The sequence below is a fragment of the Nicotiana tomentosiformis genome, chromosome 7, assembly GCF_000390325.3.
Source record: "Nicotiana tomentosiformis chromosome 7, ASM39032v3, whole genome shotgun sequence".
Taxonomy (NCBI): domain Eukaryota; kingdom Viridiplantae; phylum Streptophyta; class Magnoliopsida; order Solanales; family Solanaceae; genus Nicotiana; species Nicotiana tomentosiformis.
Window position 1 is genome coordinate 119,878,757 of NC_090818.1, and position 72,089 is coordinate 119,950,845.

The 72,089-nt window shown below is 39.1% G+C and overlaps 1 protein-coding gene across 5 annotated transcripts; it reads left to right on the plus strand.

The window, feature by feature from the left end:
• Nucleotides 1–8,211: 8,211 nt before the first annotated feature.
• Nucleotides 8,212–38,259, plus strand: LOC104106193 (protein PTST homolog 3, chloroplastic). 5 transcript variants are annotated; one of them, XM_009614682.4, is made up of 13 exons: nucleotides 8,214–8,494; nucleotides 9,996–10,157; nucleotides 31,472–31,608; nucleotides 31,698–31,907; nucleotides 32,656–32,869; nucleotides 33,501–33,564; nucleotides 33,655–33,705; nucleotides 33,844–33,897; nucleotides 34,352–34,471; nucleotides 34,802–34,968; nucleotides 35,780–35,831; nucleotides 36,948–37,081; nucleotides 37,843–38,259. In XM_009614682.4, the coding sequence occupies exons 1-12, from the start codon at nucleotides 8,364–8,366 to the stop codon at nucleotides 37,044–37,046; spliced, it is 1,461 nt and encodes a 486-aa protein (XP_009612977.1). In that variant the 5' UTR covers nucleotides 8,214–8,363; the 3' UTR covers nucleotides 37,047–37,081; nucleotides 37,843–38,259. The 5 variants fall into 5 exon arrangements, with proteins under 5 accessions (XP_009612979.1, XP_009612977.1, XP_009612978.1 ...); XM_009614683.4 differs by having other exon boundaries at nucleotides 8,216–8,494; nucleotides 10,038–10,157; XM_070179711.1 differs by lacking the exon at nucleotides 8,214–8,494 and adding an exon at nucleotides 31,178–31,261 and having other exon boundaries at nucleotides 10,038–10,157; nucleotides 31,472–31,603.
• Nucleotides 38,260–72,089: the final 33,830 nt, after the last annotated feature.

Below are 72,089 nucleotides of genomic sequence, written 5' to 3' on the forward strand. Positions count from 1 at the left end.
CCTCTTACTTGATATTTTGCACTTATATATTTTAGTTGAAGTTGTGGCCTTCCTTATTGTCTTGTGACCTCTTAATTGTTTGCATTCCTTCAATGACTTTGTGTTTTTCTGCTACTTATTTTAATTGTTGTAATTGCACGCCTTAGTTGTCTCGTGCTTCATTTGTCCTGTTACTTTTGTAATATTTATTGTGTTCCTTGATTTTTACGTGATTCCTTCATTGTCGTGTACTCATACCCGATGATTATAGAAATTCTTATAAATTGAGTATTGGATTATTGATGTTATTGATTTATTTATGGATCGGGTTGCACGTCGCAATAGGAGGAATAAGGGAGAATTTATATTGATACAGTGGGATCGGATTGCATGCCGCAACATGTGAAATTAGGGTGGATTGATGCGGTGAAATAAGGGAGGGTTATGACATTGACTCTGATTATATGGCAGGGTTGGATTGCGCGCTGTAATATATATTTAATTATTATTGATATTTACATGGTGGAATAAGAGAGGACAGTATTGTACGGTGGGATCGGGTGGCGCACCACAACATATATTTATTTATTGTTATTGATATTTCCATGTGGAATAAGGGAAGATAGTGTTGTACGGTGGGATCGGGTTGCACGCCGCAATAATTTATGTGTTTTGTATTCCTTGTTGTATTGTATTGGTTTCGGTTCTTTCGTACGAGACTTTGAGGATTAATATTTCTGGTTTTTATTGGTTTTTGAGGATTGAGTTGTTATTATTAGTTTACTGCTTTGCCGTTATTTCCTGCTTTCCTTCCTATTACTATTATTTTGGTGAATTAATTTTCAAGATGAATTTGCTACGCTGGGTTATTATCTCATACCCTGTTGAGTTGTTAGTAACACAACGATTTTAAATAAAATAATTAATAGCATGCTTACCTTATGTGACTCTTAAGTTAAAACTCGTTATTTCATTCGGTACCTTACTATTTTTAATAGTCGTCATATTTCACTTTAATCGATTTCTCAACTTAATCTTCTTACCTTATCTGATGTTTCTACTTTACTTAAAAAGAAAATGCTATTATGTTTTAATTTATCAAATTCAGTATTCAAATCAATAGCTTGTCCGATGCATTATTTTATTTGAAAATATTATTCTCTTCATCCAAATATTTTTCAAAATCAACTCATTTCTCATTGACTTCCTGTTTGGTTCAGAAACTGCAATTTTACTTTATTATATATGAATAGATCCCTTGAATATTATTTATAGCATTTGACATGGATATTATATACCTGGTAGCACGTGAATTTTACCGTGCGAAGTGATATGAAAAATGTGATCATAAGGTGCCATGTGTGTTAAAGGTTTGAAAGTTGTGATTTATGATCTGAGATTACGAGAAGTGGGGTTGTTGAAATTTGTGTATTAAGAATGATTTGATTGGTTGAGTTGTCATCGTTTTTCATACTTGAACACATTCATACTTCATCCATACCCCGACTATGTTGTTGCTTAATTACTTGGCTATTTCTCGTTGTCATTCGTGTTCTCCTTATCTTCACTGTTGATTGTAATTTAAATTCTTTCTGCTATTGGCCTTACATTGATGTTCCTTCCTTGTTAGCTTTTATGTCATATCCTGCACAGGTTTACATGTCTGGTAGGTGTTTTGACCTGGCCTCGTCGTTATTCTATTAAGGTTAGGCTTGATACTTACTAGGTACCACTATGGTGTACTCATGCTACGCTTCTACACATTTTTGTGCAGAACCGAGTACTTCGAATCGAGTTGGTTCCGAGACTTATGCATGTACGGCCATAGACTTCAAGGAACACCTGTTAAATGTTCGCATGCTCCGAAGTCACCTTTTGTTGTATTTTATTTCTAATATTTCGTATTATTTCGGAAAAGTGATGTATTGTTATTTCTAGCTACTCTTAGAAAAACTTATGACTTGTACTACCGTTTTTGGAGTACTATATCATGTTGTGATTATTGGCTTATATCGAAATTTTCAGTTCATGTTATATAGGTGTTTAGCAGAATCTGTTATCATTTCGGTAGGTGTTAGGCTTGCCTAATCTTATAAACTAGATGCCATCACGATATCCTACTGAGGAAAATTGGGATGGTGACAAATTAACACACCGAAAGTAAGCTAACAGAGTAAGAATTTCTTTAAATATAAGTTAAGACCTACAAATGTTATGGCTAATTTTTGTTGTATAGATAGTGATGTACAGAGATAGGTAGCCATGTGCTAATTGCTACTCCTATCTCAAAAGTCATTTACACACAATTAAAGAGGATGTTGAATTTATATTCAACAGTACCCAAACCCCCTCCCCCCAACCGCCCACTCCCCCCCCCTCCCCGGGCCCCACATTTACCTCCCCCCTTATCCTTCAAATTCCCACTTCATCACTTCCCAAAAAGGGGAAATTATTGGTGTACTTTTGTTAATTAGTGACTCAAGAATCAGTCAAATTGAACCAAGAAAAAGTCACAATGCTCCAAATTAGAAGTTTTATTGTGTATTTCAAATAATGTGAATTAGAGCAGCAGAGTGTATCTGTTCCCCCGAGGACAAAAACCTAGTCTCTCTTCTAATGTATGACTTTACAAATTAACAAGAGTACTTAAACTATCTTCTAATGGTCTCTTCTGTTTAGTAATAATCAACATACACTAGGAATCAAATTGATTAAATGTCAACACAATAACTATATACTAAGTATTTTGTGAAAAATTAAATTATACCACTATTATCACCAAGATAAAATTGAAGTTTCGTGAGCCTGAAAAGTTTATTATTTTTTTTATAATTGTGGTGTTCGGGACTTGTGTTCGTCTTGACTAATTTTACGGGATATCTGTCATCTCCCACCAACACATATATCGAGTAACTTTGTCCCCCAAATCCTGAACAGATAGAAAGAAATTACCTAATATTTCTTCCTTCTATGAAATTTTAACCCGAGACCTTACGGGTCTGAAATCTTGTCAATGACCAAGTCTTGTCGACAATAGATGGAACTATAGGGGATTTGAATGTCACATTTGCTACCGTAAGTGTAGAAACGTTGGCGACTTTGGCTCCTATAGTCAAAGAAATCACATAAAAGGGGAAAAGTAAAACAAATACAAGTGAAAGGGTTTAAATAGCCTTAAAGATTTAGAAAGAATCAAATTGTCCACATATAAATAATAATAATAATAATAATAATAATCTAATAAGCCTTATTTGAATATCTTTTCTTAAACATGTTAGCATGTAGCCATCAATCAATGTCTATGTGAAAATTATAAACCTCAAGCTCTGAACGTTCACTGTAGTATTACAAATTATGCTTTTTATTTAACTTCACATGAGCCATTAGAATAAGTTTAAAATGACATGCTCTATTGATGAAGAAAAGAAATATATAGGAAAAACGTTATATAACAAGGACATGAAATGTGTGTTTAGTGCCTAAGTTGTATCCCAAAAAGTCCAATACTCATGATTTAACCAAACAAACTTAATCAAAAATTCAAGACAAAAGCTAGGCGTGTACATTTAATTGGGCTATGCATGAGTTTAACTTCTATGGATTAATATTGTGAAACAAGTCAGCTTATAATAAGGTATTTATATGTAAAAAGTTTTTATAAGTATAATTAATAATTAATTTAATAAATAATAACTAACCTACTATTAGAGCTTAAAATTCACGAATATTGTAAAAATTTTGCTAGTCAATATATATATAACTTAAATCTTAGGCAAATAGTGAAATGAAGTGCCTCTTTAAAAATAGTTTCGTCCACCCCCATCCCCACCCCCAACAAGCAAAAAGAAAAACTTCACCTAATGCATACACCAAGAATAGTAATTTAAATTTAGGAGTCATATGTAAATAAATAAAAAGATTATATTAACTTGGTACCCTTTTTTTGTTAATTATAGAGTTGAATGTGCCAAAATTTTGATTGGACAAAAGATACTGCCAAGACTTGCATGGAAAAGAAAGAGCAGCGATTTGACTTAGAATAGACTATTTAGGAGATAATACTCTTTATGGGACCATTAGATTTGAATTAGACACCATTTAAGATTATATTAAGATAATGTCACTTATAAATTTATTTTTAAAAAAAATTGTTGCCAGCGCAATGACTTCTTCTAAATTATAGTGTGGTCCAACTATAATTTTGTAGATCACAAATTTAGAAAAGAGAAATCTCGAGGGAGGGGTCCCATCAATAAGTATATAATAAAAATATTGACATTTATTTGGATTGGAGCTTAATTCTGACCTCCTCCATTTTGTACTGCTAATAATTTTTCTTAGCAAATGTTGTTGCTACTTGCTACTATAGGACCATTTTGAAAAGCTTCAAACACTGTGTATGACTCTGATTTATGTATTTATTTATTTATAATTAATCAAACCTTTCGTGCGATAAAGATAGAGAAATATAAATTAGTCAACAAATTAATCGGTGGAGGTCAAAATATCATGATCTTTTTTGGGTTTTATTTTTCAAATTTATTTTTGAACATTTCGTGTAAAATTTGAATATTGGATTGAGAATGCTACGGTTGATCATCCAACTAGTACGGACTTTATCTACTATGATTAATTATTCATCTCATTACATTTATTTTCTTATTAATTTTGCATATGTATTGGACTTGAACAAGTTGGTTAGAGTTATTTTACCTAACAAAATATTAGTAATAAATGTACTCTTTTTAATCTTTTTTACATGTAATGATTGTTTTGTACTCATAAACCAACTTATACCAACTTTTAGTTTAAGTGTTTTTCTATTCATAACGGATCTTATCTTGTCACTTAATTTTTTTACTCTTTAGTAATATATATAATTATCACAAGTCAAACTTTTCTATCTTGTTTTAACCAACTCAAGATATAATGCTATGTTAGGATTTCATTCATGGAAAATTTTCCCCTCTTAGTTGACAAATTTTTGTTTCTTTTAAAATAAAATTTGAAGGATACACTCCTTTGGAAATTAAAGGTTAAAAAATTTTAAGTTGCAAAAAAAATTGGTCAAAAGATTCATAAACGATGAATCTTAATTAGGTCATTATAAAATCTTAGTGATGAATGCAAAATCATGCTATTATCACAATTCATGTGCACACATACGCAATATACACGTAAACTTAGGATATGCTATTTAATCATCTCGTAACGACCATTTTATTTAGTCATCTTTTAAGACGAAGTAATATACATGCATAATTACGTTTAGTAGCGGAACTACATTCAGTGAAGGATAGTTAATTTAACATCTTTCATCGAATAATTATATCGTGTGCATAAGCTAAATATTACTTTTTATTCATATATATATTAAAATTTTGAACATTTTTAACGAAGTTTCTTTATTTCACCGCTGATAACGTTGTATGCTTCCCATATTATAAGTATATGTACAACTAATTCGTTCCATGCAACGAATGTAAGTACAAATATCGTGTTTTGCAACCCAAGTTCAACCATAGGAATAATTAAAAACACGTCTACAACATTAATAATATGCATCACCATATATATTATGGTCATATTCGTATCATATTCAAACTGTACTGACTCTTTATCTTTTCTTACCTGGGGGGGGGGGGGGGGTATTGTCTTCTTCTTTGCTATGGAATCTTGAATTGAAAAATGAAATGATAAAAGAAACAAATGAAATATTAATAAGGAGCTGGAAGCTTCCCTACCAAAGAACAAACTACATGTTACGTGTGGAGTTACGTTAAGATTAACGTACGTAGTCAATCTATATTTACTAATTAATGTTTGAAGTATATCAAATTTGACTTTGGTTCTTTTTTACTTTATTCATTTCAATTTCTTTTTAATGCGTTTAAGAGGGGAGAAAAATCATAAATAGCCTGATTTACAACTGATAATTGAAAATTAGCCACAGTTTCAAAAGTAATCGAAATTTAGCCACTTTTTTCATATAAAAATAAAATCTGAACAAAAGCACTCTTAAAAATCCGAAAAAAATCCAGCATAATATATGCTAGAGTTCGAATTTTTTACATATGAGATTCCAACATAATATGCTGGAATTCTATAATGTGTTGGAGTTCCAACATAATATGCTAGAAGTTTATACTAAGGAGCTCCATAATCCAGCATATTATGTTGAAACTTTTCGTGTTTCACCTAGGGTATTTTTGTCCAGATTTTATCTGCGCATAAAATAGTAGCTATTTTTCAATGACTTTGCAAACGATAGCTAATTTTTCGATTATCAATCCAAAAACTGACTAGCTCATGCTATTTTCACTTTTGAGAGCCTATTTGTTTCTCTTTATAATATATGGACGCACTTAGCTTATATTATCATGGTTGTGTTCATAGGTATTATTAGGTCGTATTTTCAACCAGAAAGTGTAGGACAAATTTTGGTAGAAGGTAGTTGACATTTAGATGTAGGAGAAAGCCATATGTGAATTAAGAAGACATTTACCAAATTGAATAATGTGAAACCTAGCTACTTATGCTTGAAAATGGTGTTCCTTAAAGAAGAAAAAATACTTGCACAAACATACACATAGGAGAGAAGGATATGGGAAGCTAATCCTATAAAAAAATAATTTAGTAATTTTATATAAAGTAGTGGCAAATACACCTAAAGGTTATAACAAAGTCCTCTCTCGTGATAATAACGTTAATCTTTAATATTATTTAATAGCTTTGGCTTCATTCAAAATTCAACGGCCATTGACATTATAGTTAGTTTCTAGAACATTTCTCATAATAGTGTTTCATTGTTTATTAGTAGATTAAGTTGATAACAACTTTTAGGTATGCATTGTGGACAATCGATTATGTAAATAGGACTAAAAGAAATATGGACGAAAATGTGAAAACCAATATGATATTTTATTTTTGAAAAAGGAAAAATTCAATAGGAAACCAATAATAAATTTCTCATATTTGTCACCAAGTTGTCGTTTACCAATACAAAAAAAGTTACTATCTCATGGTGGGTTTTATCAATTACTTTTATAAACCTAATAAAATTGTGTAAATTTTGTATGAATTAAAATGTGCCCTCTGACAATTAAATTCGGAGGTTAGCTTGGAAATACCATCAATCATTTATCATTATAGATTAATTCAAGTTTCAATTTCATTTCCACTTCTCACGGTGGTTGGGCTTAAGAGTCAATTCAGTAAGGAAAAATGACACTGTATAAGCCATTGAAAAAATAATAGCCAAAAGAATGTATAAAAAGTATATATATTTTGTATATATATATATATACATTATGTATGTTATATACAAAAATTATACAAGTTTTATACATTTTTTCGGCTATCAAATATAAATAGTTTCTGGCGCGGGCTAAAAGTGATAATACCATTCAATAACCACTTAATATGGCCCAATTGTGATTGGGCCCACAATATATGACCTATATTTGGGCCTGGGCTATACCAGATTGTCCTTACTACTTCGAAGGGATTGGTAAGGTGGGGCAAGTGCACAAATAACCATTCTCAGAGATACTATTTAGAGATTATTCGGTACTTATTTTATCTAGAGATTTTAAACTAAAAATGTTAATTTCAGAATAATTTAAGACATTTTGTCCCAAAGTTTTGAACTGAAAAACTGAAATTCATGACGCACTAGCTAACTCTTAAATAACAGCCCTTTAAAGTGGCTACCTGATGATGTCATTTCTACCTGGTAGGGTAGTCAAACATAAAATGGAATGGTCAAAGTAACATGGGCTTACCAATTTTTCAATAGATAATTGAAAAATAGTCAGTGTTTGTAAAGTAATTAAAAAATAATAACTATAGTATTAAATAAAATTTGGACAAAAATACCATTAACTGAAATACAGAAAAAATCCAACATAATATGCTCGAAATCTATAAAATAATGAGGAAGACGTAAATACACAGTAAAATCAATCGAAAATGAACATGGTGAACTAAATTAATAGCGAGGCATACAAGCGAGATTAAAAACTACAAAGGCAAAGTACAATTTCAGTCGTTAGGTATAGCAAAGAGAAATGATTATAACTTTTGTATATGAAATTTTACACAATAACTTACAAAAGTTGATAAGCTATGCGTTAAAGTGGGCAAAAACCAATTTAATAGCACTAAAGTTTTCCACACAGTGTTAATAAATCGAAAGAGAAAGGATAACAACCTTTTCAATTCATTTCGTACAAATAGACAAATCATAATTGTGTGGAAAGAAAAAGAAACTGCATTCCCAGAATTATGTGGAAAGCAATCCAATAAAGACATTGTCTGTTTATAATATTCAGTTTTGCTTCATAACTCAAAATTCCCAAATTTTCAAATGCTTCAAAACTCATATGGCTACTCTCTTCCACTTTCCCAAAGTATTCTTTTCTCCTCTCCCGACTTCTCTCTGCTGCACAGGTCATCATTACCTTCTTGTTTACCATTCAAAACCTGCAATTTGTGCTTCAATTAAAAAACCCAGGTTCCTTCTCATTACCCTTTTGACTTCTCCCTTTTCTGGTGTTTTTTTCTACGTTTCTTGAGTGTAAAATGGTTGTAGTTTGGTAGTTAATTTGGTTCTTGATACTGATACTACGTTTATTGTTTGGTTTGTTGTACTGAGCTTTTTAGCTCAGAGTGTCTCTGAATGCACTAATGTGAAGCTTTTTCTTCAAAAAAATGTTATTTGTGCTTCAATAAAAAAATTCAGGTTCTTTTTCATTACCCTCTTGGCTATATTTTTGTTTTAGCTACGTTTCTTGAGTGTACTATGTTTGCGGTGTAAGATTAATTATGTGCTACCATAGCAGAGATTAAGACACAATTATATAGACATATGAACATAATCTTGTGTTAGGGTTAGATACACATACCATTCAACTCCATTGATTTAGCAGCGATATCAAACGATGGTTAAGCCTGGTACCTGTTGCTGGTGGGAGGTAGTGGGTATCCTATGAATTTAGTTGAGGTGCGTGCAAGCTGGCCCGAACACCATGGTTATAAAAAAAAAAGTAACAATCTCACAGTCCGAGAACACGACTGATGGGACGTCAACTACTATACTACGTATTCAAGAACAAATACACTAGAGTTTTTCTGATAGCTAGGGAAATAGGGGTTGGCCTCTATTTATAGAGAGTGCCTACCCATCACAGACCAATAGCTATTGCGCCTTGCTTATCCACACACATAATAAAATACTAATTAGGCCTTTTATTTAATCCACTACTTGGACCGCGTCACTATCCTTTCAGGTTATAACCAATTAACATAACTCCAAATTCCAGTGGTTCATGACACATACTATGTTTGTAGTTTGGTTCTTGGTAGTCATACTATGTTTGTAGTTTGGTTCTTGATACTGATACTGTGCTTGTAGTTGGGTTCTTGATACTGACCTTTTTAGTTGTGATAGACTTTGAATGCACTAATGTGAGTGTTTTTTCTTCAAATCTAGGTTATTTTTGCTTCAATGGAAATTACAGTTCCGTTTTCATCAACCATTTAACTGTATCTTGGTTTTATCTACGTTTCTTGTTTGCTGGTATGTTTGTGGTTTGGTTCTTGTGACTGACTTTTTTAGCTTTTGAAAAATCTTTGAATGCACTAATGTGAGTGGTTTTATTGAAGTTATGCCTCAAGAATAAATTCAGGTTCTTTTTCATCACCCATTTGGCTGTACTTTAGTTTTATCTACGTTTCTTAATTGTACTGTGTCTAGCATTTGGTTCTCGATACTAACTTATTAGCTATGAGAATCTTGGTTTCAGTAATGTGAGTACTTTTCCTGAAATTTTGCTTTAATAACAAATTCAGCTTCCTTTTCATGACCCATTTGGCTGCATTTTAGTTTTCTCTACGTTTCTTAATTGTATTGGGTTTAAAGCTTGGTTCTTTATGCTGACTTATTAACTATGAGAATCTTGGTTGCACTAATTTGAGTAGTTTTCTTGCAATCTTGGGTTCTTGCTCTTACTTAGATGGGTGCTTGGCGTTCTTTTTCTTGTTTTTGGTGGGTATAGTGCAAGCCGGAAGGTGAAAAGCAATGTTGATCTCTGCAACAACATCAGGGAATTTTTATCTTCTGTTGGACTTCCCGAGGATCATGTACCCACCATGAAGGAGCTGTCACAGCACGGAAGGTGTGATTTGAATGCCATTTATGTTCTTGGTTTTCATTTTCCAGTTTTGTTTCATTTTGCAGCTTTAAGGTAAATTCGTACTGTTAACGGATTTGAAGCTATTTGCTAAAAGATGTATGTGTACATGAATGGACTTAATTCATGCCAAATATCTAACTAAAGGTTAGCAGTGAAAAAGAACTTCTCTTACTATGTATATACTATATAGCAACTAGGTTAAATGAAATAGGACAAATGGAATTATTTGTATGGGAGCTAGTAGCTACTTCTAGCTTTTCTTTTTGAGCTTTCCTGTGACGTGCGCAGTGTTTGGTTGGAGCACAGGAGAAATAAGGTGCCAACTGTTTTTCCCTTTAGGATAGGTCTTCTCTAGGATCTTACATGTTAACATGACCTGGTAAATAAGAAAGATTTTCTGGCACAATCAAATTTTTCGCTTTAAATGAATCGATTTCATGAATTATCCGCATAACTTCTTATCCATTGTTCTTGCATTTGTTACTCCTACCCATGTTTTAGCAAAGTGCATGCATATGGAAAAGGTGAAATTCTATCAAGCTTGTCTGGAGAACGTAGATATCTGGAGTATTTTTTTAATGTTTACTTCAATAAGTGAATGCATTAGTGTAGCATATAAGGGTGCCATTGGACAAGATGCATGGAATGATGATAAAAAGTTTTAGATTTAGAATCATTTCCGCGTTTGTGTCTGTTGCCCTCATCCTTGGTTCCTGATCATATTGAATAAGGGCAGAGGCCACAAGGATTTTATCTCTACCATTATTCATATAATCATAGGTGGGACCCATGGTTGTGAACCAGTGAAGCAGTTCTCAAGTTAGGTTTCAAAATTCAGCTTCCAAAATCCAAATACCCTTTTTCAACTTTAATTTCAAATACCTTTTTTTTGCCTTCAAATTTCAACCAATTCATGTCTAAATGCTCTTGAATTTCCGTACATGTGCACAAGTTTCTACTTAGCTTTCACTTTGCATTACAAGAGTTTGTCATGGTGTAGAAATGTTGTTAGACTATGACCTGGACCTTGTGAAAGTTGCTTGCTGGATACAAACTCTTTTGTTCCAATGTACAAATGAAGCTAAAGAGGTGAAGTTGCATAAAGATGGTGCACTATGGTATGTGAGAGTGTATAAGATCATTGTCAGATTGTTAGGCTTAGACTTAGTATAATACGTACATGTATAGTTGTGCACTTTCTAAAGTTTCAGGGATTAATCATTAATGTAATATATCGATTGTGAAGTGTGCTATAAAATAATTCAGGCATGTGTGTTGAGTATTATAAGTTAGTTTCCAGTGGTACTCATTGGGATAGACGAATAGTTATTTGTTTCATTGAGTACACAAAATTTGCTTCAGTTAGGCATTATGCTTCGATAATCGAGGGCATGATTAGATTGTTGGCTATCTAGATACACATAGGAACAGTCACTTTCTAGTGGGTTCTCCACTGCGTGTTACTATTTTTTAGTGTCTTCAAAGAGAAAGAAACAAAATGTCGTTTTGAGATCTAGCTTAGAAGCAGAATCAGGCGATGATGGCAATTTACAATCAAATATGGATCAATACAATTACTAAAGAACTAAATTTTGAGGAGGCTACCATATGGAACTTCTTAATGATAATCAGCCGCACTTTATGTTGCACCAAATCCAATGTTTCATGGGAACCAAGCACATAAAAATTATAGAAAAGATATCGTCAGGAGATATTGACACTAAATTTGTAAAGTCAAAGGATTAGTGTAGCAAATTATTCACCAAGTACTTTGTCTATTCACGAATCAATTATATATGTTGCAAGCTTGACACATATGAGATGTATGCACTGTCACACCCCTTTGTAACCCCAAAAAGATATATATTTTATGGATTGTGGGTTAAAGAATTTTTCCGATTGAAGTGACAATTTTGAAATATGGATTATTTTATTGTTCAGAGTCGCCACTTGGAATTGATTTTTTTTTTCCGGTGTTCCAAGTCACCTTTTATTTGAATCCCTAGTCAAATGAAGGTTCGACTCTATTTTTATTGGTCTGCGAAAACAAAGTTCGGGTAAAAAATTCTATTGACCGGGGAGAAGGTGTAAGGCATTTTCCGAGCCCCGTGGTTCTAGCATGGTCGCTTTATTGACTTAAACTTGGCTTGAATTAATTTTGGACAAACTGTGATTTATAAGATTTTCATGTTTTTTCCTATGTCTGTTTTTATTGCTTGATTATTAAAATTATTAAACAATGACTTGGATAATATTTAATGGTCCTAACCGCACCACGCAAGCGAATGTGCGACCGAGACAAAAAATTATAGCGCGCCTAATGTTTGTCTGCCGCTTAAATACTAAGTTACATAGGTAATTAAGCTACATAATTTAGAAGGAAATATGACAAATTGAAAATTATTTGAAAAGCTGATAATTGGAAATTTGGACCAGCTTTGTTTATTGGGTTTAAAATGGCATTGGGTCACTTTCTTTGTTATTGGGGCAGCTGGGCCAATTTTGGTGCATTTACACTGCTGGCCCATTTTGGACAACTTTAACATTGGGCCAGCCCTTAATTTGTTGTAGTTGGGCCTCCAGAAATTTAGGTTTTGGCCCAGGGTACTTTGAAATTAGGGTTTGCATAGACAGCCACCTGAAGGCCAGATTATTGACCCAACCAATTTTACTATAGCCATTTCTACCACGTCATGATTGCATAAACAACCACTTTATTAAACAACCACTTTTATCTTAATTAAGATCTAAATCAGAGTGGCAGGCCAAAAATCCAGCACTAATCAATTTTCAATACTTTAAACATAAAGCATTCAAAACTAACCTCCATAAACATACAAAAAAAATAAAAATGGTTTCAACTACCCATGTAAAAGAAAGTTAATGTTAACCGACTTCTAGCACGTTTCCAGGCTCAATCACAATCATAATATTTATTCTTAGACAAAATTGAACATATTCATTTTCCAACAATCCAAACTAAATTCAAATCTTTATTACTTCTGAAAGTATCTGCAATACAAAGTAAAAAAAAAAAAACCTGGATCGCAGAATTGTAAAAATACAGCCGTAGAATGAGCAACAATAGAGCAAAAAACAGCAGTAGAAATGGCTTTAAGACAGCCTAGAAAACCAACAAAGATGCTTGAAACTAATGGCTAAACAACTTCAAAATTGCCTGAAGGGTCTTTCTATTTTTTTCAAAGGTTTTGCACTCTAAGAGACTCACAATTTTCACCTACTAAAGATGATTTATTGAAATTTTTCTCTCAAAATTCTCTCCTTTTTTTTAGTCAGTAGAGATCCCCCTGCTACTCTAAAGATATATGTTTTTTATAGGCGAAAAACTAGGCATTTCATGATTAAAAATCTGTCTTTTTTTTTTTGGACAGATTTTTCAACAAAATCTGCTCTAAAATTCAAAAGGCAAAACTTTCTAGTTCAATCTTGTCCAAAAGAGAGTATTTCATACAAAATCTGCTCTTCACTATTCAAAGACAAACTTTTGTTCAAAAACTGTCCAAAAGTATATATTTTCTTACCAAACAAACTCAAAAGTCTCTGAAGCAGTAAATAAGAAACCAAACAAGTACCCTATACTCTCAAATATTCCTTCATTACCTTATCTTTCATCAATACAAAACCATTTTACTACTTCAACAAGTACAAAAATAGAAAATTTAGCATTTCAAACTTCAAAAACTAATGCTAAAATAATTAATCAGAGACAAAATAAAAATCTGAAAAATAAAAATAAAATAAAAAAGATCAGCCATGAAAAAATAATAGGATTTTTACCATTTTACAATTCAAGTGGCCGAAACAATGGTGGTGTGCCAACTCCGTAGAACTTTGAACTTCGAGCACAATTTTCTGATTGATAAATCGTGACCGCAAACTCCGGTGAGCCGAAGATCAGCCTAAGCACGATATCATCAACAACAAAGTCGTGTTTCGAGTTCGAGACCAGCCTAAGCAGAGGCGAGGTAGTGATGGCGGTGGGCGGCGATACCGCGGCGGCGGCGGCAGTGGTGTTCAATAGGTAGGTCTTGAGGAGCTCTATCCGTTGATATAGGTATTGCGAGGTGGTAGTGAAACGACGTAGTTTTGTTACGAAACTACGTCGTTTTGATCCGGGTCTTGGCAAGCCAACAATTGGACTGGGTCGACCGAATTGGGCTAAAAAATTGGGCCTGATTTTGTGCATAACTCATCTGAAAAATGACATTAATCCAAACCTTTAAACCCCTTAATAAAATAATTAATAATCTAATGCTAAAGTTTATAAAACCACACAATAAACCTAAAAACATTGTAATGTAGGAGAAATAGAAAGAGCAAAAATTAGATATTTACAGCTGCCCCTCTTTGCTTGAGAACGCGAAGAGTTTTCGTGCGAATAAAGTGAATGCCATAGCTAATTTTGCTCGTGTGTAACTCCAGTGAAAGCATTTGTTTTTTGAAAAACGTGACCGAATCTTGTTTCCGAGGTTGCCTACATATCCTTGGCTATAAAGGAATCAGGTCAGTGTAGTTCTGGGAAAATTTTGGTAGCTGGGACTACCGGACACTGGAGTTAAGACTGTTGTTGTTGTTGTTGCTATTACTGTCACTTGCTGCTTACATCAAAAGAAAAGGAGAAGATAACTACATATGTCTGCAAGCTAAGAGTTACAAAATTCCTATCTATGTGTCTTCTGGAGTCAAATCTTGATTCTTGACCTACTCGCTTGCGTTGACCTTAGATTGGATCTTGACGCCCTTTGAAGAAAAGATTATGACTTACTCTCAATTGCTTGATTTCCCGATCGGAATATGAGAAAATGAAACTTGAGAAACTGGGCTGGTGACACGTTATCAAAGCTAACTCCAACTATCTTGTGATCGAAAGACTTCTCTCTTCTGATGAGAAACTGAAACTACAAGCTTCAATCGTCACTTGTGCTTAAGGCGGGGCCTGCAAACCCATCAAAAACGAACAAAACGAATAAATTTTTTTTGCCCAGTTTGGACTAGGGAAATTTTGTGAGTTGTTAGAGAAAGTTATAAACTATCTAACTTATTTTTTTTTTTGATTTGCACCGGGTGACCAAGTCTCTTTGAGCCCCGACTAATCCCGGGGGTGCACAGGCCCTCGGCAAGGAGTTTCCCGCAAGTGCACCACGGTTAATTCAGGTTTTACCCAATCCGATGGCCCTCAGAAATTGTTTGCACCCAGTGGGCTTCGAACTTGAGACCTTGAAAGGGAGCAAACCCCAAGGCTCAAGTCAATTGCCACCAGACCAACCCCTGAGGGTTAACTATCTAACTTATTGAAAGGAAGACAAAGACAACAGTATAACCTAGCTATGTGAGGATATGCAACCACGGGCTAGTACCCTGTGTTACCAAAAGGAAATGTAATCAGGGGTTGGTACCCTGTATTACCGAAAGGAATGTAACCAGGGGTTGGTACCCTCTATTTTACTGAAAGAAATGTAACCAGGGGTTGGTACCCTGTATTACTGAAAAGAACGTAACTAGGGGTTGGTACCTTGTATCACTGAAAGAAGTGTAACCAGGGGTTGGTACCCTGTATTACCAAAAAGGCAAAAAGAAATGTAACCAGGGGTTGATACACCCTGTATTACCGAAAGGAATGTAACCAGGGGTTGGCGCCCTGTATCACTAAGGAGAAATGTAACCAGGGGTTGGTACCTTATATTACCAAAAAGAAATGTAACCAGGGGTACGCGGTGGGAAAGGAGAATCAACAAGATAGGATACTCTGTCCCAACTAACAAGAGTAGGAAGATTCCAGATTTAGATATGAAAATAGGCCATTCCGGACCTTTTACTCGTGGAACGAGTAGACCGATGCCACTTCTTTTTCTTTGAACCCACCCAATCAAAAATCCTTCTTTTCTCAAAGGAGAATCGAAAAAATCATATTTTCATACAATATCTTAATTGAACCCTATAGTGAATTCAGATATGCTGCGCTAGGAGCTAATGAAAGTCATCTAGCTCATCTAACTCAATAGGCTACTGGTGCTTATTATGTTCCCAATCTATGAATGAAAGAAAAGTTGAATTCCCCGGAAGAAGATTCGCCGAACGGAGAATAAGCTGTAAATCTGCATTTGTTCTTATCATGTTCTTTGTGACGACCTGAAACCTCGAAATTTTATTTTTGAGGGAAAAATGGTTCATCCGGGGGAGAGATTGAGCTTCAAGAAATAGTAAACGGCCTTCGTATGTATATCACCCGAATATCTTGATTCAAGATGTCGAGTATTTGCACTTTAGATCTAATGACTCGACTTGTAGACGGTGATACTGCCAAAGGCACCCTGTATTATCGAAAAGAATGTAATCAGAGGTTGGCGCCCTGTATCACTAAGGAGGAATGTAACCAGGGATTGGTACCCTGTATTAGTGAAGGAATGTAACCAGGGGTTGCTAACCTGTATTACTAAAAAGAAATATAACCAGAGGTTGGTAACCTGTATTACTGAAAAAAATGTAACCAGGGGTTGGTACCCTGTATTACTAGGAAGAAAATACAACCAGGGGTTGGTGCCCTGTATTATTAATAAAATATTGAATCCCTCTAGGCGAAAAGGTTCTACCCGAGTTAAGCTACGAAAAGCAAGTATGGGCGAATAACACTTCTACCCGAAAATATGAGCTGGATCCCCCTAGGCGAAAAGGTTCTACCTGGGTTAAGCTACGTAAAACAGCCTGAGCAAAGAGTACTTCTACCCGAAAAATATGAGCTGAATCCCTCTAGGCAAAAAGGTTCTACCTGGGTTAAGTTACGTAAACAAACCTGAGCGAAGAGTACTTCCACCTAGTAAAAAATGGTTTCATAATATTTATTCTTAGACAAAATTGAACATATTCATGTTTCAACAATCCAAACTAAATTCAAATCTTTATTACTTCTGAAAGTATATGCAATGCAAAGTAAAAAAATACCTGGATCGCAGAATTGTAAAAATATAGCCGTAGAATGAGCAAGAATAGCAACAAAAAACAGCAGCAGAAATGGCGTTAAGACAACCCAGAAAACCAACAAAGATGCTTGAAACTAGTGGCTAAACAACTTCACAAATTGCCTGAAGGGTCTTTCTATTTTTCTCAAAGGTTTTGCGCTCTAAGAGACACTCGCAAAGCTCACAATTTTGCACCTACTAAAGATGATTTCACAAAGCTCACAATTCCGCCTTTAAACCTTCCGTATTGATCTCTCAAATACGTTAGGAGTGGTGTTGTTCAACAACTACCTAAATGCGTACTCTCTCGAGAGCAGTACACACTAAATAGGCACAGTCAATTAAGGACCCTTCAACCATCAACAATAATAATATAGTTGAACAAGTAGAGAAAAACAAAGGGCAAATTTATATTTAACGCAGTGGAAAAATCATCCTTCAATAGGTTCCATCAAACCCTAGATGAGAATTTAGCTACTCATAGTTGTTTGCACAAATACAAGATTAGAATTCATAACAATGGAAAATTAGGAAGAAAGAGGAAAAAACGTGAAGTTGAATCCTTCTCCTTGCTCCAAGCGCGTTCTTGCCTCTCCAAAGTCTTCTCCCCCTTCAAAAGTGGCTAACTTTCATATTTATATGGCTTAAGGTTGAGTTGAGCCGAAATTGCTTCTCCTAATTCGGATTGGAAAAGTTGAATTTTTCTGCCCCGGTCCCGGTCTGGCGAAGTGACCCTCACTTCGCTTTCTGGGACTTTCCTGGTTTCTTCTGCTCCGGTTCCAGTCTGGCGAAGTGAACCTCGCTTCGCTGTCCGGGACTTTTCTTTTCAGCTCTTTTTTCACCAATTTTTCTCCCATTTGATCCTTTTCCGCGTAAGTTTATCCCTCCTTACACATAAGAAACACATAATGAGCATATTTTCACTTCAAAAGCGATGTGAACTCCCGCAACTCACATACGAAATAACACACAAACACACTCAAAACATGCACTTTTCATCCTTTATCACCACCCCACACTTAAACTCTTGCTCGTCGTCGAGCAACTTAAAAGTAAGCACATAAGAAAGAAACACCTTTCAAAACATACGCAAGCATCACATCAATGACAATGGTTTATATCAACGCTTAGATCCCAGCATATGCACTCTTCATACCTTTCCTCAAGTTTTAAACTCATTCCAAGATTATTTAAAATATCCGTGTGGCTCTTTCTAACATTCTCGCCTCAAAACTGGACTCTAATGCATTCCACACTATGACTCGCTCCTTGTGCCAACTCAAAAATCAAGGTCTCTACCAATCCTTTGCAAATCATGTGCCCTCACTAACAAACCAAAGAGAGAAAGTAGTCCACACACTCAATATAAGTTCAAGTATAGTTTAAGGACTCGAATATATAAAGAATTCGCTCACTCTCACAAAGAAACTCTTATGCCACCCACGTTAGTACCATAGGCTTGCCCGTAGTGTAAGTCTACTAATTTAAGCTCGTAAAGTCTAGGATCAAGTAGGACTTTATAGGTTGTAATGCGGTCTAAGGGACGAGTAGGATATATTTGAGAAAATAGTGACTAACCCTCCTAAGCACTTTAATACACTACACTTCACTTTTAAGAACCTTCTTGTCTTGACCAATTCGATGTCTTGCCATGAAACCATACACCTTTAGGCTCTTCTTCATTAAGCGCATCAACATATAGATACTTACTAACCCAGATAAAGATATGAGAGGTGTTATTCTATTTTTTTTCCACTCTCTTCAATTTGGTATTCTGGCTAGTATTTTTTTTTGTTTATACACAAGTGCACCTTTTCGGCATTTCTATGGTTCCACTCAAAAGCTACCCACTCTCTTTCTTTACTCTTCTAGCTACTTAAGCGCTTTCGGAGGTAAAGGTCCAACAAGATTTGATTAAGAACAAAAGGGATTCGGCTTGTAATGTGGTTGCCAAAGAAAAGGTCTACAGGCTCAAAAGGGGTGACTATGGATAATATTAGCATTGGTAGGCAAATAGGCTAAATGGTCAATCAAAGAAAGCCTATATCACTTCCCAAACTTACAAGACTTAATCATTTCGCTTTGACTCACACACGGGGCAAGTTCTAGACTCACAAGGATGGCACAGAGTACACTAAAGTCTCACCTCATACAATGCACATGACTCACTTACGACGGCTCGAACCTGACACTCAAGTTAAAGTAACTAGCACAGTCATCATAAACTTTCAGCACACGGAAATTAATCACAAGAGTCTAGAGATGAGCCTCGGTGTCGAAGAAAGCCACACATATTGTCAAGGCATGTAATTATAGAGATCGTGAAGAAAGTACTTAGCTCAAATGCTCCAGACCTAGGCCTCGATATAAAACATGTCAAAAGCACAAATTACTCAAGCTCCTTCCAATTCTATTGTCGGTTCAACCAGAAAACAAAATGAAAGGGAAACAAAAAAAATCTTTTTGTATTTTTCTTTAGACTTTAGTCCCTCAAGAAAACTGTCTAGGTAATCCATCGTCGGGAAAAATCCATAATTCTTTACAAAGTATGAAAACAAAGATCTAACTAAAAATACTCGGTTCAAGAAAATGGCATCCTCGGAAAAGAACCGTGGTTTAAAGAAAACCCGAGATTAAGCCACTACAAAAAATATTACTACAATTATACAATTACAATGGCTATAAGAGTGATCATGCCGTTCAAGATGTATCACTAGCAATTAAGCACATGCCACAAAAATTAAAGTCTGACACCCCACCCCACACTAAAGAATGTGCACTGTCCTCAGTTGCACAATATCACAAAAATACAAATAAGCAAGATCAAAAGTGGAGTGGGTGTCAGAAACTCCCTCAAAATCACTCGGGTCGTGGTGAGGACCGGTAGTGACCCTCAGTCACAGCGGCTAGCCCTGGCTCCTCTGCAATAGTGCCATCAGTAGCACTCAAATCAACTGCTGGAGCCCCTCTGCATCAGTCTGTAACTTGATAGTTATTCCATGTTAATTAGCACAAGGCAACAACATGTGGGTAAGGCAACACCTCAGTCATGCCTAAGTTGGCCGCAGATACAATTGAAGTCCATAAGACACCCAATGACCACCCCACACTTAAGATATGTTCGTATTGCCAATAGAGGTAGGTTAGCTACTCAGACTTCACTAAACCTCACCAAAAAAATTCATTCGGGCAATTCATCGAACACTTTATGTGCACAACTTTTGTTAAGTTTCATTTGGTTCAATTTGCCAATAGTGTCATGACCTAAGGAAACATGAGAGTTTTTTTTTCTTTTATAAACTAACTAGAAAACAGAAAAATAGAAAAAAAAATAAAAAATTAAAGAAAATACCTTGGGTCGCGCTAGGACCGATGCGCGACCTTGAGATGTGCCCCTTTACCTGGTTCAGCTATGCCCGGTCTCGGTCTCGGTCTCGCGAAGTGTTGGGCACTTCGCTGTCCCCTATTCTCTTTTTCTTTCTCTTTTGGTCCCGGTCTTGCGAAGCGAGGCACACTTCGCTGTCCCCAACAATTTTCTCCTCAACATTCTTGGTCTCGGTCTCGCGAAGCTAGCTTTGCTTCGCTGCCTCCCCACGTTTTTTTTTTTTTGTGACTAAATGACAACTAGACGAAAACAAGAAAATTGGGTTGCCTCCCAACAAGCGCTTGATTTAACGTCGCGGCACGATGTAGACTTTCCGTATTATACTTCACTTACATATTGAGGTTCGTTCAATTGTATAACATCTCTCTCCTTTTTCGTCACTCATTCCAAGGTAGTGTTTCAACCTTTGTCCATTCACTCTAAACCTATTCGTCCCATCCTCGGACTCAATTTATGCAGCTCCATTTGATAGCACCTGCACTACTCTGAATGGTCCCGACCATTCTGGACTTCAACTTGCCCGGAAACAACTTCAATCTCGAATTGCATAGCAATACCACTTCTCCAGGTTTAAAATTTCGCTCAAGAATATTTTTGTCATGCATCATCTTCATCCTCTCCTTATATAGCCTTGTACTCTAAAAAACATGGTAACGGAACTCGTCAAGCTCGTGCAACTCTGTGACTCTACTTGTACCCACTATTTCCATGTCGAGATTGAGCTGTCTCAATGCCCACAAAGCTCTATGCTCCAACTCCACAGGTAGGTGATACGCTTTCCCAAATACAAGTTTATATGAAGACATGCCAATTGGAGTTTTAAAAGCGGTACAATAAGCCCAAAGTGCATCGTCTAACTTTTTCGCCCAATCCGTTCTTGTAGCATTCATGGTCTTTGTCAACACACTCTTTATTTCTCTATTCGACATTTCCACTTGCCCGCTCATTTGTGGATGATATGGGGTGGCAACCTTGTGGCGAACACCATATTTTTCTAACAACTTTGCGAAAGCTCGGTTGCAGAAGTGAGTGCCTCCATCACTGATTATTGCCCTTTGAGTGCCAAACCGGGTGAATATATTCTTTCTAAAAAAACTAATGACTCCCTTTGCATCATTTGTAGGGAGTGCCACAGCTACCACCCATTTTGACACATTGTCCACAGCTACAGGTATGTACTTGTTGCCATATTAGCTGACGAAAGGCCCCGTGAAATCGATTCCCCATACGTCAAATACTTCCACTTCCTGAATTGGGTTCATGGGCATCTCATGTCGGCGAGAAATATTCCCGGTCCGTTGGCATTCATCACAACCCTTTACCCAGAGGTGTGCATCTTTGAACAATGTCGGTCAGCATAAGCCCGACTCCAACACTTTCGCGGCTGTCTTTACTCCCCCGCAGTGTTGTGAAAAGCGGGTGCTTCCTCGCTTAAAGCGAGAAGCGAAGCGAGGCGACCCATCGAGCGCTTTTGCTATATGAAGCGCAGCAGGTATTCAAAAGCGCTCGCTTCCCACTAAAAAGCGAGAAGCGACGATGCGAAGCGATGCCTAAGAAGCGTGCGCTTCTCTGTTTTAAAGGGCTGCCAGCCTATTTAATTAAAAAAGATGTTCTTTTTTTAAAACATATCGACCAGCAACAACAGAGAAAGAAAGGGGCGACTAAGGTTCAAGTTTTCTACACTTTTCAACTTCAAGATCATCAAGTTTGGTATAGGTATGTGACTTCTTCTTCTTCTTCGTCCAAATAGCAGCGAAATGCTGGCGAATTTTTTTTCCCTTCAGTTCTTCTTTCTCATTCTTCTCCTCTTCTTCCTCTTCATTTTCTTGCACTGTTTTTTCGTTTGAAATGCTGCCCAAGAAGAAGTCGAAGAAGATGACGAGCAATATAATAATGATAGTGGAATACAAGAATTTGACATTCTTGTAGAAGAATAGGATGCTCATTTTGTGCTTTAATTGATGCTACTCTTTAGTTTTTACATTGAAGTATTGAACATTTGCTTACAGTTACATGTGTTGTCTATGCAGTATTTATTTTAATATTTTTTTTTAAAAATTCCGCTTCACTTCAAAAAAGCGAGCGCTTCGCTTCTCGCTTCTCGCTTTAAGCGAAAAGGGAGTTGTCGCTTTTCCCCGCTTTACGCTCTTCACAACATTGCTCCCCCGAAATGGCCACCATATGGGGATGCGTGACAAGCCTGCAAAACAGAAGATTGGTCTATTTTGGGGATACATTTCCGGATCATGTTATCAACATAAATCCTGAACAGATAAGGCTCATCCCAATAATACGTGCGACAGTCACGAAAAAACTTTTTCTTTTGAACAGAGGAAAGGTCATAGAGGACAATACCGCTCGCCAGGTAGTTTGCAATGTTTGCGTACCATGGCATTACCTCAAGGCTTGTAGCCAACAGTTGTTCATCCGGGAAAGTCTCCACAATCTGTTCCACCTCAACCTTCTTCTCTGCTCCTTCCAGCCTAGACAAGTGATCAACCACTTGGTTCTCCGTTCCATTTCGGTCACGGATTTCCAAGTTAAATTCTTGCAGCGGTAGCACCCATCGAATCAGGCGTGCCTTTGATTCCTTCTCAATTAGGTACCTGAGAGCAGCATGCTCAGGATAAACAATTACCTTCGAGCCTATCAGGTATGGCATGAATTTGTCAAAGGCGAACACCAGTGCTAGCATCTTCTTCTTGGTCACTGTCTAATTTAGTTGGGCACCACTCAAGGTTCTACTTGCATAGTAGATTGGATGCATGACTTTATCTTTTCGCTGCCCAAGAACTGCTCCCACAACATAGTTGCTTGCATCACACATCAGCTCAAACGGTTGTCCCCAGTCAAGTGCCATTATGATTGGTGCAGTCACTAGTCTCTTATTCAACTCTTCAAACGCTACCCTGCATTCATCAGAAAAAAAAGGTATCTTTTTCAAGCAATTTACACAAAGGGTTAGTAATTTTGGAAAAATCTTTTATAAACCGCCTGTAGAAACCGGCATGACCAAGGAAACTTTTTATGGCCTTGGCAGAAGTGGGTGGAGGTAACTTCTCGATTATATCAACCTTAGCACGATCCACTTTAATGCCCTTACTTGACACTAGGTGTCCCAAGACTATACCTTCCTGTACCATGAAATAACACTTCTCCCAGTTCAGTTCAGTACCAGATTAATCTCCATACACCTTTTCAATACTCTTTTCAAGTTCATAAGGCACTCATCGAATGAGTTTCCCACCACTGAGAAGTCATCTATGAAGACCTCCATTATGTCCTCTACCATATTTGTGAAGATGGTTATCATGCACCTTTGGAATGTGGCGGGTGCATTACATAGGCCAAACGGCATTCTCCGAAAAGCATAGATGCCATACGGACAGGTGAACGACGTTTTTTCTCTATCCTCCGGGGCAATAAAGATCTGGTTATACCCCGAGTATCCATCCATAAAGCAAAAGTGGGACTTCCCCGCCAATCTATCTAACATCTAATCAATGAATGACAATGGGAAATGGTCTTTTCGGGTGGCCTTGTTCAACCTTCTGTAATCCATACAGATTCGCCATCCTGTGTCTGTTCTTGTTGAGATCAACTCGTTGTTCTCATTTTGCACTACAGTTGTTCCACCCTTCTTTGGTACACATTGAACTGGGCTGACCCAGTTGCTGTCAAAGATGGGGAAGATGATTCCCGCATCTAACCACTTGATCACTTCTTTCTTCACCACTTCTTTCATGTTGGGGTTCAACCTTCTTTGATGTTCTCCGGAAGGTTTGTGTCCATCTTCCAGTAGAATCTTATGCATACAAAATATTGGGCTGATACCCTTTATGTCTGCAATGGTCCACCCAATTGCGTTCTTACACCTTCAGAACCTGCAAAAGTTGTTCTACTTGCACATCTAACAAATCGGATGAGATAATAACAGGTAATGTCGAACTAGGTCCTAAGAAAGCATACCTGAGGTGAGACGGTAACCGTTTTAGCTCTAACTGTGGTGGCTCTTCAATTGATTGCTTAGCTGGAGGGGTCTTTCTTTCTTCTAAGTGTAAAGGCTCAAATTCGAGCTCTCGTTTCCAGTACCCTTGGCCTTCAAGGGCCAACACCCACTCCGCCAAGTTCTCACCATCTACCTCTTCTAGGTTCATCAAGTAGGCTGCTAGGGGGCCTTTTGCATTCAGTGCCTCATCTTCCTCTGTTAGAATCACATCCACAGCTTCGATCAGAGAGCAATTAGCAAACTCACTGGGTCGCCGCATAGACTTCTGCACATTGAACGTTATTTTTTCATCGTTTAGTCTATCTTTAGCTCCCTAGTTTCACAATCAATCAGAGCTCTCCCTGTGGCCAAGAATGGCCTCCCCAAAATTATGGGAATATCTTCATCAACTTGGCAGTCCAGAATGACAAAATTTGCCGGAAACACAAACTTTCCAACCTGCACAAGTACATCATCAAGTATACTTGATGGCCTCTTCACCGTTCAGTCGTCTAGCTGTAGTAACATGGATGTGGGTCTTGCCCTTCTAATGCCTAACCTTTTATCGATAGACAAGAGCATAAGGTTTATGCTCTCCCCCAAATCACACAATGCTTTGGCTAAAGCATAGTTGCCTATGGTGCACGGAATTGTGAAACTCCCTGGGTCGGATAGCTTCTCCGCTGTAGGTCTTGTCACAACAGCACTACAGGTTTGCGTCAGTGTCACAGTTGCCAAGTCTTGAAAGTCGAACATGCGAGACATCAAGTTCTTCATCATTTTTGCATAACCGGGCATCTCCCTTAAGGCAGCAATCAATGGAATGTTCACCTGAATCTGCTTCATCATCTCCATGAATTTCTTATATTGCTTATCCTTCTGATATTTGGCCAACCTCTGCGGGAAGGGTGCTGGCGGTCGCTTCTTTCCTGTGGACACTTTTTCTAATGCCTTTTCTTGCACTTTCTCAGTCTCCTTTGCAACCTCTTTTTCTTTGTTTAGTTCCTGTTGGGCTGGCTGCACTCTTACTTCAGTTAGCTTAGTTGACTCATCTAGCTCAATTGGTACTGGCACAAGTATCTCGGTTGGTCGGTTCTCGCGAGCAATTTCTTGCTCTAAATCAAGATCTCTACCATTTCTCAACTCACCGCCATCAGCTGCTTCGGCCCCTGCTCTTCCGGATTGACATGTGTGTCCGCAGGTAGTGTCCCGTGGGGACGATTATTCAGAGCCATATATATCTGCCCTAATTGAATCTCAATATTTTTATATCGCTGAATCATGTGCTTCAACCTTCTCTTGCATTTTTCCATTTGACCCAATCAATTGTTGCAACATTCATTTAATTTCAGACAACCCATCATCTTGTCTCACTATCTGTTGTTGAGGCTGTTGATAAGCTACCTGCTGATTTTGCTAATTGTATCCCTGTTGCCTTTGGTAAAGCACGACTTGACTCTGTGGTCGCATAACTCCAAGATTGTTGTTGTTATTGTACTGCTGTTGTACTGGTCTATACTGTTGATTCTGTTGCCCCCAATTTTGACCACCTTGCCTCTGGCCTCCATAGTTGCCCACATAGTTCATGTTCTCTTGATAGTTTAGATTGTCACTTTCACCACTTTACGAGCACACGTATGGTTGGTTAATGCATGGTGTGCATAAGCCTCCATTAGTCGTGTCAACTATGTGCACCTGCTTTTGGCCCGACTCATCAATCTTTTTAGTAAGGATACTCAATTGCGTCATCATAGTAGCCATGTTCTCAGCCATGGAGTTGTTTGCGTCTAGGACTACTGAGTGAACTACCAGAGTGATTGTAGAGTCCCTTGTCATCCATCCTGAGTTTTGAGCCATTTATTCAAGCAAAACCTTACACAATGACTCTTTTCCAGAGGCGCGAAAGAGCTTTGTGGGCTGTTGAGCCACGGGAGCAAGGGCTACGTGAGTTGTTGAACTGCGGGAGCCGCGCCAAGGAGTTCTATAATGTGCTTACCAGTGAGGGAAGAGCTTCAAACGATATGAAGGCCGTGAGGGTCATGGTGTGGTCGACTAGTGTGTGTCACCACAAAGTTAGACACCAGAGGGTGCAAGTACGGAGGCACATTTCAAGTGAACATCGAAAGGAGGTGAAGTGCAGAGGCACGAAAAGCTGTATATATCTAATTTTTGCTCTTTCTATTTCTCCTACATTACATTGTTTTTAGGTTTATTGTGTGTGTTTATAGACTTTAGCATTAGATTATTAATTATTTTATTAAGGGGTTTAAAAGTTTGGATTAATGCCATTTTCAGTTGAGTTTTGCACAAATCAGGCCCAATTTTTTAGCCCAATTCGGCCGACCCAGTCCAATTGTTGGCTTGCCAAGACCCGGATCAAAACGACGTAGTTTCATAATAAAACTACGTCGTTTCACTAAATGAAGCCCATTCACTATCTGCCTAGGTATTTAAAGCCTCAAAAATCTGAAAATTGCCCCCATTTCCACCCAAATTTCTTTTCTCCTTCCTCTCTCATCTCTCTCTCTCTTTCTCCCTAGCCGCCACCCATCTGCCGTCGCCGAAAAACGCCCACTGGCGGCAGACCACCTCCAAACACCCCCAAATTCACCCCATGTAATCTCTACAACCTCCTCTTTCCATATCTCCAAACCAAATCCTTCAAAACCCCCTCAAACTCCTTGAAATTTAGATCTAGGAAACTTTAGCCGCCACTTCTTTGCCCAAATTCTTGCAGCTCCGGCCACTACCACCTCGCAATACCTATATCAACGGATAGAGCTCCTCAAGACCTACCCATTGATGTCAACTTCACCCCAAGAACACCACTGCCGCCGCCGCGGTACTGTCGCCTGCCGCCATCACTACCTCGCCTCTGCTTAGGCTAGTTTCGGCCACTTGAATTGTAAAATGGTAAAAATCCTATTCTTTTTTCATGGTTGATCTTTTTTATTTTATTTAAATTGTCTCTGATTAATTATTTTAGCATTAGTTTTTGAAGTTTGAAATGTTAAATTTTCTGTTTTTGCACTTGTTGAAGTAGTAGAATGGTTTTGTATTGATGAAAGATAAGGTAATGAAGGAATACTTGAGAGTATAGGGTACTTGTTTGGTTTCTTATTTACTGATTCAGAGACTTTTTGAGTACAAAACTCAAAAGTCAATTGTTTGGTAAGAAAATATATACTTTTGGACAGTTTTTGAACAAAAGCCTGTCTTTGAATAGTGAAGAGCAGATTTTGTTTGAAATACTCTCTTTTGGACAAGATTGAACTAGAAAGTCTTGTCTTTTGAATTTTAGAGCAGATTTTGTTGAAAAATATGTCCAAAAAAAGGACAGATTTTTAATCATGAAATGCCTGGTTCTTCTCCTATAAAAAACATACTCCCTCCGTTTCAATTTGTGAACCTATTTCCTTTTTAGTCCGTGCCAAAAAGAATGACTTCTTTCTTTATTTGGAAATAATTTACCTTTATGCAATGATTTATAGCCACACAACATATATGTGCCTCATTTTACACCACAAGTTCAAAAGTTTTCTCTCTTTCTTAAACTTCGTGCCCAGTCAAATGGGTTCACATAAATTGAAACAGAGGGAGTACATCTTTAGAGTAGTAGGGGATCTCTACTGACTAAAAAAAAGGAGAGAATTTTGAGAGAAAAATTTCAATAAAATCATCTTCAGTAGGTGAAAATTGTGAGTCTCTTAGAGTGCAAAACCTTTGAGAAAAATAGAAAGACCCTTCAGGCAATTTTGAAGTTGTTTAGCCATTAGATTCAAGCATCTTTGTTGGTTTTCTGGGCTGTCTTAAAGCCATTTCTGCTGCTGTTTTTTGCTGCTATTCTTGCTTATTCTACGGCTGTATTTTTACAATTTTGCGATCTAGGTATTTTTTTACTTTGTATTGTAGATACTTTCAGAAGTAATGAAGATTTGAATTTAGTTTGGATTGTTGGAACATGAAAGAATAAATATTATGATTGTGATTGAGCCTCGAAACGTGCTAGAAGTCAGTTAACATTAACTTTCTTTTACATGGGTAGTTGAAACCATTTTTTTTTTTGGTATGTTTATGGAGGTTAGTTTTGAATGCTTTATGTTTAAAGTATTGAAAATTGATTAGTGCTGGATTTTTGGCCTGCCACTCTGATTTAAATTTTAATTAAGATAAAAGTGGCTGCTTAATAAAGTGGTTGTTTATGCAATCATGACTTGGTAGAAATGACTATAGAAAATTGGTTGGGTCAATAATCTGGCCTTCAGGTGGCTGTCTATGCAAACCTCAATTTCAAAGTATCCTGGGCCAAAACCTGAGTTTCTGCAGGCCCAACTACAACAAATTAAGGGCTGGCCCAATGTTAAAGTTGTCCAAAATGGGCCAGCAGTGTAAATGCACCAAAATTGGCCCAACAGCCCCAATAACAAAAAAAGTGGCCCAATGTCATTTTAAACCCAATAAACAAAGCTGGTCCAAATTTTCAATTATCAGCTTTTCAAATAATTTTCAATTTGTCAAATTTCTTTTAAATTATGTAGCTTAATTACCTATGTAACTTAGTAATTAATTTAAGCCGCAGACAAACATTATGCGCGCTATAATTTTTTTCGTCTCGGTCACACATTCGTTTGCGTGATGCGGTTAGGACCATTTAATATTATCCAAGTCATTCTTTAATAATTTTAATAATCAAGCAATAAAAGCAGACATAGGAAAAAACATGAAAATCTTATAAATCACAGTTTGTCCAAAATTAATTCAAGCCAAGTTTAAGTCAATAAAGCGACCGTGCTAGAACCACGGGGCTCGGGGAATGCCTTACACCTTCTCCCCGGTCAATAGAATTCTTTACCCGAACTTTGTTTTCGCAGACCGATAAAAATAGAGTCGAACCTTCATTTGACTAGGGATTCAAATAAAAGGTGACTTGGAACACCGGAAAAAAAAAATCAATTCCAAGTGGCGACTCTGAACAATAAAATAATCCCTATTTCAAAATTGTCACTTTAATCGGAAAAATTCTTTAACCCACAATCCATAAAATATATTCTTTTTGGGGTTAAAAAGGGGTGTGACATGCACTCACTCGAGGAAGAGTGTCAAATAGTTAAACTTGGTTTTAGTTGAATATAAGCTGGTGTAATAGAGTATGTAATTACTGGGTTGTTGTTGTTGTAATAGAGTATGTAATAGTGTCCATATCAGGATACTGGAGCTATCAGGGCTAGAGTATGTGTTCCGAATTGAAGATTTTACTAGACAACTGCTTCTTGTAAGCCTCTAACTTTCGGTTCAGTCGTTTGCAAGGAAAGAGAAAACTGGAAGATTATAAGTTACAATTCCGAGAAAATGGAGGAGATTGATAAAAAAAATCCTAGAAAATGTAGAAGGCGGAGATCAACTCCCAATACTTAAGTTAATAACTCCTTTTAAGAAGTAAACTGAATTGAGGCAAAGAGAGGACATAGAAATGTACATGTAAGAGCTGTAGTGCATCCATAGGTCGTTATGAGAATGTATGCGTGTTGTTGATTCTTTATATTGCCTTCTATTTTCATTTTTCTTTGTTGTTCGTCTCTTGTATATGGACCTCTCTGTTCTAACAAAGGGAACTTGACAAAGTGCAAACAACTTATCTCAACTATTTGATTGGAGTCCCAATAGGCTTGGTGTTAAGAAAGAATCTCTTGCACGTGTGTGAAGAGACTAAAAAACTTGCGAAGCACGCACCTCAATAACCCTGCCTGTGTGAATTAACGAACTTAGAAGTACAAGTGTACAACCAGCTTAAGCTGGTTTTCCACCTATTTTTTAGTGTTCGGCCATTTCTAGCAAAGTATAAAGGACATATTAATTGCCGATTTGGGGTTCTGATGGAATATACTGCAAGGTTGGCTAGAGATTTCTTGTAAAAGTAGTAGCCCTACTGAGTTCATAATGAGAACATTTTCATCATTGAGTCGTTTGGACTCTTATGTATTATTCTCATCATGAACATAAGGGAAGAGTCTTATGAGATGCAAATCTCGTGTACGGTTTTGAAACGGAGATACTATCATCCATAACCAGTAAGTAGTTGTGCTTGTGTAGTGGTTTTAAGTTCCTTGGTTTGTGTTCTAATAGTAACAATAATCTTTAGCACATTGGTTTTTGTTCTAATAGTAACAATAATCTTTAGCACACAGCAGTCAATGCAGTGCTGATTCCTGGCGGATCAGGTAATCTTCCTATAAACTCCATTTCTAAAAACCCAGCAATCATAGACTGAGTTGGTTTATTTAGTCTTGAGTTTCCAGCTGGCCAGTTTGGCAATTTTCCATGCAGTGCGAGGTGGCGGTTATCCTTTTTTGGAGGATAAATGGATTTGAATCATTCTTTTGTTTGTAATGAGTTGATGGTTGATATTAATGAGACTTGTTGTAACATGGAAGTCACTTGTGTTCTAAACTGCATTGGTTGGGGTGGTTTCTTGAACTTGTGCTCGATTCGCTTGTGTCTCTTTAGAGCTTGATTCCACTTGTATGAACTTTAATACAGTCGCCCAACACCACCATTTTTCTTACCTCAATGTAATGTTACTGCAAAAACTTCTGCTAAAGTGTAAACACTTAATTTTTTTGGGGTTTTAAGTTTTTAAGAACCGGATTTTTAGGGACATTTCTGCAAGAAGAATATGGGCCAAGCATGCTAATGGTTTGGTGCATTAGATCCTGGATTATTATACAAGAAATAACAGGTGAAGTTATGACTATGGAATAGACGCATTACTTGAATAACTAGAATAAAAATAATGAGAGTTATACTTCATCAAGCAAGCTATTTGCTGTTCCGTACTTCTTTCTCTCTCTCTCTCTCTCTCTCTCACACACACACACACACACACACACACAGAGGTCAAGAAACAAGTTTAAGCTTTAGCTATGTGGTTTTCTCATACATTCTACAGGCAAGACCTTGCTAATATTGTTAGAAGAAGAGGGTATAAACTTCTCAGGGAGCTTCTCTCAACTTCCAAGCCACCAAACTATGAGGAGTGCAGTGGAGAGGATGGCCTTGTTGAAAAAAGTGAAGATGAATCGTTAGGTCAGCAGTTCTTGGTCCTTGTGTATTTTAGGTTGTAACAGCATACCCCATTTTGAATTTTTCTGATTGACAACCTGCGAATTTAAAAGGTCAGGATGGAAAGATGATAGACATGGCTCATGATGTTTCCTTACCAAATGAAGCGTCTGCAGTAGATGAGTACACGAATGATGCAAACAATGACAGAATGCTGAACTCTGATGAGCAAAATTCTAGTGATCAAGAACCTTCAGGCTATTCCTCCTTGGAAGAAAAGGTGGCCAATTTTATTCAGAATGGAGAACTGGATAGTGTAGAGGGTAAGTGATGCTACTCGAGTATACTTACCTTTAATTGCATGGAAAGTGCACTTGCTACTTTTTGTTCAACAGAAACAAGTTATACATGTTCGTCCATATCCCACTCTCCAGTCACCTATATATACTGGACCTCATAGGTGCTCCAGAAGTTAAGTAAAAAACAATAATCATGTCTCATTTGTACAAAACTGTTTTCTACCCCTTTGAACGCTCTCCTAATTTCTTTCCCTCCAATTTAAGCTATGACGTGACATTGTTCTTCCCTAGCGAACCAACCTATACACAAATTCTGACAATCATCAAATCAGCTGCAGATACTCTTTATTTATTTATGTAACTTTCTTCTACTCCTATAAATTTGATACTATAATCTCCTTAGAATGAGATAGGGAGTTATCTTTACCTATATCTTCCAGAATCAGTATGTTCATGTTTCATGTGCGTTCTTATTTGATTTTCTGCAAAAAGCTACCCTTGGGCCTTGATGGATTAAGACTTACATCTTCCCCTTGCCAAATATAAAAACGTTCACCTAATAATTATATCTCTAGTAGCATTAGTTGTGATGCATACTGTATCTGCTGTTCTCATATGCTAGTTTCCAGTTACTAATCTTTGCCACTGGCTAAGGCCTTGGATAAACTGTTAAGTTCTGGTGATGTGAGCTTGAGTAAATCTGTCGGGTTCTAAAATGAGATCCAAAGAGTTTGTGTAAATCTAACTGCTTTGTTTCTGCTTGATTTTTCAGATAGTAGCTTTGAAATTTTCAATGAAAGAGGTTTCGAGCAAGTGGTGGGATCTGTTGTAGGGCAGAATGTTGTAAAAACAGAATCTACTACTCCTAAGGAGCATAAAGATTTTGTTCTCTGTAACGATAATGGTGCTGAGATATTTAATGGAAATTCCATGCCACCATCAACCCAGCATGCTGAACATCCTAGCGGGCAGAGTTTCCGAATGAGGTATGCATTTCTTGCAATATTTATGCTTTCATCTGAGCTTATAGGTTCTTCATTTTCCACTGGGCTTTTAGTAAACTATCTTTGGGTTCTTCATTGGCATCGCTTCATCTTCTGCTATTGTGTTTAGCAATATATAGTCATGCTTTGAAATAGTCAGTATATATAAGTCCTTTATGTGGCTCATTCATAACCCTCAGGGGTTGGCCTGGTGGCAATTGACTTGAGCCTTGGGGTTTTCTCCCTTTCAAGGTCTCAAGTTCGAAACCCACTGGGTGCAAACAATTTCTGAGGGCCATCGGACTGGGTAAAACCTGAATTAACCGTGGTGCACTTGCGGGAAACTCCTTGCCGAGGGCCTGTGCACCCCGGGATTAGTCGGGGCTCAAAGAGACTTGGACACCCGGTGCAAATCAAAAAAAATGTGGCTCATTCATGCTGATTCAATAATCCACCTTGATGTTTTTCCACACAATCAACAAGCCGATAACTTTTTCTTCTTTGAAAAGTTCAGATTTCCTGTCAGCTTCTTGTCTGTGAATTGTATGTTTTTTCACTGGTTCTAAGATTACACATCAGATATTAAACAAAGATGCTTCTTGTTCTGTTATCTGAATGCACCTTGATTTTGCAGGAATAATAGTCTTTCAACTGAAGACTTAACCATGACTGAAGGGAGAAATAGTGCTGATGTTGAGGTGCTAAAATTCTTCATTCTGATTGTTTGCTTTTTATTTGATGCCACTCTTGACTTGGAATTTCCTTTGCCTAAACATTTTATCTGTTAGCCCCAAAAAGTGGAGAATCAAGCTGAAATTATTCGTCTCAAGTTCATGCTGGTACCACTCTTTGGATAATTTACTGTTGAAATTTTGCTTACCCTACTCGGCTTCAATTTTCCTTTTGTTCAGAGCTTTTTATATATATTTTTTCCATAAGAATGACCAATGCCTTGAATGGTTTTTTGCTGTTCTTAGCATCAGAAGGAGCTGGAGTTAACTCACCTGAAGCAGCAGATTGAAGAGGAAAAGGTATAATTTTTCGTCTTACTCCCCCCTATTGTTCAGGAGTAGTGAGTATTTTTCTTTTTCAAGTGACGGCGAGAATGAAGATAAATTTTTCTGCGTTGCAAACATGTTGCCACTCAGTTGCCATCCTTCTATGTCATCATAACTATTGGCTTATGAACTCTCATGCTCAGTTTCTTCAATACATCTTGTAATGTATTAACTGTTACTTGACATTTTGATGACACCATCTATACACAATTAACACAATTCAACAAACTATGGGAAGGACCATTGGGTAATGGAAACTTGACTGTTCTTTCTTTTGGACTTGCTGTGGCATCTGAATTGAACTGTAGTTTATTCTTGCTGCTGATACTATTGGACTTGCTGTGGAATATTGTAACATGTTACTCAAATGAACAATTGGTTCTTCATGAAGTAGCAAAGTGTAATTTTCTTAATTTTCTACTTCCAGTGTTTACTGTCTAGTCTGCAAATCAAAGCTGAAAGAGAAATCAGCGAAGCACAAAGACGTATTTCAGAAAAAGATGCAGAGCTAAATGCTGCTGAAGATAGCCTTTCAGGACTGAAGGAGGTATTCAAGCAACTTCTTGTATCAACACTTCTTGGATTTCAAGATTCTTGGCTACAACAACCAAAATATAATATAAAAGATTATTGGGAAATTGCTACAGTTTATACGGAAGGTTTTATGAACTTCACTAGGTATATCTACCAGAAGTTTTCAAAGATGTTGGCTTCATTAAAGCTAATATCATTTAAAGAATAAAAAGCATGATAATTTGTTGCTGAAGCGTGAGTTAGGCTGATCAGGGTAGTGTATTTGATACAGCAGAAGCAGTGTTATCTTGATATTTACTGGTGGAGCTATGGCTTATTGATATAGTACATTTATCTCTGTTAGGTTGAAATTCAGTATTGGGCGGATGGGGAAAGTGTTGAGGTGGCTGGCAGCTTCAACGGGTGGCATCATAAAGTAAAAATGGAACTACAAGCATCATCCACCATTATAGATCCCATTGACCAAGATATACAAACATCATCAGATACAATAGATCCCATTGACATGAGGTTTTTATTATGTCTATTTCTTCATCTTTTGGGTGATTTTTAATGTATCACTGTCAATTATATTTAGTTTCTGACTTGGATACGGTATTGTATTTAGGTTATTTCTTATTCATCTCTTCCAATTATTTTGGGACTATTTATGCACATTGCTTAGTTTGGCACTGGTCTTAGGATATTCATGGCCGAAGGCTTGTGAACTTGATATTTTGCCATCTAATATTAGCAAAGAGCTATAAGGTAAAAGCTTTTGTAAAGAAGAGATGTTGGGAATGATTTCCTCGCTTATTCCCTCAATCATGTTGGGGTTTGAATAGTGTCTCATGTCAAACATCATGTTGTTTTCCTTGGTCCTTTGGTCGGGTAGGTGCCAAATTTCAAACAAATTATAATTGCCTGCCACCCCCACCCCCCCCACCCCACCCAATTTTGCCAAGTCCACAAATATTATCGGGTGCTAATCTGCTATGTTGTGCGGACTCTCCAAAATGCTGCCGCACCCGTGTCCGATCCTCCAAAAATACACTACTTTAGAGTATCCGGCACGCACCCGGCAATATTTTCAGAGAGTCCAAGCAACATAGCTAATTTGTACTTGGCTTCTCGGTTCCTGATAGACTTGAATTATTTCTTATTTTTTGAGTCTTCATGTATTTTCATTTGTTTACAATAGTAATTTAAATATGTAAATGCAGAAGCAGAGATCTATGGACAATCCTCTGAGTGATAGTTAGTCTGTTTAGATATTAACCTCAACCTCCTTTGTTACTGCTACTGTAATATTATGAATAACATGATAAAGGATTCTTTCCAGGAAGCCTCGACTATGGAAAACCGTGTTATGGCTGTATCCAGGGATATATGAGGTACATTATCTACAAACTACAATATGCTAAAGCAATAAAAGCTGGCTGCGCAGTCATTTCTCTCCTCATAGTTGTACTTGGAATAAGTAACTTGGCTTCTGCTTGTCATGCATTTGTTGTCTATAGACAATCTATTTGGTGATTATTAGTTGATCTTTAGAAGATCTTAAACTCTAAGCTCATTTGTTGGTATTCTTCGCCGAGTCATATTCATAACTTTGCAGTCAGGAGGGGTGCAGGCAAGTGAATTCGAGAATTGAGGTTGAGTAAAACTAATAACCACAATGGAGTTTTATTCATAGAATGTGATGATAAAATAAACGTTGTATTTTTCTGACAGTAATAAATTAGATTCAGCACTTGTTTCTGTGGTATGATTTTTGTCTTCGATATGCTCAATCAGTTGCTAGAAGAAAGAAAATGATGTTACTTGGTTAGATTTTACATAGTCAGTGAAATATATGAATATTCAGACTATTAAGTCGGAAGCAAAAAACAATCATTAGAAGTGTATCCAGTTTATTTTAAGTCCTAAAACAAACAGAGATCCAGGGGTGGTATGCTCCAGTTTGCTATTTTTGGAGTAGGATCATTGAATCTATTTTCAGATTGTCATTGAGGTGAAATCCACAAACCAAAATACTATTGAAATTCTCCTTTCCCACCTCGACAGACACACGCATGTACAAAGAGAAAAGGGCAATGAAAATGAACGAAGGAAATAGATGGAAGAAAAGAGACTGACTTCTCAGAGTCAATTGAAGGGGTCCACTAAATTCTTTGCCCATTTCTGACATCATAGTTCTATGATTAAAGTGCAGCCATTGTGCTTACTGATTTTGATTTTAGGAAGAAGTTTACTGCTATAATGGTTCTGGAATGAATCTTCCCATTTACTCCAGAAAAATCAAATTTCATTACTCCTCCTTAACTTTTAATAGTCTGACAATCTCACTTAAGCAAGGACTTCTTAATTTAGAACGTCCTACAACGAGCAAGCAAGTTTAGTTCTCTGATAAGTTTCTACCATTTTTATTCAATTACAGCTTTTCTGTTCTCCTGCTTTATAGATGTTTGATTGTGTCTTACATTGTTCAACGACTTTATTTCCTACAGATAAAATTCGTTGTTGATGGCCACTGGACAACTGATCCCCAAATGGAGTCTGTTACAAGAGGTGCAATACAAAATAATGTACTACGTGTTGATAGATGAGTTGGGCTATTGCATTCCCACATGCACATACAGAGGTACCTTAGTAGTTTCTTCCAACAATTATCAGTTAGAGCCAACATTCCGTTTCTTTGTTTGTCTTTGTTTACAACCCTCCCCTCCCTCACCCGGTCGGAATGCCACTGACTCTATTTCTATCTTTGGAAATTGGTGGTATTACGGTTGTCAGTATATTTGTGGCATCTTTCTTATTGCTTGGCTCTTGAAGATCATAACAAAAAGAACTTAGCTATAGGCCTAAGATTTCTTATATCCTTCATTGTGGGCATTGTTTGCTAACTGTTTGATCAGGGATAGGAGCCCTTGCTCAAATTGATAATTGTGTCAGTTGCTTGAGTTTGTTAAGTAACTTTGTCAAGCCATCATTTACCATAGTAGATTATTATTTACTCGCTAATTGTATAAGTTGAGGTTGATATTGGGCTTAATTTCTCCTTATTTTTTAAAATTCAGGATGCTTAATGATGCAGTTAAAGCTATCCTTTTTATTTCGATGAATTATACTTGGTGTCCTAATTGCCTCACCAATTTACAGAATCTTTTCGCTTTCTTATTCAGATGATAACATGCCAACACCTATCTCAGTAACCAATTCTTGACTACAATTTGCTGTGACATATTTGTTTTAGTAAATATAATTAGAAATACTAGTGGCAGTTAAGATATGCTCGCTCTTTTAATTTGTATAAGCTTCGATTTTCTTAGACTTCTTCCTAACATTTGCTAACATCTTATCGCCCCACCCTCCCCCTAAACGTGGCGCACCTCTTCCCTGCAGACGATGGCCATCAGCAGGAAGATTATGCAGTCCACGGATCATGTTGCATTTATGTTGTTGCAAATCAATGAGCTGATCCATGCAACTTGAAGGTCACGTGCTTCTTCTACTTGTAATCGCCTCAACCCATTTGAAGACCGGGGAAGTGGACTACTTGCACAACTCAACAGCTGCTGTTGAAAATGTCTAGTTTTTGCCTGTAGAGTTCTTATATGCACATAGTTGAGCCAGGGGCAACAAAATGTAGCCCAGTAGGATGATTTTTTATATAGTTGCCTGCGAATGGAACTGTATAGGAGGATATTTACCTACAAATTATTATCATTGATTGTACAGTAGTGAAATCTTTGCATGCCTCCTATGTTAACATTTTTTTTGTTGTTAATTTTAAACATAAACAGAACTAGTATTCAGCAATTTTTTTGTTCAAAGATTGCTTAACCAAATTGTGCCTGGGATCTCCACATTAAACTAGAGGTAGGAAGCAAACATGAATGAGGGACAGGTAGCTAAAAATGGTAGAAATGACACCACACAGCCACTCTAAACGGTTTCTATTTAGGAATTAACCAGTGCGTCTTGAATCTTCAATTCTAGAGTCTAATTCTAAAATTTTCGCCTTGAAACTTGGTCCATCATCTTGTGTTATATGTCCTTTTTTCTTTTCTTTCTTTTAGAGTTAAGTTTTTGGAGCATAACTGTTTGTCATATATGATAATAGTTGATTAAGTAGTTAATCTTTTTGAAAATCATTTGGTATTCAAAACTCATTGACTTTGACTAATTCGATTCACATCAGATAGCTCCATTGAGGAAAGTAAAACACTCTTTATGAGAAGTTTTTCATTTTCTATATTGGCTGTCGCCAGAGCGACTTGAAACATTTTCCATTCAAAGCGCTCAAGCTTGAGACAACTAATTAAATGAAGGAATCTCAATCATATCATCACATTTATTGATGATGCTTAATTCTTTTTTTTGGGTGGAGTGTTCATTAGGTCATTCTTTATGGTCCCGCAAAATTTAAAAAATTCGGAGCCTTCATGCAGATGACGTGGACTATAGCGCACGAAAATTTGGAAATCTTGCTAAATTCTTGTTTTATGGCCCTGGAACGCCAAAAACCGAGGAACAGTCATGGCGAAACGATGACTATTATTCATTAGGTCATTTTTTATGGTCCCGCAAAATTTTAGGGGATTCGGAGCCGGTCGCCAAATTCATGCAGATGTCGTAGAATATAGCACACGAAAATTTGAAAATCATGTTGAATTCCAGTTTTATGGCCCTAAAATGCCAAAAAAGAGGCACGGTCATGGCGAAGCGATAATTATTATCCATTAGGTCATTTTTTATGGTCCCGCAAAATTTTAGGGGATTCGGAGCCGGTCGGCCGAATTCATGCAGATGGCGTGGACTATAGCACATGAATTTTTTTAAAATCTTGCTAAATTTCTGTTTTATGGCCCTAAAATGCGAAAAAATAAGGAATGATCATGGCGAAGCGATGACTATTGTTCGTTAGATCATTTTCGATGGTCCAGCAAAATTTTAGGCGCTTCAGAGCCGGTCACCCGAATTCATGCAGATGACATGGACTATAGCATACGAAAATTTGAAAATGATGTTGAATTCCTATTTTATGGCCCTAAACGCCAAAAAAACGAGGAACAATCAAGGGAAAGCGATTGCTATTTTTCATTAGGTCATTTTTATGGTCCCATAAAATTTTAGGGGATTCTGAGTCCGTTGTCCGAATTCATGCAGATGGCATGGACTATAACACACGAAAATTTAAAAATCGTGCTGAATTCTAATTTTATGGCCCTAAAACGATAAAAAATGAGGAACATCATGGTGAAGCGATGTCAATTGTTCATTAGGTCATTATTGATGGTCCCACAATTTTTTTGGCTATTCAGAGCCGGTCGCCCGAATTCATGCATATGGCGTGGACTATTCACGAAAAATTAGAAATCGTGCTTAATTCTTTTTTTATGACCCTAAAACGCCAAAAAAGAGGAACGGTCATGTCGAAGCGATGACTATTGTTCATTAGGTCATTTTTTATGCTCCCGCAAAATTTAAGGCTATTCGGAGCTGGTCGCCCGAATTCATGTAGTTGACGTGGATTATAGCAGACGAAAATTTGAAAATCGTGCTTAATTCCTGCTTTATGGCCCTAAAACGCCAAAAATGAGGAACGATAATGGCGAAACGATAATTATTATTCATTAGATCATTTTTTATGGTCCCACAAAATTTATGGCTATTCGGAGCAGGTCGCCCGAATTCATGCATATGGCGTGGACTATACACGAAAATTTAGAAATCGTGCTAAATTCTTATTGCCCTTAAACGCCAAAAAATGAGTAACAGTCATGGCAAAGCGATGATTATTGTTCATTAGGTCTTTTTTTTTATGGTTCCACAAAATTTTAGGTGATTCAGAGCCGGTCGCCCGAATTCTTGCAGGTGGCGTAGACTATAGCACATGAAAATTTAGCAATCATCTTGAATTCCAGTTTTATGGCCCTAAAACACAAAAAACAAAGTAACGGTCATGGCGAGTGATGACTATTGTTCATTAGATCATTTGATGGTCCCATAAATTTTACACGATTCGTAGACGGTCGCCTGAATTCATGCAGATGGCGTGGACTATAGCACACGAAAAATTAGAAATCGTGCTAAACTCTCGTTTTATGGCCCTAAAATGCCAAAAATCGAAGAACGGTCATGGCAAAGTGATGATTATTATTCATTAGGTCATTTTTGATGGTCCCGTAAAATTTTAGGGGATCTGGATCCAGTCGCCCGAACTCATGCAGATGGCATGGACTATACCATATAAAACTTTTTGAAATCATGCTGAATTCCTGTTTTATGGATCCAAAACGTCAAAAAATGAGGAACGGTCATGGCGAAGCGATGACTATTGTTTGTTAGATTATTTTTGATGGCCCCAAAAAATTTTAGGTACTTCAGAGCCTGTTGCCCGAATTCATGCAGATGACATGGATTATAACATACGAAAATATGGAAATCATGCTGAATTCCTATTTTATGGCACTAAATGCCAAAAAAAAAACGAGGAACGATCATGGTGAAGCGATGACTATTGTTCATTAGGTCATTTTTTATGGTTCTGCAAAATTTTAGGGGATTCTGAGCCGGTTGTCCGAATTCATGCAGATGGCGTGGACTATGGCACACGAAAATTTGGAAATCGCGCTGAATTCCAGTTTTTGGCCCTAAAACGGCAAAAAAATAAGGAACGGTCATGGCGAAGCGATGACAATTGTTCATTAGGTCATTACTGATGGTCCCATAAAATTTTAGGCTATTCGGGGGAGAACCCCATGATCCTTCCGTGTGGAAGGGTTGCCCGAATTCATGTAGATGGCGTGGACTATACACGAAAATTTGAAAATCGTGCTTACTTCTTGTTTTATGGCCCTAAAACGCTAAAAATGAGGAACGGTCATGTCGAAGTGATAACTATTATTCATTAGATCATTTTTTATGGTCCCGTAAATTTTCAAGCGATTCGGAGCCGGTCGCCCGAATTCATGTAGATGACGTAGCACACAAAAATTTGAAAATCGTGCTTAATTCCTGTTTTATGGCCCTAAAACGTCAAAAAAGAGGAATGATGATGGTGAAGCGATGACTATTATTCATTAGGTCATTTTTTATGGTCTCGCAAAATCTTAGGGCATTCGAAGGTGGTCGCCCGAATTCATGTCAATGGCGTGGACTATATCACACGAAAATTTGGGAATCGTGGTGAATTCATGATTTATGGCCCTAAAATGCCAAAACATGAGAAACGAACATGGTGAAGCGATGACCATTGTTTACTAGGTCATTTTTAATGGCCCCGAAATTTTTTAGAGGATTCAAAGCCGGTCATCCGAATACATACAGATGACGTGAACTATAGCGCACGAAAATTTAAAAATCATGCTGAATTCTTGTTTTATGCCAAAAAATAAGGAACGGTCATTGCGAAGCGATGCCCATAGTTCATTAGGTCATTTTTTATGGTCCCATAAAATTTGAGGGGATTCGGAGACGGGTTCCCGGATTCATTTAGCTGGCGTGGAGTATAGCACACGAAAATTTAAAAATCGTGTTAAATTCTTATTTTATCGCCCTAAAATGCCAAAAAATGAACACGGTCATGGCGAAGCAATGATGTCATTTTTTATGGTCCCACAAAAATTTAAGGGATTTAGAGCCTGTTGCCTGAATTCATGCAGACGGCGTGGACTACAGCACACGGAAATTTGGGAATCGTGTTGAATTCCTGTTTTATAGCGCAACGCCAAAAAATGAGGAACGGTCATGGCGAAGAGATTACTATTGTTCATTAGGTTATTTTAATGGTCTCGCAAAATTTTAGTGGATTCGTAGCCGGTCGCCCGAATTCATGCAGATGGCGTCGACTATAAGCACATGAAAATTTGGATATCGTGCTGAATTCCTGTTTTATGGCCCTAAAACGCCAAAAAAATGAGGAATCGTCATGGCGAAATGATGACTATTGCTTATTAGGTCATTTTTGATGGATCTGTAAATTATAGGGATTTGTTGTCAGTCGCCCAATTTCATGCAGACGACGTGGACTATAGCACACGATAATTTGAAAATTGTGTTGAATTACTATTTTATTGCCATAAAACACCAAAAAAGAGGAACGGTCATGGCGAAACTATCACTATTATTTATTATGTCATTTTTATGGCCCCACATAATTTTAGGGGATTCGAAGGCGGTCGCCCAAATTCATGCAGATGGCGTTATAGCACACGAAAATTTGAAAATCGTGCTGAATTTCTGTTTTACAAAAAAAAAATGAGGAACGGTCAAGGCGAAGCTATGACTATTATTTATTATGTATTTTTATGACCCCGTAAAATTTTAGGGGATTTGAAGCCGATCGCCCGAATTCATGTAGATGGTGTGAAATATAGCACATGAAAATTTGAAAATCGTGCTGAATAACTGTATTGTGGCCCTAAAACGAAAAAAAATAAGGAATGGTCATGGCGAAGCGATGCCTATTGTTCATTAGGTCATTTTTGATGGTCCAACAAAATTTTAGAGGATTCTGAGCCGGTTGCCCGAATTTAGGCAGATGACGTGGACTATAACACACAAAAATTTGAAAATCATGCTAAATTCTAGTTTGATGGCCCTAAAATGCTAAAAAATGAGGAACGGTCATGACAAAGCGATGACTATTGTTTATTAGGTCATTTTTTGCTGGTCCGAAAAATTTTAGGCGATTCGGAGACGGTCGCCCGAATTTATGCAAATGCCGTGGGTTATACACAAAAATATAAAAATCATGCTTAATTCCTATTTTATGGCCCTAAAATGCCCAAAACGAGGAACGGTTATGGCGAAGCGATGACTATTGTTCATTAGATAATTTTTATGGTCCTACAAAATTTCAGGCGATTGGAAACCGGTCGCCTGAATTCATGCAGATGGCGTGGATTAAAGCACACAAAAATTTGAAAATCAAGCTTAAAAGCACACAAAAATTTGAAAATCAAGCTTAATTAATATTTTATGGCCCTAAAATGCCTAGAAAAGAGGAACGGACACGGCGAAGCGATGACTATTGTTCATTAGGCCATTTTTTATCGTCCCGCAATATTTTAGGGGATTTGGAGCCGGTCGCCTGATTTCATGCGAATGCCGTGGACTATAACACTTGAAATATTTTCAAATCATGCTGAATTCCTGTTTAGTGACCCAAAAACACCAAAAATGAGGATTGATCATTAGGTCATTTATATGGCCCCGCAAAATTTTAAGTGATTCGGATCCGCTTGCTCGAATTCATTGAGACGGCGTGGACTATAGCATACAGAAGTTTTCGAAACCGTGCCGAATTCCTTTTATAAGGCCCTAAAATGTCAAAAAATGAGGAACAATCATGGAGAAATGATGACTATTGTTCATTAGAACAATATGTGATGGTCCCGCAAAATTTTAGGCGCTTTAGAGATGGTCGCCCGAATTTATGCAGATGACGTGGACTATAGCACACGAAATTTTAGAAATCATACTGAATTCCTATTTATGGCCCTAAAACGCCAAAAAATGAGGAACGGTCATGGAGAAGTGATAACTATTATTCAATAGGTCATTTTTTCTAGTCTCGTATAATTTTAGGGGATTCTGAGCCGATCGCCCGAATTCATGCAGATAGCGTGGACTATAGCGTAATAAAATTTAGAAATCGTATTGAATTCCAATTTTATGGCCCTAAAATGCCAAAAATAAGGAACGGTCATGGAAAAGTGATGACAATTGTTCATTAGGTCATTTTTTATGGTCCAGCAAAATTTCAGGTGAATCAGAACCGGTCGCCCGAATTCATGCAAATGGTGTGGACTATAGCACACAAAAATTTGGAAATCGTGCTTAATTCCTGTTTTATGTACCTAAAATGCTAAAAACAAGGAACGATTATGGCGAAGCGATAACTATTATTTATTAGGTCATTTCTTATGGTCCCGCAAAAGTTTAAGGGATTCGGAGCCAGTCGCCACAGTTCATGCAGATAGCGTGGACTATATAAAGCACACAAAAATTTGAAAATCATGTTGAATTCCTGTTTTATGGCCCTAAAACGCCAAAAAATAGGAAACTGTCATGACGAAGCGATGACTATTATTCATTATGTCATTTTTTATGGTCCTGCAAAATTTTAGTGAGTCGGTCATCTGAATTCAAGCACATGGCGTGAACTATAGCATACGAAAAATTAGAAATCGTTCTGAATTCCTGTTTTATGCCGAAAAACGAGGAACAGTCAAGGCGAAGCGATGACTATTGTTCATTAGATCACTTTTATGGTCCCACAAAATTTTAGTATATTCGAAGACGGTCGCCCGAATTCATGTAGATGGCGTAAACTATATAGCACACAAAAATTTGGAAATCATGTTGATTTCCAATTTATGGCCCTAAAACGCCAAATAACGAGGAACGGTCATGGCGAAGCGTTGACTATTGTTCATTAGGCCATTTTTTATGGTCTCACAAAATTTTAGGCGATTCGGAGCTGGTAGCCTAAATTCATGCATATGGAGTGGACTATACACAAAAATTTAAAAATCATGCTAAATTCCTATTTTATGGCCCTAAAACGCTACACAACGAGTAACCTCATGGCGAAGCGATGACTTATTCATTAGTTCATTTTTATGGTCCCTCAAAATTTCAGGCGAATCGGAGCTGGTCACCTTAATTCATGCAGATGGCGTAGATAATAACACACGAAAAATTAGAAACCGTGCTTAATTCCTGTTTTTGGCCCTAAAATGCCAAAAATCGAGGAATGATTACGGTGAAGTGATGACTATCGTTCATTAGGTCATTTTTTATGATGCCGCAAAATTTTAAGGGATTCGGAGCCGATCGCCAAAATTCATGCAAATGACGTGGACTATAGTACACAAAAATATTAAAATTGTACTAAATTCCTGTTTTATGACCCTAAAACGCCAAAAAATGGGGAACGATTATGGTGAAGCGATAACTATTGTTCATTAGGTCATTTTTTATGATCCCACAAAATTTTAGGGAATTCGAAGCCGGTCGTTTTAATTGATGCAGATGACGTGAACTATAACACACGAAAATTTAGAAATGGTGTTGAAATCTAGTTTTATGGTCTTAAAATGCCAAAAACGATGAATGTTCATGGCGAAGCTATGAGTTTTGTTCATTAGGTCATTTTTTATGGTCCCATAAAATTTTAAGGGATTCTGAGCCGATCGCCCAAATTTGTACAGATGGTGTGGATTATAGCATACAAAAATTTGAAAATCGTGATGAATTCAAGTTTTATGACCCTAAAACCCCAAATAATGGGGAATGATCTTGGCGAAGCGATGAACATTGTTCATTAGGTCATTTTTGATGGTCCCGCAAAATTTTAGGGGATTCAGAGTCGATCGCCCAAATTAATGCAGATGGCATAGACTATAGCACACAAAAATCTGGGAATCGGTCAAAATTCCAGTTTTATGACCCTAAAATGCCAAAAAATGAGGAACGGTCATGGCGAAGTGATGACTATAGTTCCTTAGGTCATTTTTGATAGGCCGTCAAAAGTTTAAGCTCTTCGGGTCCGATCGCCCGAATGCATGCAGATGGCGTGTGCTATACACAAAAATTTGGGAATCAGGCGGAATTTCAGTTTTATAGCCCTAAAACGCCAAAAAATGAGGAACAGTCATGGCAAAGCGATGAGTATTTTTTCTTAGGTTTTTTTTCTATAGGCTGACAAAATTTTAGGCGTCTCGGATCCGGTAGCCCAGATACATGTAAATGGCGTGGGCTATAAAATACGAAATTTTGAAATAAGGCGAAATTCCAGCTTTATGGCCCTAAAACGCCCAAAAATGAGGAACAATCATGGAGAAGCGATGACTATTGTTTCTTAAGTTGTTTTTGATTGGCCGGTAAAATTTTAGGCGATTTGGGTTTGGTCGCCTCGATGCATGCAAATGGAGTGGGCTATAGCAAATAAAAATCTGGGAATCGGGCGGAATTCTAATTTTATGGCCCTAAAATGCCAAAAAATGAGGAACGGCCATGTCGAAGATATGACTATTGTTCCTTAGGTTATTTTTGATGAGCCGTCAATATTTTAGGTGATTCGGGTTCGTTCGCCTGGATGCATGCATATGGTGTGGGATATAGTACACGAAAATCTGAAAATCGTTTAGAATTCAAGTTTAATGCCCCTAAAATGCCAAAACACGAGGAACGGTCATGGCGATGTGATGACTACAGTTCCTTAGGCCGTTTTTGATGTGTCGAAATCTTTTTGGGCGATTCGGGTCTGGTCGCATGGATACATGTAGATGGCGTGGGCTAGCACATGAAAATATGGGAATCGGGCAGAATTCTAATTTTTTGGCCCTAAAACGCCAAAGAACAAGGAACAGTCATGGAGAAGCGATGATTATTATTCTTTAGGTAATTTTTGGTAGGCCAATAAAATTTTAGACGATTCGGGTTCAGTTGCCCGGATGCATGCTGTCACGACCCAAACTAACCCCTGGCGTGATGGCGCCTATCGTGGAACTAGGCAAGCTGACTCATTTCTAAAACAAACCGATATTTTCATTTCAAAGAAAATTTCAATGTTATTTAACATAAAAACCTTCGTAAAGGAGTTCAAATCAAAATAAAAGTGCGGAAAAGAAAGCCCGACATCGGGGTGTCACTATTCATGAGCATCTACTATAATCTGTCTAACAATATCAAGACTAACTCAGTCTGGAAAATAGCTAAATACAACTAAAGGAAGATAAGAGGGAGAAGAGCAGGGCTGCGATCGCCAGACAGCTACCTTACTATCCCCGGGAAAATCTGCAATCAGAACAATCAACGACCGCTACCATGTCCAGCTACACCTGGATCTGCACACAATGTGCAGGGTGTAACGTGAGTACGCTAACTCAGTAAGTAACAACAATAAATAAAGATTGAGCAGTAGTGACGAGCAATAAAGCATATAACGTTCATATCAGGAAATCTCAGTAAAATACCATATGCTTTTAAAATCAGGATTTGATTCAAAACATCTCGTTTAAACCCAGTTCCAGTAAAAAAAATCATTTAAAGATATTTTTCAACAGTTTTCAAACAGAGGAAGAAAATGCAAAGGTGAGCAAAAATGATGAAATCATAAACAGCCCCTCGGGCAAAGCATCACTCATATACAACCCCTCGGGCAAACCTCACAATCACTCATGCCTCCCAGTCATTCAGCACTCGGCACTCACACTCAGTAGGTACCTGCGCTCACTGGGGGTGTGTACAGACTCCGGAGGGGCTCCTTCAGCCCAATCGCTATATCAAGCCAAATCATGGCATAAATCACTGAGGCCCTCGGCCTATATCAAACATGATGCGGCGTGCAACCCGATCCCATAAATATGCAACATGCTGCGGCGTGCAGCCCGATCCCATAAATATCCTCACAAATTAGGCCCTCGGCCTCACTTAGTCATAAACCTCTCAAGCCACTCGGGTGTTTCAGTAAAACAGGGTGCTCAACCCAAAACAATATTTATATGCATCAAAATCGAGTAATAAAACTGAGTTATGCAGCAAACATGTATAATCATGACTGAGTATAGATTTTCAATCGAAAATAGTAAGAGGATAATAAAAATAAAATAAAACCCCTAAGGGTCCAAACAGTACTGGCACAAGGCCCAAACATGGCATTCAACTCAATTAACAGAAACTCTTTATAAAAACACATAAGTATCATATAATTTCCACAAAATATGCAACTTTATAGTTGCTACGGGACGGACCAAGTCACAATCCCCAATAGTGCACGCCCACATGCCGGTCACCTAGCATGTGCGTCACTTCAAAATAGTAGAATGATAAGAAATCCGGGGTTTCATACCCTCAGGACTAGATTTACAATTGTTACTTACCTCAAATCGGTCAAATATCTACCCCGCAATGCTCTTGCCTCTGGACTCGGCCTCCAAATGCTCCAAATCTATTCACAATCGGTACAATACCATCAATACGCGCTAATGGAATGAATTCCACAACAAAAGCTACAAAATTAGACCAAAACCCAAAATTTCGCTCAAACTCGCCCCCTGGTCCACATCTTGAAATTCGACAAAATTCACAAAACTGGCTCATTCACTCACGAGTCTAACCATACCAAATTCATCAAAATCCGATATCGTTTGGTCCTTCAAATCCTTAAATTACTTCTCCAAAAATCCCAAGCCCTAACCCCTCATTTTCACTAATTACAATGATTAAACAACGGAAAATCACCATATATACAAGTATTAGGGCTCAAGTAACTTACCTCAATGAAAACCCCCTTGATTCCCTCTTCAAATCTCTCCCAAAAGCTCCAAAACCGAATAGAAATGGTGAAGAATGCACCAAAATTCGGGAAGTGTGCAATATGTACCCTCTGCCGAGGTTTCTCGCACCTGCGGCCATTTGCTCGCACCTGCGGTCCAAGGAGCCGCATCTGCGCAACTCACTTATCTGCCCAGACTCCGCATCTGCGGCAAATTCGTCACACCTGCACTTGCGCACTGCGTGTGGCGCGCCGCATCTGCGAAGCCAGCCTTCTTCCTTCCTTCCGCATCTGCGCCCAAGGTCTCGCACCTGCGGGCTCACAGATGCGATAGCCTTCTCGCACTTGCGCGTCCTGCCTAGCCCAGCATTGCCTGCACCTGCGAACCCCCTTTGCGCACCAGCAACCTCGCACCTGCAACTCCTCCTTCCGCAGGTGCGGAAATAGCAGAAGTAGCAGCTCCAGCTGCAAATTCCAACTTCGACTAACCCGTTAATCACCCGGAATCACCCTGAGGCCCTCGGGACCTCAACCAAAAATACCAACAAGTCATATATCAACATACAAACTTAGTCGAACCTTCGAATCAGTCAAAACGACATCCAAACATCAAATTACCCTCGGATTCAAGCCTAAGAACTTTTAAATTTCTAAATTCGGCAACCAATGCTAAAACCAACCAAACCAAGTCCGAATGACCTCAAATTTTTCACACACGTCACAAATGACACTACAAACCTACTCCAACTTCCATAATTCTATTCCGACCCCGATATCAAATTTTCCACTACCGACCAAAATCGCCAAATTTCTAATTTCGCCAATTCAAGCCTAATTCTACCACAGACCTCCAAATCACATTCCGGACGCACTCCTAAGTCCAAAATCACCTAACGGAGATAACAGAACCATCAGAATTCAAATATGAGATCGTTTACACATAGGTCAACATCCGGTTGACTTTCCAACTTAAGTTTCTACTTAAGAGACTAAGTGTCTCAATTCACGTTGAAACCACTCCGGTCCCGAACCAACTAACCCGATATAACATAATATAGCTGAATTACCCAAAAAGAAGTAGAAATTGGGAAAATGGGGTTATAACTCTCGAAACGACCGGCCGGGTCGTTACATCCTCCCCCTCTTAAACATTCGTTCGTCCTCGAACGGGTCTAGAAACATACGTGGAGTCTCGAATAAGCGTGGATATCTACTCCGCATCTCCCGCTCAGTCTCCCACGTGGCCTCCTTCACAGGTTGACCTCTCCATTGCACCTTCACTGAAGCTATATCCTTTGACCTCAACCTTCGAACCTGACGATCCAAAATAGCCACCGGCTCCACATCATAAGTTATATCACTCTCCAACTGAACCGTGCTAAAATCCAAAATATGGGACGGATCTCCAATATACTTCTGGAGCATGGAAACATGAAACACTGGAAGCACACTTGACAAGCTGGGTGGAAAGGCAGGCTTATAAGCCACCTCCTCTATCCTCTGAAGCACCTCAAAAGGCCCAATGAACCGGGGGCTCAACTTGCCCCTCTTACCAAACCTCATAACACCCTTCATGGGTGATACCTTCAGCAAAACCTTCTCCCCAACCATAAAAGACATATCACAGACCTTCCTATCCGCGTAGCTCTTCTGCCTAGACTGCGCTGTGCGAAGACGCTCCTAAATCAATTTCACCTTATCTAATGCATCCTGGACCAAGTTTGTACCTAAGAGCCTAGCCTCACCCAGCTCAAACCATCCAACCGGAGATCTACACCTCCTCCCATATAAAGCCTCGTACGGAGCCATTTGAATACTCGACTGATAATTGTTGTTATATGCAAACTCTGCGAGTGGCAGAAATGGGCCCCATGAACCCCCAAAGTCAATGACACAAGCACGCAACATGTCCTCCAATATCTGAATAGTGCACTTGGACTGCCCGTCCATCTGAGGGTGAAAAGTTGTGCTCAACTCAACCTGAGTACCCAACTCTCGCTACACGACACTCCAAAACTATGATGTGAATTGAGTACCCCTATCTGAAATGATAGAAACTGGGACACCATGCAGGCGAACGATCTCTCGGATGTAAATCTCAGCCAACCACTCTGAAGGGTAAGTAGTACCAACTAGAATGAAGTGCGCGGACTTAGTCAGCCGATCCACAATAACCCAAATAGCATCAAACTTCCTCGAAGTCCGTGGGAGCCCAACTACAAAGTCCATGGTGATCCTCTCCTACTTCCACTCTGGGATCTCTAATCTCTGAAGCAAGCCACCCGGTCTCTGATGCTCATACTTGACCTGCTGACAGTTGAGACACCGAGCCACAAACCCAACTATATCCTTCTTCACCCGCCTCCACCAATTGTGTTGCCTCAAATCCTGGTACATCTTCGCGGCACCCGGATGGATGGAATACCGCGAGCTGTGGGCCTCCTCAAGAATCAACTCTCGAAGCCCATCTATATTAGGCACACATATCTGGCCCTGCATTCTCAGCATGTCATCATCACCAATAGTCACATCCCTAGCATCACCTCTCCGAACCCTATCCTGAAGAACGAGTAAGTGTGGGTCATCATACTGACGTTCCCTGATACGGTCATAAAGAGAAGACCTGGAGACCATACAAGCAAATACCTGATTAGGCTCCGAAATATCCAATTTAACAAGCTGGACCGCCAAGGACTGAACATCCAATGCCAAAGGTCTCTCTGCTACTGGAAGATATGCTAAACTCCCCAAACTCTCTGCCCGCCGACTCAAAGCATCGGCCACCACATTGACCTTCCCCGGATAGTACAGGATAATGATATCATAGTCTTTAAGAAGCTCCAACCATCGCCGCTGATGCAAATTAAGATCCTTCTACTTTAACAGATACTGCAGACTCCGGTGATCAGTATAGATCTCACAATGAACCCCATACAAATAATGGCACCAAATCTTCAAGGCGTGAACAATGGCTGCCAACTCAAGATCATGGATAGGATAGTTCTTCTCATGGGTCTTCAGCTGGCGCGAGGCATAGGCGATCACCCTACCCTCCTGCATCAAAACACAACCAATGCCTATCCTCGAGGCATCGCAATACATGGTGTAAAAACCTAAAGCTGATGGCAGAACTAACACTGGAGCTGTGGTCAAAGCAGTCTTGAGCTTCTGAAAGCTCTCCTCACACTCATCCGACCACCTGAATGGAGTACCCTTTTGGGTTAATTTGGTCAAGGGCGATGCAATAGATGAAAATCCCTCCATAAAGCGACAGTAATAACCTGCCAAACCAAGAAAACTCCTAATCTTTGTGGCTGAGGACGGTCTGGGCCAGCTCTGCACTGCCTCTATATTCTTCGGATCTACCTGAATACCCTCACTGGACACCACGTGCCCCAAGAATGCTACTGAACTGAGCCAAAACTCACATTTGGTGAACTTTGCATAAAGCTTATCCTCTCTCAATCTCTGTAATACAATCTTCAAATGCTGGGCGTGCTCCTCCTGGGTACAAGAGTACACCAGGATGTTATCAATGAATACAATATCGAATGAGTCCAAATAGGTCTGGAATACACTGTTCATCAAATGCATGAACGCTGCTGGGGCATTGGTCAGTCCAAAAGACATCACCAAGAACTCATAATGGCCATATCGTATCCTGAAAGTTGTCTTAAGAATATCTGAATCCCGAATCTTTAGCTGGTGATAACCGAACCTCAAATCAATCTTGGAGAACACCCTCGCTCCCCGAAGCTGGTCAAATAAATCATCAATACGAGGAAAAGGATATTTGTTCTTGACTGTGACCTTGTTCAACTGCCTGTAATCAATACACATTCTCATGGAACCATCCTTCTTCTTCACAAATAGAACCGGTGCACCCCAAGGTGACACACTAGGCCGAATAAACCCCTTATCAAGGAGTTCTTGAAGTTGTTCTTTCAATTTTTTTCAACTCTGCCGGTGCCATACGATACAGTGGAATAGAAATGGGCTGAGTGCCCGGCACCAAATCAATACCAAAGTCAATATCCCTGTTAGGCAGCATGCCCGGCAGGTTTGCAGGAAACACATTCGGAAAATCATATACCACCGGAATAGAATCAATGATAGGAGTCTCTGCACTAACATCCCTCACAAAAACCAAATAAGATAGGCAACCCTTCTCAACCATGCGCTGAGCCTTCAAATATGCAATCACCTTACTTGGTACATAATCTACAGAACCGCTCCACTCAACCCTCGGAATTCCCGTCACAACTAACGTCACTGTGCGTGACAATCTAGAACAGCATGACATGGAGATAACCAATCCATACCTAATATCACATCAAAGTCGACCATACTGAGTAGCAAAAGGTCCACTTAGGTCTCCAGACCCCCAATAGTCACCACACATGACCGATATACGCGGTCCATAATAATAGTATCGCCCACATGAGTAGATACATGTATAGATGAAACTAAAGACACAAGGGGCATATCCAGAAAATTGGCAAAATACTAGGAAACATATGAATACGTGGAACCAGGGTCAAATAATACTAAGGCATCTCTGTGGCAAACTGAGACAATACCTGTAATCACAGCATCTGGTCGGCAGGGAGGGCATAGAAACGGGCCTGGCCACCCCTTGATCCGCCTCCCCCTCTAGGGTGACCCCTAGCTGACTGACCTCCACCCCGAGCTGACTGGGAGGGTGGTGAGGTAATTGGTGTTGAAGTCAGAGGCTGACTTCTCTGCTAAGATAGACCTCCATGACGATGAGGACAATGCCTCCATATATGCCCAAGCTCCCCACACTCAAAACAACTCCCTGGTGCTGGTGGCAAAACCTGAAAGGAACCCCTAGCACCGGGATGACTGATAGAAGAACCTAGCATGGAAGAGCCCTGAACAGGTGGAGCACGAGACGAACTCTGAGCTGGAAGGGCACTAAGTGATGAGTGGCCCTGATGAGAAATGTAAGAACCATAGCCAGATGATGCACCATGATGAAATGGACGAGCGGATTGAGCATGTCTGAAATAACGACTTCTACCGTGCTGGAACTGACCCCCAAAAGGAGCACCGCTGAATCCACCCTGACCACGAGGCCTCTTGGCCTCCCTCTCAACCCTCTCCTGACCGCGAACCATCTCAATCTGCTGAGCAATATCGACAACCTCATCAAAAGTAGCACCTGAAACCCTCTCTCTGGTCATGAGCAATTGTAGATGATAAGTAAGACCATCAATAAACCTCATGATCCTCTCCCTGTCCATGGGAACCAACCAGATCGCATGACAGGCCAACTCGGAGAACCTTATCTCATACTGTGTCACAGACATATCACCCTGGCGAAGCCGCTCAAACTGTCTACGTAACTCCTCTCTGCGGGATCGAGGCACGAACTTCTCCAAATAGACCACGGAGAACTGATTCCAAGTAAGGGGTATTGCACCAACAGGCCTACGCCTCTCGTAAGTCTCCCACTATCTGAGTGCAGCCCCAGAAAACTGAAAGGTAGTGAATGAGACCCCACAAGTCTCCAGAATACCAGCAGTACAGAGTATCCTCTGACACCTGTCCAAAATGTCCTGAGCATCCTCTCTCTCTGTGCCACTGAAAGGTGGTGGCTGGAGTCTCCATCTCCAACCTACGGTGATCATCCTCAGGCATAGTAGGAACCACATAATCCTAAGCAACTGCAACCGACTGGGCTGGTGGTACCTCCGGTGACTGAAGTCCCTGAATATCCTGACGGGTGTGTGGGCGACGGGAGTCTGAGTGCCTCCCCTGGCCTGAGAAGTGGCTGCGGACGTCGAAATAGAGATCGCCTAAGCAAGGCCGGTACACGCTGTCAAAATCTGAGCTAGGGCCTCCTGAAGGCCTGGAATCACAATAGGCATAGGTGGTGCCTGAGCTGGTGCATCAATAACTAGAACCTGGTCCTGATCTGGCACAACCGGTGGATCTGCAGGTACTACCCCAACTCTTGTACGAGCTGCACCTCTGCCCCTACCATGACCTCTACCGTGGCCTCGAATGGTACTGGTGGCTGGCCCTCCTGACCGGTAGCACGAGTCCTCACCATCTGTGAGAGAATGAAACAACAAATGTTTAGTTAATAGAATCAATATATTCGCACGCCAAGAATTCAGAAATGTGGAGTTTCCTAAAGGTTCTGCAGCCTCTCGAAGATAAGTACAGACATCTCCGTACCGATCCGCAAGACTCTACTAAACCCGCTCATGACTCGTAAGACCTATGTAACCTAAGCTCTGATACCAATCTGTCATGACCCAAACTAACCCCTGTCGTGATGGCGCCTATCGTGGAACTAGGCAAGCCGACTCATTTCCAAAACAAACCGATATTTTTATTTCAAAGAAAATTTCAATGTTATTTAACATAAAAACCTTCGTAAAAGAGTTCAAATCAAAATAAAAGTGCGAAAAAGAAAGCCCGACATCGGGGTGTCACTAGTCATAAGCATCTACTATAATCTGTCTAATAATATCAAGATTAACTTAGTCTGGAAAATAGCTAAATACAACTAAAGGAAGATAAGAGGAAGAAGAGCAGGACTGAGATCGTGAGGCATCTACCTTGCTATCCCCGGGAAAATCTGCAATCAGAACAATCAACGACCGCTACCGTGTGCAACTACACCTGGATCTGCACACAAGGTGCAGGGAGTAACGTGAGTACGCCAACTCAGTAAGTAACAACAATAAATAAAGACTGAGCAGTAGTGACGAGCAATAAAGCATATAACGTTCATATCAAGAAATCTCAGAAAAATACCACATGCTTTTAAATTTGGATTTGATTCAAAACATCTCGTTTAAACCAAGTTCCAATAAAAAAAATCATTTAAAGATATTTTTCAACAGTTTTCAAACAGAGGAAGAAAATGCAAAGGTGAGCAAAAATGATGAAATCATAAACAGCCCCTCGGGCAAAGCATCACTCATATACAGCCCCTCTGGCAAACCTCACAATCACTCTTGCCACTCGGGCAAACCTCACAATCACTCTTGCCACTCGGGCATATCTCACAATCACTCATGCCTCCCAGTCACTCAGCACTCGGCACTCGCACTCAGTAGGTACCTGTGCTCACTGGGGGTGTGTACAGACTCTCGAGGGGCTCCTTCATCCCAAGCGCTATATCAAGCCAAATCATGGCATAAATCACTCAGGCCCTCGGCCTATATCAAACATGCTGCGGCGTGAAGCCCGATCCCATAAATATGCAACATGCTGAGGCGTGCAGCCCGATCCCATAAATATCCTCATAAATCAGGCCCTCGGCCTCACTCAGTCATAAACCTCTCAAGCCACTTGGGCGTTTCAGTAAAACAGGGTGCTCAGCCCAAAACAACATTTATATGCATCAAAATCGAGTAATAAAACTGAGTTATGCAGCAAACATGTATAATCATGACTGAGTATAGATTTTCAATCAAAAATAGTGAGAGGATAATAAAAATAAAATAAAACCCATAAGGGTCCAAACAGCACTGGCATAAGGCCCAAACATGGCATTCAACTCAATTAACAGAAACTCTTTATAAAAACACATAAGTATCATATAATTTCCACAAAATATGCAACTTTACAGTTGCTACGGGACGGACCAAGTCACAATCCCCAATAGTGCACGCCCACATGCCGGTCACCTAGCATGTGCGTCACTTCAAAATAGTAGAATGATAAGAAATCCGGGGTTTCATGCCCTCAAGACTAGATTTACAATCGTTACTTACCTCAAACCGGTCAAATCTCTACCCCGCAATGCTCTTGCCTCTGGAATTGGCCTCCAAATGCTCCAAATCTATTCACAATCGTTACAATACCATCAATACGCGCTAATAGAATGAATTCCACAATAAAAGCTACAAAATTAGACCAAAACCCAAAATTTCGCTCAAACCCGGCCCCCAGGCCCACGTCTCAAAATCTGACAAAATTCACAAAACTAGAAAGCTCATTCACTCACGAGTCTAACCATACCAAATTCATCAACATCTGACATCGTTTGGTCCTTCAAATCCTTAAATTACTTCTCCAAAACTCCCAAGCCCTAACCCCTCATTTTCACTAATTACAATGATTAAACAACGAAAAATCATCATATATACAAGTACTAGGGCTCAAGTAACTTACCTCAATGAAAACCCCCTTGATTCCCTCTTCAAATCTCTCCCAAAAGCTCCAAAACCGAATAGAAATGGTGAAGAATGCACCAAAATTCGCGAAGTGTGCAATATGTACCCTCTACCGAGGCTTCTCGCACCTGCGGCCATTTGCTCGCACCCGCGCGACCGCACATGCGGTCCAAGGAGCCGCATCTGCGCAACTCACTTATCCACCTAGACTCCGCATCTACGGCAAATCCATCACACCTGCGCTTGAGCATCTGCGCGTGGTGCGCCGCATCTGCGAAGCCAGCCTTCTTACTTCCTTCCGCATCTGCGCCCAAGGTCTCACACCTGCGCGTCCTGCCTAGCCCAACATTGCCCACACCTGCGAACCCCCTTTGCGCACCAGCGACCTCGCACCTGCAACTCCTCCTTCCGCAGGTGTGGAAATAGCAGAAGCAGCAGCTCCAGCTGCAAATTCCAACTTCGACAAACCCGTTAACCACCCGGAATCAACCCGAGGCCCTCAGGACCTCAACCAAAAATACCAAAAAATCTTATATCAACATACAAACTTAGTTGAACCATCGAATCACTCAAAACGACATCCAAACACCAAATTATCCTCGAATTCAAGCCTAAGAACTTCTAAATTTCTAAATTCGGCAACCGATGCTGAAACCAACCAAACCACATTCGAATGGCCTCAAATTTTGCACACACATTAAAAATGACACTGCGAACCTATTCCAATTTTTGGAATTCCATTCCGACCACGATATTAAATTTTCCATTGCCGACCAAAATCGCCAAATTTCCAATTTCGCCAATTCAAGCCTTATTCTACCACGGACCACCAAATCACATTCTGGACGCACTCTTAAGTCCAAAATCACCTAACGGAGCTAACAGAACCATCAGAATTCAAATTCGAGATCGTTTACACATAGATCAATATCCGATTGACTTTCCAACTTAAGTTTCTACTTAAGAGACTAAGTGTCTCAATTCACTTTGAAACCACTCCGGTCCCGAACCAACTAACCCGATATAATATAATATAGCTGAATAACACAAAAAGAAGTAGAAATGGGGAAAACGGGACTATAACTCTCGAAACGAGCGGCCGGATCGTAACACATGCGGATGGCGTGGGGATATCGCATAAAAATTTGAGAATCGGGAAAAATTCGAATTTTATGGCAAAAAAATGCCAAACATTAGGAACAGTCATAGCGAAGCGATGACTATTGTTTCTTAGGTAATTTTTTTATGGTCCGGAAAATTTTTAGGCCATTCAGGTCCGGTCGCCCGGATGCATGCAGATAGCGTGGGCTATTGCATACGAAAATTTGAAAATGGTGCTGAATTCTTATTTTATGGCCCTAAAATGCCAAAAATGAGTTAAGGAATAATTATGGCAAAGCAATGGCTATTTTGCAATAGGTCATTTTTTGTGGTCCCGAAAATTTTTAAGGGATTCAGAGTCGATCACCCTAATTAATGTAGATGACGTGGATTATAGCGCACGAAAATTTAAAAATCGTGCTGAATTTATGTTTTATGACCCTAAAATGCCAAAATCGGGGGAAAGATCATGGCGAAGCGATGACTATGGTTCATTAGGTCATTTTAATGGTCCCGTAAAGTTTTAGGGGATTCAGAGTCGATAGCCCAAATTAATATAGTTGGTGTGGACTATAGCACACAAAAATCTAGGAATCGGGCGGATTTCTGTTTTATGGCCTTAAAATGCTAAAAATGAGGAACGATCATGACAGAGCGATGACTATAGTCTATTAGGTCATTTTGATGGGCCGGCATAATTTTAGGCGATTCGGGTCCGATCGTCCGGATGCATGCAGATGGCGTGGGCTTTGCACACGAAATTCTGGGAATCGGGCGAAATTCCAATTAGATGGCCCTAAAATGCCCAAAAGCAAGGAACAGTCATCGTGAAGCTATGACTATAGTTCCTTTGGTTGTTTTCGATTGACCGGTAAAATTTTGGGCGATTCGGGTCCGATCGCCCGGATGCATGCAAATGACTTGGGCTATAGCAAATAAAATTCTGGAAATCGGGTAGAATTCCTGTTTATGGCCCTATAATGCCCAAAAACAAGGAACGGTCGATGATTATTGTTCCTTAGGTTATTTTTGATGGACCGACAAATTTTAGGCGATTCAAGTTCAGTCGGCCAGATGCATGCAAATGCCAAAAATTTGAAAATTGGGTGGAATCCCAGTTTTATGGCCCTAAAATGCCAAAAATGAGGAACGGTCATGGAGAAGTGATGATTATTATTATTAGGTCATTTTTGATGGTCCAGCAAAAGTTTTGGCGATTCGGCTCCGGCTTAAAATGACATAGAATAAGTGGAATCTCGTGCAAACTGTGAGGGAGATGGTTAACCAGTGCTTATAGAACTACCTATAACCCGGATGCATGCAGATGGCGTGGGCTATATCACATGAAAATTTGAGAATCATGCAAAATTCTAATTTTATGGCCCAGAAAAACCCCAAAAATTAGGAACGGTCATGTCGAAGCGATGACTATTGTTCCTTAGGTAGTTTTTGATGGGGCGGAAATATTTTAGGTGATTCAAGTCCGGTCGCCCGGATGCATGCAGATTGCGTGGGCTATAACACATGAAAATTTGGAAATGGTGCTGAATTCTTGTTTGATGGCCCTAAAATGCCAAAAACGACCTAAGGAACAATTATGGCAAAGCAATGACTATTGTTCATTAGGTCATTTTTTATGGTCCCGAAAATTTTTAAGGTATTCGGATTTGATCGCCCGAATTCATGCAGATGACGTGAACTATAGCACACGAAAATTTGAAAATCGTGTTGAATTTCTGTGTTGTGACCTTAAAACGCAAAAAAAATGGGGAACGATCATGGCGAAACTATGACTATTATTCATTAGGTCGTTTTGATGGTCCGGTAAAATTTTAGGGGATTCGGAGTCGATCGCCCAAATTAATGCAGATGGCGTAGACTATAGTACACGAAAATGTAGGAATCAGGCAGATTCCAATTTTATGGCCCTAAAATGCCAAAGAACGAGAAACGGTCATGGCGAAGCGATGACTATAGTCCCTTAGGTCATTTGTTATGGGCCGGCAAAAGTTTAGGCAATTTTGGTCCGGTCGCCCCGGTGCATGTAGTGGCATGGGCTATAGCACACGAAAATCTTAGAATCGGGCAAAATTCCAATTTTGTGACCCTGATCATGGTGAAGCGATGACTATTGTTCCTTAGGTCATTTTGATAAGTTTTAGGCGATTCGGGTCTGGTCGCCTGGATGCATGCAGATGGCGTGGGCTATATAGCACAACAAATTCTGGAAATCATGCGGAATTCCAGTTTTGTGGCCCTAAAACGCTGAAAAACGAGGAGCGATCATGGCGAAGTGATGACTAATGTTCTTTAGGTCATTTTGGATGTGACAATAAAATTTTAGGCTATTCGGGTTAGGTCGCCCTAATGCGTGGGCTATAACACATGAATATCTGGGAATCGGGAAAAATTCTAATTTTATGGACCTAAAATGCCAATAAACGAGGAACGAATATGGAAAAATGATGAATATTATTCCTTAGGTCATATATTATGGGCCAAAACAATTATAGGTGATTCAGGTTCGGCCGCCCGAATGCATGCAGGTGGCGTGGGCTATAGCACACGAAAATATGGGAATCAAGCGGAATTCCAGTTTTATGGCCTGATAAGGCCAAAATTAAGGAACGGTCATCGCTAAGCGATGAATATTATTCCTTAGGTCGTTTCTGATAGGCCGGAAAATTTTTGGGTGATTCAGTTCCGGTCTCCCGGATGCATGCAGATGGCGTGGGCAATAACATACAAAAATCTGAGAATCGGGTGGAATTCCAATTTTATGGCGCTAAAATGCCACAAATCGAGGAACAATCGTGGCGAAGTGATGGCTATTATTCCTTAGGTCATTTTTGATAGGCTAGAAATATTTTAGGCGATTCGGATCTGGTCGCCCGGATGCATACAGATGGCATGGGCTAAAATGCCAAAACCTAGGAAAGGTCATGGCAAAACGATGACTATAGTTCCTTATATTGTTTTTGATCGGCTGATAAAATTTTAGGCGATCAGGGTCTGGTTGCCCGGGCCCATGCAAAAGGCGTGGGCAATGGCACACGAAAATCTGATAATCGTGCGGGATTCCAGTTTTATGGCCCTAATATGCCAAAAATGAATAACGGTCATGGCGAGGCGGCAACTGTTGCACCCTATTTTGCACGAGTCAAAATAAAATTCAACTTGTGGTTTCTCTATTGTTGATGAAATAGAGTTGCCACCTAATATTTAAAGGTGTACTAGGGTACCTATTTGATTATAAAGGTCATATTCTTTATTAGTCTGCTAACCAGTGAGATTATGGGTAAGGGTTCTTGTTCTTCTAAGGGGAAGGTGTTAGGCACCCCTTAAAATCTACCTAAGGTAGATCCATAGGACTTAGACTAGATTTAGGACTAATTGTTTGTACAATGCTTAACTAGTTTTAAAAAAAAGTACGGCTTACTATGTATGAGGGCATAATACTTACAAAAGAAATGTGTAGCTTAAAGGGGATGGATTTATGAAGAGTCTTAGGAAAATGATATTAGTGTATATATGCTTGAAAAGAGCTTAAAAAGTATATATGGTGTTTGTATTAAGGAAAACATGTGAAAAGAAAAGCTAAGTTAAAACACTTTGTTCCTAAAGCATGGAAGTTCATATTACTCTAATGAAATGAAGATGTTATGAAAGTAAGCCTAAGATATACCTTGGCTTTTAAATTTTTGAATGAACCATTTGTAAGTCTTTATTTGGGGTGGCAGCACCTTATTTTTGAAATGAGTTGATTTACTTTTTGAAGGTCAAACTTGCGATTTAATTCTGGTTTTCTTTTTTTGAAAGAGGAGCTGTTGTCTCTTGCTAAGCTTTTGGGCTTCAAAATCTTTGAGAAAAGTTAGCAAAGCATAGTAGATTAATGATACAAACAACTTATGATTAGCGAATGGGAGATTAGTTACTAACTAATATTTCTTTTAATCCTAGGTTCTTAAGGCTTGCCTAAGTTGTTCATGTGACTTAAGATATAAAGTAAAGCATTCAATCCAATATATAATTATTGTATACATATGAGATAAAACAATAACAAGAACGCAACAAAAAGCAACAAGGCAGTAAGGCTAAGGCAATGAGGCAGTAAATAATAAAAGAGTCAAGAGGAGAGGACTGGACTCTGGTGTTTGGGCCTTAAAGAGGCAGGCCTGGCAATAACAGGGACGGGCAACAGTTAACTCTGGACCTTATGAGATATAGCAAAGCTGGATTTGGGCCTGAGTTTCTTAAGAACTCAGCAGGCCCAAACAAATGTACATGTTCAAAAGAAAAGAGAAGGTCATTAGAAAGATAATACTCTATACATGTTCATACATGAAACTTGCACGCAAAATAAAGAAGGTGACTTACAGTATTTAAACACTAGGAAGGTCATACTAATGTGGCAGTTATGTATAGCAAGTGATCCACATTGAATACCTTTCATTGTCATTAAATAGTAAACCTAAAGAGAATAACAAGTGTCAATGAATTAAGGGCTAAGGAGAGTGTTCCACTCAAGGTCGAAGCCCTCTTTGAATCCCCCGACACTTCAAAGTTCCCAAGGGTCTCAAGGCCCAGGGCAATGCTTGTGCCGGGGAGAGAAGCCCAGCCTAGAGTTAAACTCTATTCCCAAATACCCATAACCACTAACGACTCATTTTTCCCTATAGGTTTGAGTGCCAATGGGGCTCTTTCAATGTAAACCAACTACCATAACACACCCTTCCACAGAAGCATACCTCTTAGCAGAATAACATAAGGAAACACAAAAATAGTTTCATTATATTTCCAATACTAAGTGAATAAAACACACATTAAATAGGTCTGAAGGTCAAGTTCCACACACACATAGAGGCAGGAACACTATAATGTTATTGCTAAAGAACCAAACACTTGGGATCACACATTTTAAGAGTAGATAAAGAGTACACAGTTTAGATATGCAACATCCCATAAATATAGATGCCTTTGCCCTAGTAGACTAATCATAGATTGGTTTAACTCAGGTCTTGTCACTAGCACACACATGGGTTAACAATACTACTTGGAACTTTTGAAAGCATCAACAAAGATTCAGACAAAACATTCATTGTTCGAAGTTTCTACAGGTGTTACCAGAATATAATCAGAACTTTTAGCATGACTACAGGTTTACAGATTTAAAAAATGGAATTCCTAAAAATGCTTAATAGGATCACAGACTATCAGTCTTATTTAGCTTTGAAATTGATGACAGAACCCCCCTTTATGAGAGTATTATTATGAAATAGGCAAACTATTATGTCCAAGCAGTAGCAATAAGAAGTTTCCCTTAGACCATTCTGAAGTTTAAGGACTAATTTCTAAGCTTAAAAAATGAAGCCAAGATTCAGTTTAGATTAGCAGGAAAAGAGAGAACTGGGTGCAATTTCAAGACAGTGTACAAAAGTATGAAAATCATAAAAGATAGACTGAGGTACATGCAAAACCTTCATTCAACTACACATAGACACTTCAACTAAGGTTATGGTAAAAAAACAGGACGAGTTTCACTCATTATAAGATCAAGTCAACAATGTCATAAAGGGGGTTAAAGACAAGGAAGATATTGTACCAAACAGGTTTAACTCAGCTGTACAGACTAAGATTAATATCTAAACATGATATAGTTATACTTAACTTGTAAAACAATTATCTTTCAACAATAGCAAACATGACTATAACCTATTTTATGAAAGATAACTTGATCATAATAGGATACATGCAGAATGGTTACTGATGTTCATAAAAGTTGACCTTAGTAAGACTGTTTCCTATAGAGAGACCTAGAGATGTAACTAACAGTTCGGCACGGACATAAGATTCTCATAGTAATGACTCAGAAGCTGCTCTTAGAGGTAGCAAACACTTATATAAAGAAGGAGAGCATTTAAACACTTAAACTTCACATGCTTCCGTTAAGTGATGAAGGATTAAATTATGAGCTTTCATGTTTATTTTAGTTAGAATTATCAAATAACAAACTTAACTACAGAACAACAGAATGCAGAAAATAGTGTGGTAGGGATAGAGATCACAACTGAATCATTAATAGAAAATCTGAAGTCTAGGTAAGCATGATAATTCATTGAGGCATATTAAGAAAACTTAATCATGTTAACTATTTGGATTCAGAATGGAAGTCATTAAGGTCACATAACAACTCAATCACTACCGATTAGAGATATTCAAAAACATAACAAATGATCATAGATTAACAACACATCATCATGAACTGGAAATAACATCTATACACTAATGACAAACATCATAAATGAACACAACTAATAAAAGATAGCAGCACATTCATGATATTTGAATAAGACAGTAAAAAGAGAAAAGGTGGAGGTGTACTGACCTCTTCTAGGGCAGCAGACCAAACAAGATTTTGACTTAGCCATATGAAAACCAAAGCTTCAAGCTTTTTAGCAATTAAAGAACTCAGAAACAAAAGGAAATAGAGATCAACCAGAAAAGAAACCCAGGCTTCTAAATCTTTAATCCGTATGAGGTTTTCAATTCTTATTAGGTTTGGTAGGTCTGGTTGGTCATCGTAGGTGAAAGAAATCAAGGATCTATTTATAGTGTCATTTAATGGCTTAGGGTTTCAAATTCAAACTTGGTAGTGGAGAGTGACGACTACCAGATGATGCAAGCAAAATCGGGTGAAAATCTAAGAAACAGAGGTGAAATCAGTGAGGGATTTACCTGAGCGAGGAAAGGTTGACCATTGGAAGAAGAAATCAACGGACAAAGCTCGAGACCCAGAGGTCACTATATTTGACCTCTAGGTATAGAATACTCATCATGAGATTTTTGAAGAAGCTCTATGCATGCTTTGATTTAACATAACACAAGTGAAATCTGAAGAGTTGATGCTGCATTGTTGTATCTAGGGTTCGAATTGGGGTATTTGAATTTTGGATGATGAAACGTGGAAGATTCAGCGAGGATCGCAGATAGGGAAGGCAAGGAGGATGATTCTCTGTTCGACTTGTGACCTTGCAAAAATTTGTGCAAGGTCTGTGATTGATTTGATCATGGCTAGTTGAGAGAAGAGATGACGAAGGGGAAATAAGGGGGGGGGCTATTTATGGCAAATGAATTAGGGTTAGGGAGTGGGGTTTTGCATCTCTGAGTTAAGAGTAAGACACGAGATTTGGTCCATTGGATCCGATGATCAACGACCTTGATAATTCAGGAACTTAAAGGTTTTAAAAGATTTTTAAATGAAAATATGAGAGCCGTTAGATCTTCTATCTTCAACGGCTGAGATTAAATCGAAAAGGGTGCTTAAAATTAAAGGAAAATCAAAGATAAAATGAGGGTCGTTGATCTGTAGGATGGACGACCTAGATAGATTATGTTTCTTTTGTGAGTGATAGAGACGGGTGACATGGCGTGCTTTGATTGGTTCTCATGAGTTGGGGCGTATTGCCAAAGTGGAAAGAGGGGGTTGGACTTGGACTGGTTCAGGTGGGATTTGGGCCTGGGTATTGGGCTGGTTTGATTTAAAGAATAACCAATTTGTGTTTAATTGTTCAATTGCAAATGTAGCCCTTTTAATCTTTAAGCCTTTTGAAATTAATTTAAATAAACTTAATTAATTTCCAATAAAATGTAGTAAAATTACAAATATCAAGTATACTATTAATTATTGTAATTATTTATAAAATACTTTGTTTTCTGAATTACAACACTAATTTTGAATTATTAACATAGTAACCTAATTAGTCAAAATTTTAATAAGTAGTTCATTAAATTATTATAAAACCCTCTATGGCATATTTAAAAAATTATTTTAATAGTATTAAAATAGTAAGAATATTTGTAATTATTTAATACTAATACTGGGTGATTAATTTCTAAATTAATACTTCATTTATTTGTAAAAAATAGGTATTTATTGATAGAGAATACTTCCAAAATATTCACTGTAAATTATTAAGTATAAGTAAATTAATTTTAAAAGGGAGGATCAAAATTGGCCGTCAACAGTGACTGTTGTTCCTTAGGTCATTTTAGATAGGCCGGCAAAATTTTAGGCGATCCCGGTCCCTTTGCCCAGGCCCATGCAGAAGGCGTGGGCTACGACACACGAAAATCTAGAAATTAGGCATAATTCTAATTTTATGGCCCTAAAATGCCAAAATTTGAGTAACAATCATGGAGAGGTGGTGACTATTGTTCCTTAGGTCATTTTTAATGGGCCAGCAAAATTTTAGGAGATCCAAGTCCGGTCGCCTGGGCTCATGCAGAAGGCGTGGGCTATAACACATGTAAATCTGGAAATCGGGCAGAATTCTAATTTTGTGGCCCTAAAATGCCAAAGAACGAGTAAGGGCCATGGCGAGGCGGTAATATTATTCCTTAGGTCATTTTTGATGGGCCAGCAAACTTTTCGGCGATCCGGGTCCGGTCGCCCGGGCCCATTCAGAGGCTATGGGTTATAGCACACGAATATCTAGGAATCAGGTGAAATTCCAGTATTATGGCCCTAAAATGCCAAAAACGAGTAACGTTCATGGCGAGGCAGTGACTATTATTACTTAGGTCATTTTTGATGGGCAGACAAAATTTTAGACAATCTAGGTCCGATCGCCCGGTCCCATGCAAAAGGCGTGAGCTATATCACGCGAAAATTTAGGAATCGGGTATAATTCCAATTTTATGGCCCTAAATTTCCAAAAAACAAGTAACAGTTATGGCGATTCGGGTCCAGTCACCCGGGCTCATGCATATGGCGTGGGCTATAACACACAAAAATCTGAGAATCGGGCATAATTCTAGTTTTATATCTCAAAAATGTCAAAACATATGTAACGGTCATGGCGAGGTGGTGACTATTTTTCCTTAGGTCATTTTTGATGGGCCGAAAAAGGTTTAGGCGATTCGGGTCCTGTCGCCCGAGCCCATGTAGATGGCATGGACTATAGCATACGAAAATCCGGGAATCGTGTGGAATTCCAGCTTTATGGCCCAAAAACACCAAAAAATGAGTAACGGTTATGGCGAGGTGGTGACTATTTTTCCTTAAGTCTTTTTTATGGGCCAACAAAATTTTAGGAGATCCGGGTCCGGTTGCCCGGGCCCATGCAGATTGCATGAGCTATATCATACGAAAATCTGGGAATCGTGCGGAATACCAGTTTTATGGCCCTAATACGCCAAAAGATAAGTAACGGTTGTGGTGAGGAGGTGATTATTTTAGGCGATCTGGGTCCGATCGCCCTGGCCCATGAAGAAGGCGTGGGCTATGGCACACAAAAATCTGAGAATCGGGTGGAATTTCAGTTTTATGGCCCTAAAATGCAACAAAACAAGTAACGGTTATGGAGAGGCAGTGAATATTGTTCCTTAGGTCATTGTTTATGGCCTGATAAAATTTTAGACGACCCGGAGCCTGTCGCCGAAGCCCATGTAGAAGGCCTGGGCTATAGCGCATAAAAATTTGGAAATCAGGCGAAATTCTAGTTTTATGGCCTTAAAACGCCAAACAACTAGGAACGATCATGGAGAAGCGGTGACTATTGTTCCTTAGGTCGTTTTGGATAGGCCGATAAAATTTTAGGCGACCGGGTTCAGTCGGTTGGGCCCATGCAGAAGGCGTGGGCTATAGCATATGAAAATTTGGGAATCTCACAGAATTCAAGTTTTACGACCCTAATACGCCAAAAAATGAGTAACGATTAGGGCGAGGCGGTGATTATTGTTCCTTAGGTCTTTTTTAATGGGCCGATAAAATTTTAGGCGATCTGGGCCTGGTTGCCTGGGCTCATGCAGAAGGCGTGGACTATAGCACACAAAAATCTAGGAATCGATTGGCATTCCAGTGTTATGCCCCTAAAATGCCAAAAAATAAAAGTAACGGTCATGGTGAGGCGGTGACTATTGTTCCTTAGGTCATTTTTTATGGGCTGCTAAAATTTTAGGGGATTCGAGTCCGATCGTCCGGGTCCACGAAGAAGGCGTGGGTTATAACACACGAAAATCTAGGAAATGGACGGAAATCAAGTTTTATAGCCCTAAAATGCCAAAAAACGAGTAACGGCCATGGCGAAGCAGTGACTATTGATCTTTAGGTCATTTTTTATGGGTCGGCACAATTTTAGGCGATCCGAGTCCGGTCGCCCGGGCCCATGCAAAAGACGTGGGCTATGCATACAAAAATCTGGGAATCAGGTGGCGAGGAGGTGACTATTGTTCCTTAGGTCATTTTTGATGGACTGGCAAATTTTTTGGCGATCCGGGTCTGTTCACCCGGGCCCATGCAGAAGGCGTGGGCTATAGCACAAGGAAGTCTGGAAATTGAGCGAAATTCCAGTTTTATAGCCCTAATACCCCCCAAAAATGAGTAACAGTCATGGCAAGGCTGTGACTATTATTGTTTAGGTTATTTTTTATGGGCCAGCAAAATTCTAAGTGATCCGGGTCTGGTTGCCCAGGCCCATGCAGAAGGCGTGGGTTATAGCACACGAAAATCTAAAAATCGAGTAGAATTCTAATTTTATAGCCCAAAAATACCCAAAAGGAGTATTGGTTATGGAGAGGCAGTTTCTATTGTTTCATAGGTCATTTTTATGGGCCGGTAAAATTTTAGGCGATCCGGGTCAAGTTGTCCGGGTCCATGCAGAAAAAATGTGGGATATAGCATACGAAAATCAAGGTATTTGGCAGAATTCTAATTTTATGTCCCTAAGACGCCAAAAAATAAGTAACGACCATGGCGAGGCTGTGACTATTGTTCCTTAGGTCATTTTTGATGGGTCGACAAAAGTTTAGGCGATCCTGATCCGGTCTCCATGGCCCATGCAGAAGGCGTGGGATAGCACACGAAAATCTGGAAATCGAGTGGAATTTTAATTTTATGGCCCTAAAATGCCAAAAAAGAGTAACGGTCAAAGCGAGGCAGTGACTATTGTTACTTAGAGCGTTTTTGTTGGGCTGACAAAATTTTAGGCGATCCGGGTCCGATCGCCTGGGCCCATGCAGAAGGCATGGGCTATTGCACACAAAAATCTGAGAATCGCGCGAAATTCTAGTTTTGTGGCCCTAAAACACCAAAACATTACTAACGGTCATGTCGAAGAAGTTGTTATTGATCCTTAAGTCAATTTTGATGGGCCGAAAAAATTTTAGGCGATCCGGGTCCGGTCGCCCGAGCCCATGCAGAAGGCATGGGCTATAGTATACGAAAATCTTGAAATTGATTGGTATTCCAATTTTATGGCCCTAAAATGCCAAAAAAAAGAGTAACAGTCATGGGCTGGCAGTGACTATTGTTCTTAGGTCATTTTTGATGGGCTACTAAGATTTTAGACGATTCGGGTCCGGTCTCCTCGGCCCATGCAGAAGGCATGGGCTATTGCACATGAAATTTTAGGAATGAGGTTGAATTCAAGTTTTATGACCCTAAAACATCAAAAAATGAGTAACAATCATGGCGAGATGGTGACTATTATTTCTTATGTCATTTTTGATGGGATACTAAAATTTTAGGCGATTCGGGTCGGGTCGTCCGAGCCCATGCATAAGGCGTGGGCTATCGCACAAGAAAACTTGAGAATCGGGCGAAATTTTAGTTTTACGGCTCTAAAATGCCAAAAATGAGTAACGGTCATGGCGAGGTGGTAGCTATTGTTCCTTAGGTCATTTTTGATGGTCCGATAAAATTTTAGGCGATCTAGGTCTGGTCGCCCGGGCCCTTGCAAAAGATATGGGCAATAGCACACAAAAATCTGGGAATCTGGCGGACTTCCGATTTTGCCCCTAAATTGCCAAAAAATAAGTAACGATCATGGCGAGGCGGTGACTATTTTTTCATAGGATGTTTTTGATAGTTCTACAAAATTTTAGGCGATCCGGGTTCGATTGCAAGGACCCATGCAGGAGGCATGGGCTATAGCATACCAAAATCTGGAAATTAGGTGGAATTCCAGTTTTATGGCTCTAAAACACCAAAAAATGAGTAACGGTCATGGCGAGGAGGTGATTATTGTTCCTTAGGTCCTTTTTTATGGGAGACAAAATATTAGGCAATCCAGGTCCGGTCGCCTAGGCCCATGCAGAAGACGTGGGCCATAACAAAAGAAAATCTGGGAATCAGACAGAATTCAAGGTTTATGGCCCTAAAACGCCAAACAATGAGAAACGTCCATGGCGAGGCGGTGAATATTGTTCAGCAGGTTATTTTTTATGGGCCTTAAAATTTTAGGTGATCCAGGTCCGGTTGCCCGGGCCGATGCAGATGGCGTGGATAGCACACGAAAATCTGGGAATCGGGCAGAATTCTAAGTTTATGGCCTTAAAATGCCAATCAACGAGAAACAGTCATGGCGATGCGGTGAATAATTTTCCTTAGGTCATTTTTGATGGGCCGGCAAAATTTTAGGCGATCAGGTCCGGTCGCCGGGTCCATGAAAATGGTGTGGGTTATAGCACACGAAAATATGGGAATCAGGCAGAATTCCAGTTTTTGGTCCTAAAACTCCAAACGACGAGGAACGGGCATGGCGAGATGATGATTGTTGTTCCAAAAATCATTTTTGATAGGCCAGGAAAATTTTAGGCAATCCGGGTTCGGTCATCCGAGCCCACGAAGAAGGCGTGAGCTAAAGCACACGAAAATATGGGAATCGGGCGGAATTCCAGTTTTATATCCTTAAAATGCCAAAAATGTGTAACGGTCATGGAGAGGTGGTGACTATTGTTCCTTAGGTCATTTATTATGGGACGACAAAATTTAGATGATCTGTGTCTGGTCGTCTGGGCCCATGCAGAAGGCGTGGCTATAGCACACGAAAATCTGGGAATCGGGCAGAATTCCAGTATTATGGCCCTAAAACGCAAAACACGAGTAACGGGCTTGGCAAGGCGATGACTATTGTTACTTAGGTTATTTTTTATAGGTTGAAAAAATTTAAAGCGACCCGGGTCCGGTCGTCCGGGCCTATGTAGAAGGCGTGGGCTATAGCATATGAAAATCTGAGAATAGGGCGGAATTCCAGTTTTGTGGCCCTAAAATATCAAACAACAAGTAGCGGTCATGGAGATGCGGTAGATATTTTTTCTTAGGTCATTTTTTTATGGTCCGACAAAATTTTAGGCGATCCGGGTCCGATCACCCTGGACCATGCAAAAGGCATGGACTATGCATACGAAAATCTGGGAATCTGACAGAATTTCAATTTTATGGACCTAAAATGCTAAAAAACGAGTAACGGTCAAGGCGAAACGGTGACTAATTTTCCTTAGGTCATTTTTTATGGTCCGTAAAAATTTTAGGCAATCCGGGTTCGGCCTCCCGTGCCCACGCAGAAAATCTGGGAATAGGGTGGAATTCTAATTTTATGGCCCTAGAATGAAAACAAAAATAACGGTCAGGGCGAGGCAGTGACTATTTTTTCTTAGGTTGATTTTTATGGTCTGGCAAAATTTTAGGCGATTCGTGTCCAGTCGCTCGGGTCCATGCAGAAGGTGTGGGCTATAGCATACGAAAATCTGGAAATTGGGCGAATTCCAGTTTTATGGCCCTAAAATGCCAAAAAATGAGTAACGGACATGGCGAGATGGTGACTATTATTCCTTAGGTCCTTTTTGATGGGCGAAAAAATATTAGCTAATCCAGGTCTGATCGTCGGGGCCCATGCAGTAGGCATGGGCTATATAGCACACGAAAAATTTGAGAATCGGGCAGAATTTTAGTTTTGTGGCCCCAAAATGCTAAAATATAAGTAACGGTCATGGCGAGACAATGACTATTTTTTATTAGGTTATTTTTTATGGTCCGGCAAAATTTTAGACGATTAGGGTCCGGTCGCCTGACCCATGCAGGAGGCATGGGCTATACCATACGAAAATTAGCGAATCAGGCATAATTCCAGTTTTATGGCCCTAAAATGCCAAAACATGAGTAACGGTCATGGCGAGGCAATGAATATTGTTACTTAGGTCCTTTTTCATAGGCGAAAAAATAATAGGTGATCCGGGTCCGGTCGCCTAGGCCCATGCAGAAGGCATGTTTATAGAACATGAAAATCTGGGAATCGGGCAGAGTTCCAAGTTTATGGCCC

Coding starts and splice junctions, on each gene's coding strand:
- LOC104106193 (XM_009614682.4), top strand. CDS start 8,364: ATGGCTACTCTCTTCCACTTTCCCAAAGTATTCTTTTCTCCTCTCCCG. Junction 32,870..33,500: donor GGGCAGAGTTTCCGAATGAG/GTATGCATTTCT, acceptor TTGATTTTGCAG/GAATAATAGTCTTTCAACTG. Junction 34,472..34,801: donor GCCTTTCAGGACTGAAGGAG/GTATTCAAGCAA, acceptor TATCTCTGTTAG/GTTGAAATTCAGTATTGGGC.